We start from the raw sequence: 72089 nt of genomic DNA, 5'->3' as shown, positions 1-72089 counted from the left end.
GTCTGGATTTCACCACATTCACACACGGGACTCTCCGCAAGTCCCCACTTATTCATTACATGTTTGAATCTTCCCACGCTTGTTCTAAGGCGATTTAAGGCAACCCAGAGCTTCCGAGGGAGATCAAAACCATTTATCTTCTTGCTGGGGTCATCGATAAGCTTTTGGTTCTTGTGTGTCCCTTTGCGCCATGATTACCCCCAGGCTAGCTTTGGGTCGAAGTCCTGTAATTCCCTGCCAATCTTCCAAAAGGGGGACCTAGATTTTAGCCTGTTGATGGGTGATAAGTCTTGGTGTATAGGGAGTTCTGGATTGTGTACGATCTTCCTATATATTCTTGAGGTCGCCATGGAGCGCCTTATATCAGGGGGTTCTGCGTTGGCAAGGACTGGGAGCCAGTCACATGGGGTAGCCCTAAGTGTGCCTGAGATAATTCTCATCGTCTCTTTCAATTGGGTGTCTACTTTATTTACATGCGCACTTTTCGCCCAGACTGGTGAACAATATTCAGCCACGCTGTACACGAGGGCTAATGCTGACGTCCTTAGTGTATTAGCTCCGCACCCCCATGATGTTCCGGCCAGTTTAGACATAATGGCATTTCGAGATTTTAATTTCTGTTTGGTGTCTTCCAGATGGGAGCTAAACGTTAGTGTGCGGTCTAATTTTACTCCCAGATATTTGGGCTTATCTTCATGTCTGATATGCCGGTCATTCAGAGCAAGCTGTAGTTTCCTGCTTGAAGCTCTGTTATTAAGGTGCATTATGGTACTGGTCGTTTTATTGGGGTTGGGATGCAAATGCCACTTAATGTAGTAGGTGTTCAGCGCTTCAAGGTCCACATTCAAAGTCCTGACGCAGCAGATCATCGTTGATTGCTTTTGGGGATACCTTCTTGAGTAGTTTCCTTATAACAATTTTTAACATCCGCGTTTTCGCGGTCGGAAAAGTGTAGTGTGGAGTCTTGTGAGTAGCATTTGTTTGACCTCTTTGTGGTCATCTAGGTTGGAGAGCATGCATTTAATTTTATCGCTTCCTGCAGACATGGCTTTGAATAGCCAGTCTCCTAGTGTTGTTTCCACTAGGTCATGCAGTTCTTTGTAAACTTTGTTGAATTAGGCTACTATAGGTCGGAGGTGGACGCGTTTCTGTGTCCCCGACAGTTGCTGAGGTTGTGGCGCTTCACTATCTGCGAGCTCCTTTGTGATCGGCAGAAAGCGGTTACTGACTGGCGTCACTGCCTGAGCTGGTGTTGGGGCTGGGTTGACGCACGGTGGCCCGTACCAATTCAAATCCATCCTGCTCCTGACTGGTTGTGTGTTCGATAGCGCCGTTGTCTTGCCGTTGGTCTATTATGAGCGAGTTTTCTGTATCAGGGTCACTATGCTGTGGCCCTGGGTCAGCTTTATTCGCTCTTTGTTTAGTTCCTCCGCCTGCTTGTGGTTTTTTCTGTGGGCACAAGAGTTTGGGTGGGTTGAGATCGTCGGGGTGGTCTTGGGTTGGGCGGAGAAGGAGGGATTTGATCGGGAGATGGGATTTTCTTTCACGTGGTCGTCTTTTGATGGTGACGAAATCTATTAGGAATTTTGTAATTACTTCCCGGTTTTTTAAATGTGCCATTAGGTTGCTTGTGGGATCTTTTACAAGGTTTTACTCACTATGTAATTAGCTGCGCTCGTTTATTGAACTAATGCACTGGGTGCCCTACTCTTCTTGATGCCAGATTGGGAGGCAAATTCAAGACTAGAGGCCGCCAGGGGATTGCCAGTCGCTGCCTTAGTTGCTGTCACTGTTAGGTTTCCGGCGGCTGAACGTGGTCCAAACAAACCAGCAGGCGCGGTACACTGGCCAACGACCGGGCCCTGACCTGCTGAATCCCTACACCTCGGGGGAGCAGAGCAAGGCTCTGTGCGGCAGCTGAGATGCTCGAACCCGCCGGAAAAGCGGCCCGCGACAACGAAGAGACTGCATCGTTGCCGCCAGCAGGAAGATGCTGCGGCCCCCAATCGTCACTGCAATTCGCTATCTTCGCGGGGATTTGCTGCAACGACGGCTGCTTTTGCTAGTGACCACTCGTCTGGGCCTTGGGAAAAGCTCAGCCGTGAGCACTCCTGGTTGTTCTCTCATACAAGTGGGGGCCTATGGCTTCGTGTTACAGACTGACGGAGCCGATGCTCGACGCCCGACTGGCACTCAGTTGTAGTAGCACAGTAGGTAAGGCAACGAACTGCCTTGTTAATGATACCGGAGAGCCCTGGCTCGAATTAGCTGGGTTACCCCATGTTTTAGAAGAACCAGCGCCCTGTTACATTCTGTCTTGGGTTTTTATTTGGGATTTTTTTGGGGTCTCCGTGTCTACGAAGTAATGTAGGTGAGATTAGAGTATAGGTGCAAAAAGAGCCGCCTCCTTACAACTAATACCTTCATAATCCCTTGAAAAAACTGAAGTTTCGGTCGACGATGGTTTTTGGGGTTTTTAATTGTGGGTTGTTTTCCATGCCGAGGGTGTTGATGAGATGATAGGGTGATGTAAGTGAAGATTCGTAGGAGGTGATGGATTTTTGTTGCATGATGTGACAAATGGTCGGATGGCCTAACACAGTTTGTATTTCTTCATTGCTGGTGTATCGATTTACACCAGCTATGATGCAAAGTGTTTTATTTTGCAGTGTTTCGATTTTTGGTAAATTAGTGTATGCAACCATACTCCATACCTCTGATCCGTATAGTATGACTGGCAGAATGAGTGTTTTCCACGTTTTGATTTTTGTTGCTGTTGTGAGGTCTCTGCGTTTCATCAGGGGTACAGCTGGAAGAGGCGTGCGGAATTCTTGTTGCATGCCTCGGTGATATGGTGCTTGAACGTCAGTTGTTTATCTAGCTTTAAGCCTAGGTACTGGATTGCTTCTCGCCATGGCAGATGTTGGTTATTTACTGTTAGATTTCTGGAAGGTGGTTTACGTTTTGTGGTAAATATTATCGCCTTACATTTGTCTGGGTTGATTTTCGTCTTCCACACGTTGCACCATTTAATGACGTCTTCCAGGTGGCGTTGCATACTAGCCACAATATAGATTTTTGCGACTGTGGTACAGCGCCGTGTCGTCTGCGTATAGCGCTATATTTTCCCTTTGCGCTTTTGGTATGTCGATCGTATGTGAGAGATACAGGAGGGAACCAAGCCCAGAACCTTTTGGTACTCCCGCCTCTATCGTCTTCAATGTGCCTTCGGCACCGTCTGTTGCGGAGCAAAAATTCCTGTTTGTGAGGAAGGATTGAATCATTTTTACCATGTGGCCCGGGATCTTTAATTCGAACATTTTGTACAGTAGGCTTCCATGCCAAACTCGATCGAACGCCTTTTCAATATCCAGAAAAATTGCAGCCGTGCTATTTCGCTGGGACTTCTTTGTACATACGTGCTCTACGAGGCGAATGTCCTGGTGTGTGGTGCTATGGCCAGCACGAAATCCATGTTGTTCGGGTGAGAGGATATTATTTGTTTCTAGGTGGTGTAGCAGTGGGATCTGTATTACGATTCCTAGGTGTTCGGAGAAGTGGTTTAGTAGGGAAATAGGTCGGTAGTTTTGCGGGAAGAGATGGTTTTGTTGGGTTTAGGGAACGAGATGATTTTTGCAGTCTTTCAAGCTGAAGGGAATTAATTTATTTTTAGGCAATTTTTAAGGATGGCTGTGAGGAGTGATACGGCAGGTTGGGAGGGATTTTTGAGGAAGGGTGGTTTGATACTGTCAGGACCAGAGGCTTTGCAATTGCCGATTCGCGTGATACGAGCACTGACTGTACGTTCACTGACTGGGTCAAAGGAGGTTTCATGTCTCTGGTGAAGTTTCCTGGTGAGGTGGCGACGTACTCTTCTTTCGTTTCTCTCCACCTCACCATCATAGTCCGCGATATTTTCTCTGAACTGGCGTTCTAACGTGCTTGACATGGCGTCTGCCTTTTCCTCTGGAGTGTAGACGATGCTGTTTTCTCCGTGTAGCGGGTTAACGGTCTTCTGGGGTTTCCTTCTAGCTCTGATTTTGCTCCAGAGACAGTCTGGGTCTCCGTTTGCCTCCTGGAGGCTTCTTTCCCAGCGGGCATTTCTTATCAGTTGCAGTCTTTGCCGAAGCTCCCTGGCCATCTTTTCCATGTTTCTTCCGTCCCGTGGATCTCGGAATTGCTGCCATGGTTTGTGGGTACACTTTCTATTTGTAATAAGTTGGGCAAGATCAGGTGGTAAGACGCCTCTTCCTAGGTAATGGGTGATTTTATAGTTGCGATTTTGCTGCAGGACGACACCAGGTGGGTGAGCCCTGTATAGCGTGGTCTATACCCTTTTTACGGTACATCTCTGGAACAAACTCAGGTATGTGTTGAGCAATGAGCGTTTTGTAGCGCTCCCAATTGGTGTTATAAGTAACTCTCTTTCTTGGCTCTCGACCGTCTGTCATCCGCGAATGTGGTCTGCGTCAAGGGCGTTCACTAATTCAGTTTCTATGGCCAGAGATAAGTAGGTGTCCAGTATATCTGATGTGCATCTGGACTAGTGGTGAAAGTCTGTGGCTCTTCTGGAGCGACTATTTCGACGTCAGGGTTGTTGTCCAAGTACTGTAATAGTGTTCTGCCACTGGTGTTTGTGGCGTGGCAATCCCAGACCCTGTGCTTTGAGTTTACGTCCCCCCCCCCCCCCCCCTATAATTACTCTGAGGTTTCCATTTACTAAGTTATCCAGATCTATGGCGGAATTTGTGCCTGGGGATGATAAGCGGCAATGAGGTGGCTGACGTGATCATCTGTGATGAGTTTAATTCCAGTTGCTTCTCTGACTTGGATCTGAAGTAGAGGTATTTTTTCGTGACATGTCCGTTGTTTTACGTGTATTGGTGTCCCTCCTCCTGGCCACTTGGGCCAGTCAGTTCTGTGGGTGATATAGTTTGTAATTTGGAAATTTTGGTTTGGGGTAAGGTGGGTTTCGTTGATAAGAGCTATATCAACTCCATGTTCTTCGAAGGTGAGTTCCAGCTCGTGATGTTATTGATATATGCCGTTGGCGTTTCATATGGTGATTATCGGTTGTTTGTTTCTATCCCCCACTGGAAAAGATTGGCAGGATGGTGGTGAAGAAGAGCGTGAATTTCGTCATTATGTCTGGGACAGCCATGATCTGTGCAAAGGCCTCTTTCAGCTTGGTGGAAATGGTTTTGAAGTTAATTTGGGTAAGTGATTTAACAAAGTCCTATATTTGGCTCATCAGCTTCTCTCTCCTCCCGGCTTTGTAGGGCGGGTTGAACTTCTTGCTCAGGTGCGGGTTTTCATCTGTTGTTGGCTTGGTCGCTTGCTCTGCTAAGGTGGTAGTCGCCTGAAGGATGGTTGTTTCCACCATTGCGGCCATGTTATTGGTTGTGTGAGCAGTTGCTTCTTGTGCTTGCTGCTGGGTGGCTTCCTCTTGCACGTGGTGTGTGCCTGGGGGCGTATGTTGGCTTTCATCTGCTTAGCGCAGGTTTGCTGTGATGGAGGTGCAGTGGGAAGAGATGGTGCTGTGGCTTGCACTGTGGTTGATGGGGGCGTTTTGACAGTTGCTTTCACTTGTTGTTTCGTGACTTGTGGACGCGCTTGTGGGTGGGGTCAGGTTGCAGGCTCACAGTTTGGGGTAGAAGCCTTTTACTATTTGCACCATTGTTTTTGCACCGTGGGGTGATGTTTCGTGTATTTGGGTTTGCGTTCCAGGCGGGTTCTCCTCTGTTGGCAGGACAGGATGTATTTGTTCCGTTTGTGTCGCAGACATGAGTGGGGTTTGAGGCCGATTGTTGCTTGCTCTCTGGTGAGAGACGGTTTGTGGTCTTTCCTGTTGCGAGGGTAGGGCTTGGTGTCTGTTCGAGCTTTTTGCATTTCGTTGGGCTCAAGCTTGGACAATTTTGAATCTCACTGGGCAGCCCCTGAATGATGCTGGAAAGTTTCCAGTGCAGTTTGCACATACTAGTGGATTGCTGGATTTCCTGGTAAAGGACTGGAAAGATGGGGACCGGCACATTTTACACACTGTGGAGCTAGGTCACATTGTTTTGCTCCATGTCCAAACCTCTGGCAGAGGTAACATTTGGTGGGACCACTCGGTTTCCGAAATCTTTCCAACCGAGATTGTAATGTCGAGCAGTCTTTCCATTTTGAAGATTTTTTGTGCCTCTGCGGTATTTGGCAGGTTTACCTGAAAATTTGGCATTTTGTGCCATAGTTGTGTGATGATGTCGCCCGTTTCTGTGGTGATGGGGACTGGTTTTGCCATCTGATACGGTTCCTGGACTGTGAACCTTTGGCAATAAGTGCTTCTTTTACTCCTTCTGTGGTCCAATAGGGTGTGGGGTGCTTGATGACTACTTTTAGTGTACCTCTTGGGTCATCGCTATAAGTGAGGAATTCCAGCTTTCGCTTTCTGAATTTCTGTTTTAGATAAAGAGAATCTTGTGGACTTGTAGCTTGGTAGACTATATAGTCTCATTTGTACGTTGTGCTGAGGGCGCCATTCAGTTTGCTCTGTATCAGGCTGATTAGGGTGCTGTGGCTTTTGGTTTCATATACCATAATTGGTGGAATTTTCTTCCTCGTTTTTGCCGTGGGCGAGGTGTTTGTGTGGTTCCCGTTGTTGTGCTCGGTGAAGGTGGTTTCGATGGAGATTTGTCAGTGTGTTCAAGGGGGCCTGCTGGTTGTTTGCCATGCAGGCTTACTGTTTTCGCGTCGGATTCTGCCGTATCTTTGTTTGTTACGGCAGCTGTTTCTTTCGTTTGGTCGGTTTGTGGCCGGATTGCCTGCTGATTTTGTTTCGGGGGGGGGGGGGGGGGGGTGCACCTGTTGGCCTTTGGGCCGACTGTATGCTTTCTTTTTTTGTCTCGGTGACGGTCTGTGATGGCTGCTTCGATTCTGCAGTTGTGTTCTTTTACGCGGCCTGCTCTGTAGCCGATTGCGCCATGTCAGTAGCGCGTGATGATTGTTCAGGGTTATATTTGAGAAGCCTGCGGCTGCGCCATGGGATATTGTGCAACGGTGAGTCATGGGTCTCTTCTTCTGAGGCCGAGTCGGCGTCAGTGTCAATGACGAGGCTGCGTGCTGATAGACTGTTCTCGGTGTCAGAAGCATCGTCTGATGATGATGAATGTGATGATGAGCATAGTGATTGGCAGGGTGTGGTGTGGGATTTGATTTTCGCTGTTCAGTGGATGGAGGTGGATCTTGGGGGTCCTATACTCCGACAGTTTTTGTGCTGATCGGATTTCCCTATATGGAAAGGGCGCGGGATACCGTTAACTGCTGTGTGACGTGGACAGTCAGCCACGGAGCCCAACTGGTCCCTGGACTGCAAAGTACCTTATCGCTTGCAACACAAAATTCTCGGAGAGAAGTTTTCTCTGTTCTGCGCCGCTTCTTCTTTCTTCCCTATCTAGCTGGCGGCGCGAAAACTGTCGTCTTCATGGAGAGTGATGCCGTCCTCGAATTTAGAGCGCACTGATGCTCCAAAACAGGGCGGGACGGACGCTGGTCGCGAGCAAAAAAACAATCTTGCCAGCGACAATTTGCTTTCTAATGACAAGCGCCCAGCAGTCACGAACCACCAGTCCAGAACAACAGCTCGAACTCTCGCAGAGTAGCAAGCGAACAAGAATGACGATGTAGCGAAGGACACGCAACGCGACGACCAAGCGGACAAAGCTCCAAACAGAGAGGCAGCCGCAACTTGCGGTGGCGCACGTGGCGGGTTTTTCCGGGCCGAGCAAGCAGTGGTGGAGCGCAGCGCAGCAGCGTCCTTTCACTACGCGAGCACGACTCGGAATGGCCCCCGGAGAGCCCGGCACCGTCGTCGTGTCATGTCGGGCATTTCTTGCCCAGTAGCATCTGAAGGACCAATGGAATACCGCCATTTTGCCTTCTGTCGTGAGCTAGTGTCTTTTGAAATGACGGCTTGTTTGCTTGAGTTATTTGTGTTGGTGCATATGCTGTCCTGTCAGTGTGCTATATTCTCAAGTGACGAGTTGTCTTGTTCTTCGGATATTTGTAATTGACGTGAAGGGGATCTTCAAAAATGGCTCAAATGGCTCTGAGCACTATGGGACTAAACTTTTCAGGTCATCAGTCCCCTAGAACTTAGAACTACTTAGACGTAACTAACCTAAGGACATCACACACACCCATGCACGAGGCAGGATTCGAACCTGTGACCGTAGCGGTCGCGCGGTTCCAGACTATAGCGCCTAGAACCGCTCGGCCTCACCGGCCGGCGTGAAGGGGATCTGTACCGAGAGGAGATATGAGGTGATGCAGAGAATACTTTCGACTACCTAGTTTCAACTACTTCTCAAGGTCATCCAAAGTATAGCAAACCCCTTTTCTTAGCTATATGAAGCATACCATACATCACTGGCGGGAATGCCGTCACTCATCCGCCACTGTGGCATTAGGTCATCTCCAGACCTGTAGCTGTAGGATACAAAAAATTCGTGACATTTTTTTTTCTCTTCTGAATGGCAGTGCTTAGAACTGTTTGCGTACTTGTTCTGAATCGCTCCCATCTGTGCTTAGACGGTGATGTATTTCCAAACAAGGAGAATGCTGTTATGATCAAAGGGGGTTTTCACTAGCGTGCACAGGCTTTTAGCGGTGAACGTTTAACTTTACTGAGAGGTATATTGACAGCCGGACGAACATTCCACCGCGAGGCGTGAGCCACGCTGGGTATTCAGTCATGGCTGGACACGTCACACATGGTCCATTAGAAACGCTAGAGAGAAAGCAGCTTGTGCTATTCTGGAACGGATTTCTGCAGCGTCGCTCGGCAATTATCTCTTCGTCGGACCCCAGGTAGGGGGAGGGTTCATGCCGGCAGTGTCGAACACATGTGCACATGGCCCACCTTGCAGCATCTGTGCTTTGAAAATAGGTCTTCGCTCCTGTCCGATCGCGTCGTCAACGGCGCCTAGGTAATCACGTATTTCGAGAAGAATTTATCAGGTGTGTCAAGTATGATGGGGATGCCGCCACCTCATGCTAGAGCGACCCGAACGTGCACCTGTGCGTGGCTTGGCAGTTGACGGCTACGTCACTTCGCGGGGGTTGCCTCTAGCCTCCTGTTTGGTGCAGTGAACAGGGGGGTGGTGGGCAGTGCCTGCGTAAGTTGTTTGGGTGTCTGTTGCATTATTTTGCGAGCAAGTCTGTAGGCTGTGCTATGCGCTATTTGGACAGTTTATGAATACTGAGCGTGTCCACACATCAGTGTGATGAATTATTTCGGTGTAGTAGTTTGCATGTAGGCTGTGGAATGCATTACTTTGACAGTCTACAATTAGCAAGCGTGTCTGTCGCGTTATTTACGAGTAGTTTGCAGGCCTACAGACTGTGTATTGTGACCCCAAGCACATCAGGGCGAGTATTTTGTGTCAATGCGATAAATATACTCCATCCCTAAATAAATTGTTCCAAAATAAATAAAGTACACTCCTCCCTCTCTCCAGCAGCCCAGCGCAGGCTGAGTTATTTTCCCCTCCAGACACTCATCTCGGGTTAAGTCACAGAACGGATGACAGTGCCCTCTGGTGACAGTATTGTGTACTAGGTCCATACCTTGTGGCGAACACACTTTTTCCCACCATCTTGGATAACGGTACTCGCATCATGAGCTGATGTCATGTCTGTCATCTTGGACGACAGTGCCCTCTGGTGACAATACTGAGTACTAGGTCAGTCAGGCTCTGGACCTCGTGGTGAACACAGCAGATGGCGGTAGTGGCTCAAATTGTTTAAATAAAGACTGGTGCATGATTTCAACAGTTGACAATTGGCAAGCATGTTTGCAAAGTCTTTCAGTGGTTCACATGTCTGTAGGCTGTGACATGACCCCAAGCTTGTCAGAGCGTGTGTTTTGTGTCAGTGTAATAAATATACTCCATCCCTAAATAAATTGATCCAAAATAAATAAAATGTGTACTTCCTCTCGCCACCAGCCTAGTGCAGGCTGAATCCTTTTCTCGCCAATCCCTAGGATGATGTGGCAGTTGGGTGACAGATTGCAACCCCATTTCCATTTGGCGCCGAAGCCCTCACCCTTGGTTTGAGGCGGTATACTGACACCAAACAAAAATCGATGTTCTCGTCTTCCAGAAATTCCCTGAATTCCTGTACATGTATATCCACTTGTGTTGAAGACATACATTATTATAGTAGAACCTGTACATGTGGATGTCTATCTACTGGAGCAGGGAGGGGGGGGGGGAGGAGGGAGATGGGTAAGGGGATGTTCTGGAGTTTTCCACGGTGTCAGAGATTTCAGCGATTTGCAGTGACTGCTGCTGCATCATGGAGAATGGTTGACTGTCCCCATGAGCTAGTTCATCGAACTTATTAAGAGTGCACTGTCGCTCTGGCCTGTTGACCATTCGTGGGTGTATGGTAAGTCGGCCCGTGTATTGGTGGTGGACCTCGCCTGCCTTCAGCTTCCCTTGGCAAGCTATCGGGTGCAGGAATGGAATCGTGACATGGTGCTTGTCATCTGTTAAATAGCGTGAAGGATCGGTGCTGGCGTTGTTACTGTTTGGGCTGGTGACCTGTATGTAGGTGCGGCCGTTGGCTGTACTTACATTGTAGAGGTGTGGTGCTGATTTTTGTGGCGGCGTTCGTAGCGACAAACAATTCGCTGTGGAAACGGCTTACGAAGTCACCGCCACACTTTTAATAGCGGGCCGACCGGTCCGCTGGAACAGTGAACAGAAAGATGAAAACCCAAACACTCTGATTAAATAAAAGTCGGTACTTATCTTTATTAACGAAGATACAGAAACACAGTAGTGAACTCCGTGTCTACAGAAATCTGTCTAGTTCGAGTTGGAGCGGCTAGGTCAGCGTCGGCTGACGACAAACAACTACTCTGCTGCGATGAACACACAACTGACTAGCAAGTACACAATTCGGTGGCGAGTATACAACTGAGCGGCGAATACAGAACTGTCCTAGCGCTCGCGACTCCAGCGCTTAAGAAACCAGAAGCCAGCGGTGGCGCGCGCAGACTTGCGGCGATTTCCTGTCTCGCTGGCGCTGCTTATGCGGACGGCGTCCGGACTTTGATGCTGCCAACCTTTTGGCAGCGGGCTCGGGTGGCATTACTGGCTAGGATATAACACTGATGTTTCGGGAAGTGCCCTGCCGTTTGTTGTTCGTTTGAGATACCTGTTGCATCCTCCTTGGCCTTTATTAAGACGGGCGATCCATGGTAACATACGTTACGTGAAACATTTTGTTTGCCTCCCTACTGTCTGTTCTGTTGGGACGGTCCCTTGATGTATGACCGCCTGCAGAGCGCCCGCAGAAGAGGTGCAACATGCCGTCTCTTGCTATATGTTCTGCACTTTGGCACTGTCAGAATCTGTCTCTTTTCGCCCCCCCCCCCCCTCCTCCATAGGTTCTCGGCAGTAACGTCAACTGCCATTAGCCTTTTAATCTGAATGACCTTGGCTCTATATCTTTAAAGCGTTATAATCTTTCGTTTGTTTGTTTTTGACTCATGTTCTGTGAGAAGAAATAAGTTAGATACGTATTTTTATGACGAACTGCAGGTCTGTGTGCACTGGAACATACTGTAACTAACTCTATGACCGCTAAGATTTATAGTCTTAGTACCATTTTAAGCTAACAAATGTCTTTTATACAGTTTTGCTGCAAAATGATCGTACAGTGAACAACTGGCTGCATCCAGCTAACAAATACGTAACACAATACACACTCATCTTCAGGTGGAACAATGATTAATTTTCGAAACGTGTCGTGGGAGGAAATAAAAAGCGTGGGTGACAGTGACGCAGACAATTGTTTTATTTGAACTTGGACTGTTGCAATGAGCTGCGACTGTTTATGACAATCCAACACGGACGACATAAGGTTACATGGACAAGGGCGTCGCCTAGGGACTCGTGTGACATGTTATTAATTACCTCTTGGAATTCCGAGCTGAACTCGTCCCATTGCCGTTGCTACCTGTTGCCAGATAGGCGGCACAACTTATTCAATTCCTTAATAACGCATTCACTCGGGTTAGAAGGGGGTGGTGTACACGCCCATTATCCTTTTGCTACGTAGCACATCTTGCCATCTTCGGGATCGAAATTGTACCCCATTTTCGGAGACACTCTTTTCAATCTTTCTGACGTCCGCTAAGAGCTTTTCCTCAAAACCTTTGTTTACCAATTTCGCTTTGGCACACCGTATGGGGGCGAAGGTTACGTACTTCGATGTTAACTATAATGTGACGAGTGCATAAGAAATCCTGACCTAGTTACAGGCTGCGGACCCAGCAACTCTGTATCCGCGAATTGTGCCTGTCTAACAGGAATTATGGGGATTGCAGTGGGAAACTTTTGACGGCTTAGCTTTTTGACACGCTAGGCAGGTTGGCAAGAAACTGCAGATTGTTTTCTCCATGTCGTTGAAGTGAGCGGACTGCCTTAACTTCAGAAAATACTTTGTGCCCCGGATGATATAACTATGATGTTTATCACGGTAGCCTGTTGACAGACTCCGGTATGGACAGTTCGCACACATTTTCACTCTCGTTCTGTCTGCGGATCAAAACTGTAACACTGATTGTGTACAATGGATACTGACCTGGTTCCTGTTTGCCCATTTATCCTTTACCTCCTTCCAGATTGGGTCGTTGTTGTGTTCTTCATTGATACTTACCACTCTTGTCGACACACCGTTCTGAAAAGGGACGTGCTTCGAGAACGTGACGTCGAACCTGTGTTAAGTCGGGTTGTGGTCACTGATTCGCGGCGGCCTCACCGGCGCTCTGGACAGTGCGTCGGCTGCTATGTTGTCCTTCCGTGCCAGGCAGCGGGTAGTGAATCGGAATTCCTGTACGTATCCCAGTGAGCGATCCGTTTGAGTAGTTTGAATGGCAACTTTCGGAACCGGTAACATTGGCCATAACACAGGAAGACAGGAAATTCGTGACGCTCAGGATCAAAGCGATCTGCCAATAACTTGAGTGGAGGTCGACGGATGTTAAGATCTTTACACTGTGAAAGCTCTGCAGCAGCTCGTCCATCGTTTGTTGACGACCGATCTCGGTTGCAACTGTTGGATTTATCTGCCGAGAATAGAACTATTGTGTTTCATTAGAATATGTGATGGGGCGTTGTAGGACAAGGTGGCGGGCCGCATCTCTCCTTTTTCTAGAATGGCTTCTATTTCCTGTTCCACTTGACTTTTAAATACTAGGGAAATCAAGTAAGGAAGTACGAAGAACTTCTTGTGTGGTTTAACTTTAAATTTAGTCCTTAATCGTACTGGGAGCGTCCGGGGAAACCTCTTATGATGATACAAGAGACTTCTTAGTCGTTGTTAGCACTCAGCAGAGTCAGTGTGTCGAACCTTCTCGTTCAGCATTACCTCTAATGACCTAAAGTCATGGAGTCATTTATTTCTAAAATTTCCGATTCAGAAACCATACATCCTATAGAATGGCCATCGCCTATAGGGCTGGTGCCATCCACACACTCCCCAAAGCTAATTTGCGCCACATCGTCCGCTACTTTAACATCGACAAATCATCCGTCCATACTCAGACTTCCACGATAAGAGTAGAGGAAGTCTAATCAAAGCACTGCGTTCACTGAAAGGCAGTCCACAACTAGAAAGTTAGCACTTAGGGTCAGAGATTACGCCAGTCACGAAACAGATCCTTACTGGCTTCTCGTGCCAATCTTGTCTCCCATTGCACTGAAATTTTTGTCCGCTGAAGGGGAAACACTGACCACATTTTTCTCCTTCATACACGCTTCAAGAACGTTCTCATCTATGACTGACACATAGCTACAAGAATCGACAGCACACACTGTAAACTAATATTAGCAATATTTACAGTCAAAACAGGGTACAAAATAAAGCAAGCACTCTCCGGCTCCTGCAATAAGCCTTCTCGAATACCTTCAGGGGCTATATACAGTAGCAGGGGCCTGGAAGCACGCGGACTGACCCCTTCCAGTCAGCTGAGAGGTTTGTCATCACCCTCTTCGTGTATCACACTGTGTCGAGGACCTGGGCCTCTTACCTCGACGCCATCATTTGCAGATGCATTGTCGCGCATCGTTCCGCTTGGCCTCCATCCACGTCATTGGTTGACGCTGTTAGAGGGTGGCGATTATTCCTACGCGGTGGCTGGTTCCAGCTGGCCTTTGCGGCCGCAGCGCTCACCACTCGCGGTTCCAGTGCGCGTGCAGGCACACCGGTGGAAACCGGCCTACTTGGTTGTCCCTCTCGTGTGCAAGTTCTTGCAGGAAAACCTGAAAGGATTTTATGTCATTAGACCCCCTGCCAGCAACCACAATATCGCTTTGCAGCCATTGGGGAACTTACGCAGATGTGGATCAAGTCCTGCGATTCATAAGGTGCATAAAGAAACTGATTACGGTATACAAGCTCTATGAAGCATGTGGTGGGACTATGATGGTTCGTTTCCACAAACTGTTTGGTCATCGTAATGCCTAGCTTTGCATGATCGTGATTGCCATTTGGCCGAAAACGTTAAGAAAGATGTCTCGAAATTCATTATGAGGTCATCGGCCAGGCCGAGCAGCAAGCGCTGTGTGACCTCCATCCGCAATAGAGCAGGTTAGCGAATAGCGCTAGCCGGCCCTGTTGGGATGCTAGGTGTAGGGGACGCCGGGCAGCCAGGGCCCCACCCGAGGGTGGCAAGCCCGCGCTCCCCTCGAAAGGGCAGTTTGGATAGGGATGTAAAAGAAAATGCGAGTAGGACCATCTCAGGCATGCACAAAAACCAGCCACAAACACAATGGACAGAAAATACTCTGATAACAGGACACCGAGACGCCCCACAACAAGAAAATGTAAACACCTCCCGGTCACATCGCAACAAACAAAAGAAAATATTTTTGTAACGAATCAACAACATCCGCAAGACACGAACATGACCGCATCTTCTGACGAATCTGAAGTGCCTTAATCTTCTGAAGCGGAAGACACAGAAATGCTGGACCTCAATCGTGAACAAGACGAACAAGAATTCACGACCATCCAGTATAAACGAGAACATCTGACACTACAAAATATACCCAACCCACGAAAACGAAGAGCAGATATTCCCACAACAAACATTCGATCCGATCGCGCCTGCCGATACCAATCAACCAACCACAGAATAGAGTACAACAACGAATCAGGAACGAACCGCAACAGGAAAAGACCTAAAGAAACCAGAAAACCACCGACTTTTAAGCCTTCTCCCTACCATGTCTAAAATTTTGGAGTCAGTGCTACTTCCACGCATCAGATAACCACTCCTGACTGGAAACATAATCAGAAGAGAACAGTTTGCTTTTCAAGAAACACTGTCCATCGAACTACAAGTCTTACGAATTACAGATTACATCACAAAAAACATGAATTATTCTCGGTATACAGCTGCAGTCTTCCTCGTTGTCGAAAAGGCTTGCGATAAAGTATGGAAGGATAATATGGTCACCAAATGTAAGGAAGAAACGGACATACCGGACTGCTACATAAAGATCGTGGACAGTTATCTAAAGGACAGAAGAAGCTTTGTCCAAATTGACGGGTCTGAAGTCAAAGCACTACAAGAAGGAATACCACAGGGTTCGGTATTCTCACAGACGCTCTTCAAAGTATACGTAAGCGACCATCCACAGGAAACTCCAGCGAATTGAGCAATAATGATGTCACGGCGCTGCTGGCTAGTCACCGACGACTCAACACCACAATAACAAAACTCCAGGAACAAGTAAACAACACTGAAAAATCGGTTAGACTAAGTACAGTAAAAATCAACCCGGAAAAAACAACAGCAATTACGTTCACCCGTCGGTGACCGATGCTTCACGACCGAATTGAGTTACATGGCCGAATGGGCTACCAGAGTAAAGTACCTAGAAATAACGCCTGACAATATGCTTTTCAAACAACTCATTGACGACGAAAGACTAAGCATATCACGAGCAATTCGCGCCTTATGTCATCGGTCGCCGAGCAGCGCGATCTGTGTGTACGGGCACACTGGGCGGAGTTTGTACATCGCACCTGTGTGCACGTGCGGCAGAATTGTCGTGTTAATAGGTTGCGAGGGCGAATTAGGATTCAGGAGAGTCTCCCCAGAATAGCTGGGGGTAGGATGGGCAGCACAGGGGAAGACGAAGATCCAGGGCCTCAGACGCGGGGGCCCGACCGAGAGGAGGGCGGCCCCCTGCGCGCTGTACGTCCGCGGTCTTCTAGGCAAAGGCCGAGTAATAGGGCTGAGGCAGAAAACGCGAGTAGGTCTGAGCCTAACTCCACCACCACACCTGAACTAAATGTCGAACTTGCATTGAGACAACAGATTCACAAATTACAACAGACAACAGGACTCCGACATGGCGACATCCCGCCAAAACTCAACGACCAATCACAACGCACCACGACAAGATAGCGAACAAAATACAACCAATGAGGACACAAACCAGACGTACGAAGGAGACAGTTCTTCACAATACTACTAATCCTCCGAAAAGGAATCATCTGAACAAGAAGAAATGGAACAGGACGAGGGGGACTGGGACTTCCAAACCCCTCCCTCACGGAAAACAAACGGAAGAACACGGACGAAGACACAGCACCAAACAAACAATTTACCATACAAACGGAAAACCGTTTTGAACCTTTAACACCTCCAGTACAACAAAACAATACCGGAAACACCGCTGCAGCAACCCAGCCAACCCCATCATCATCAACTGCACCTCAAGCAGTTCCGAGAAAACCAAGAATCCCGCCCATTACCATCCAGTACCAAGGCCACTACCAGACGCTCAACGCAGCCCTGAAAGAACACATGCACGGACCTACCCAGGCCATTTACAAAGGCAATACAATCAAGTATCATTTCGACTCACTTAAAGATCAACGGACAGCACTGGACTTCTTCCGCCATCACAACACACACAATTTCACACACCAGCCACAAAGCAACAAACATGTCAAAGTCGTTATAAAAGGATTACCAGAAACCTAGAAACTGTTACCGAAGCAGAAGTCGAAAAAGACCTCCGATTCCTCAATTTCAATCCGCACAACGTACATCAATATAAGAAACGGGACAACAACATCAAACAACTACGACCTATGGACGTCTTCTGTGTCACAGTCGGCAAGAAACCAGAAAAGGATGCAATAGCCGGCCGAGCGGTTCTAGGCGGTACAGTCTGGAACCGCGCGACCGCTGCGGTCGCAGGTTCGAATCCTGCCTCGCGCATGGATGTGTGTGATGTCCTTAGTTAGGTTTAAGTAGTTCTAAGTTCTAGGGGACTGATGACCTCAGAAGTTAAGTCCCATAGTGCCAGAGCCATTTAGGATGCAATATACCATGTTCGCTTCATCCTAGACACCAAAGTAACTATAGACTCATACCACAACAAAGATGGTCCACCACAAAGCAAAAAATGTCAGGGTTTTTTCCATATCGCCAACTACTGCTCTATGCCGACACGCTGCGGCGCCGACCATAGAGCAAGAGAATGCAGCCTGCCAAAGAACGCAATAGCACACTGTGTAAACTGTAAACAAGACGGCCACCCGGCGTCCTTTCGCGGATGTGAGGCATTTCAAAAAGCGATACGCACCTACCACGCCCAACGACCAAAGACCACCACTCCAACCAAGTATAAAGACTACACCAATGCCTACTCCAGCTGAGGCCTACCACAGGGGACGGATAACATGGACAAATATTCAACCCAACCAAGCCTCATCTTCAACCACTCAGTCACAGCAATCACAAAGCTCTACCTCCAACCAAACAACTACTGGACCTGCTTCATTCTTTGCCATCCTCAGCCACATCAAAAACAAATGGAAAAACAGTCAGTGGACGAACAGCATATCCATCATTACTACTACAATTCAGCAATTTAGGACAGCTCTGGACTTATTATAAAAAATAATGGCAATTGTAGGTGGAGTCAAGAAATTTTCTGTAATAACCAATGGAAATTAGACCAACCAAAACACACAACCTACGTTTTTGCAATTTCAGTGCCTCTGGACTACACAACAAAGAGGACCTCCGCAACGAATTCTTAGAAGATAACAAAATTGACATACTCTTCGTCACTGAAACTCACTTACGTCAAACAGAATCCTTCAAACTCCGAAACATGGTTTGTCACCGAACCGACCGTATCAACCGACAGGGAGGCTGAACAGCCATCTTTATTCATTCACACATCCGACATAATCCAGAAATTACACCGCCAATGACAATCTTAGAAGCAACAATAGTCACAATAGAAACAGCACAAGACAAAATAACCCTGGTGGCCGCATATCTTAGCCCCAGGGCAGCATTCGACGTGAACTACGTGTTAGAAATATTTAACAACCACAACCCTATCTTACTTGCCGGCGACCTTAACGCGAAAAACACGACGTGGAACGCTCGACGGAAAAACGCAGGCGGGAACACATTATACACAGGCTATGCTCCAGACTGAACGCTGAAAGGCAGAATCAGTCTTAAATGATGATGATGATGATGACTACATGCTACTATCACCGCCCCTGAAGAAGTCACCTACATTCCTTCTAACCATCGCCACCCATCGGACGTCCACCACATATTTATTACCAGGAACCTCGATCCTGACCTTCACCTCCGAACCCTTCAAGACCTCACCTCCGATCACCTACCGGTAATTGGACATATCGGAAACCCCACCGAAGCGCCTGAACCACGACACATAACTACAATTAACTGGGAACAATACCAAAGATGGCTTAACAATAACATCCGCCCCACACTGGACCTAACGTCAACTCGAAAAATAGAAGCCATCGGTACTCTTAAGAGATAAAATCAAAACAGCCTACAAGAAAGCATCTACAACAACCATATTTCCGGGCACAAACTTCCACACTCTCCCACCACTTATACAAGACCTTAAATATCTCAAAAATGGCGCTAGACGCCGATGGCTTCAAACACGCAATCCAGAAGACAGAAGAGAACTAAGCCGACTTAAAAAAGAAATACGTCACCGCGTGGAGGAATGGAGAGCCGAAGTTTCGGAAGATCGAATGAGTACACTTCAACTTCGGAACAAAGATGACTGGAAAGTCATTAAGAACCTCCGACGTACAAAAACCCATAAACCGGCACTACTTCACAACTACCACCTCATCTTTGACCGCTTTCTCCCAGGCGGAACTGTTCGCAGCCACCTACGAACAGCAAAACACAATAGAACCTTCAGAACGCCCACAGCAAGACATACTCCAGTTTCAACAACACGTTTCAGCTACAGCACAAAATATACGACAGACAGCAACTCGCGACCGACCGGAATTAACCACGCCTGCTGAAGTCAAAACAATAATCAACCGACTCGGCATCGTCCTACTGACCAGAATTATCAACGCCTGTTTGACTAACAATTATTTTCCGCAAGCATGGAAGATCTACAAAATTGTACCCATTCCCAAACCTGGGAAAGATCTAAAAAAGCAACAAAACTATAGACCAATTAGCCTGCTCCCGACCATGTCAAAGCTCGTTGAGCGTATCCTACTACCACGAATCCGGCAACCACTACTAGACGGCAATATAATTCGACAAGGGCAGTTCGCCTTCCAAGAGATTGTCAGCAGAACTAGAGGTACTTCGAATAACAGAATATATCACTAACAATATGAATCTTTCCAAATACACAGCCACAGTTTCTTTGGATGTCGAGAAAGCTTATGACAAAGTCTGGAAAGACAATCTCATCACCAAACTCCGAGATCACAGCGACATACCCGACTTATCGACAGCAGTACTGCAAGATGGTATCCCACAAGGTTCGGTACTCTCGCCAACTCTTTTTACCATACAGTATATGTCAGTGGTATCCCGAGCACAGAAACTTCTATAATCGCACAATTCGCGGACGACACAGCACTTCTGGCCACTCACAGACGACTCTCAACCACAATAAACAGGTTACAGAAACAAGTTGACTGCACGGAAAAGTGGGCAAAATTCAACAGGATAAAAATCAACCCAGAAAAGACAGCCGCTATCATATCACACGCCGCCGACCACAACTCCATGACGGAATCGAACTGAACGGCAGACAACTCCCATGGACCACATCAGTAAAGTACCTTGGAATAACAATAGATAGCAAGATGATATTCAAACAACACATCGAAGACAAACGACAACGAATATCAAAAACAATCCACTCGATTTATCATCTCTTGGCCAGTAAAGAAATGTACCATATAAGTAAACTAAACATCTATAAAGCAATAGTCCAACCAATGATGCTCTACGACTGCTCGTCGTGGGGCATAACCAGCAAATCCAATAGAAAACCATTACAGATTCTACAAGACAAATGCTTCAAACTCATACTTACCGCCCCATGGTGGACCAGTACAAATCAAATCCGTGCAGAACTCAACATGCCGACAGTAGACAGCCAGATCAACACCATCGCAAGAAGACTCTTTGACAAAATAGAACGGCTCAGACCTACTCGACAGCAACTACAAGAATTGGCAACAGTAGAACCAGCCCATTGGCATAGAATACTTGTTCCGCTATCCATATTACAGTACAATTAAGAACCAAGAAGCAACTCAAAAACTGGCAAGATCACAACAAACAACAATGAAGCAGCAACAAGAATATATAAAAATACCATGACTGTGGGCCTCAAGGACCAAAAAACCGTGCCCAAAGGCTCTGAAATGAATACAAGGTGCCCTATTTTTTCAAATAAATGGAGTCCCCAATGAGTTACCTTACCCCGCACACTTGAGGGACCAACCTCCTCCGAAGGTAGAGCCCTAGCCATCGCACCACACACACACACACACACACACACACACACACACACACACACACACACACAAAACTCTCAGTTGAGTTCAGTCAGGAGTCCCACCATTCCTAGCTGGCAGCTGCTCCACTGCTGTAGTCAAAATGTTTTTGGATGGGGTTCGCCTTTTGCAAAACACAACTTTGTTTTTTTATGTCAGACATGTTTCACTGCAGTTGCACCATCATTAGTTTTATTTTATGGATGTTAAACATAAAGAATGTTCTTTACTGTTTGTACACAGGTAAATATTAGTTTTTAAAATCGTAATTACGAATTATTAAAGAACATCCAACGTTATGTATACCTTTTTACCACATGGTGTGGTTTTCCTGAGGTATTATGTTTTCTTTCACAGTTTGTCATCTGCAACCATGTACAACTTACTGTAGGCATTATTTAAGCAAAAATTACGATTTGGCAACTGTTATGGCTATGTCTGAAGTTAATTAATTCTGGGGGGGGGGGGGGGCGGCAGGAATGTTCTGTAGGTGGTGTTTGTTATCTCACAATTCTTTGAGGGCAGAGAACAGAGTTCCATTGCAGAGAGCTGTGTATTCATTTATTACTGTAGCCAAAGTTTCCAGCTGTTCGGTGACTCGATTTGCCTCTTCCTCACTACGAGAGACCGGTTAACACGCCGCTGAGCTTTTCAGTCTCAGCTGTGGAGGTTCACACAACCAGTCTTTAAAAGTCCCTAGTAGTCTTTTATTTTATTTCATCTTTAGTAACATTCAGTTCATCTTCAAGTATAGCTTGCAACGCCGACAGGTCGAAGGCAGACGTTGCCATTCGAACCAGAAAGTGCGTCACCGGCGGTTGTGGGTTCTACCTCTGTTCCCGCTAGGGCTGTTGATAATACACTCCTGAAAATTGAAATAAGAACACCGTGAATTCATTGTCCCAGGAAGGGGAAACTTTATTGACACATTCCTGGGGTCAGATACATCACATGATCACACTGACAGAACCACAGGCACATAGACACAGGTAACAAAGCATGCACAATGTCGGCACTAGTACAGTGTATATCCACCTTTCGCAGCAATGCAGGCTGCTATTCTCCCATGGAGACGATCGTAGAGATGCTGGATGTAGTCCTGTGGAACGGCTTGCCATGCCATTTTCACCTGGCGCCTCAGTTGGACCAGCGTTCGTGCTGGACGTGCAGACCGCGTGAGACGACGCTTCATCCAGTCCCAAACATGCTCAATGGGGGACAGATCCGGAGATCTTGCTGGCCAGGGTAGTTGACTTACGCCTTCTAGAGCACGTTGGGTGGCACGGGATACATGCGGACGTGCATTGTTCTGTTGGAACAGCAAGTTCCCTTGCCGGTCTAGGAATGGTAGAACGATGGGTTCGATGACGGTTTGGATGTACCGTGCACTATTCAGTGTCCCCTCGACGATCACCAGTGGTGTACGGCCAGTGTAGGAGATCTCTCCCCACACCATGATGCCGGGTGTTGGCCCTGTGTGCCTCGGTCGTATGCAGTCCTGATTGTGGCGCTCACCTGCACGGCGCCAAACACGCATACGACCATCATTGGCACCAAGGCAGAAGCGACTCTCATCGCTGAAGACGACACGTCTCCATTCGTCCCTCCATTCACGCCTGTCGCGACACCACTGGAGGCGGGCTGCACGATGTTGGGGCGTGAGCGGAAGACGGCCTAACGGTGTGCGGGACCGTAGCCCAGCTTCATGGAGACGGTTGCGAATGGTCCTCGCCGATACCCCAGGAGCAACAGTGTCCCTAATTTGCTGGGAAGTGGCGGTGCGGTCCCCTACGGCATTGCGTAGGATCCTACGGTCTTGGCGTGCGTCGCTGCGGTCCGGTCCCAGGTCGACGGGCACGTGCACCTTCCGCCGACCACTGGCGACAACATCGATGTACTGTGGAGACCTCACGCCCCACGTATTGAGCAATTCGGCGGTACGTCCACCGGGCCTCCCGCATGCCCACTATACGTCCTCGCTCAAAGTCCGTCAACTGCACATACGGTTCACGTCCACGCTGTCGCGGCATGCTACCAGTGTTAAAGACTGCGATGGAGCTCCGTATGCCACGGCAAACTGGCTGACACTGACGGCGGCGGTGCACAAATGCTGCGCAGCTAGCGCCATTCGACGGCCAACACCGCGGTTCCTGGTGTGTCCGCTGTGCCGTGCGTGTGATCATTGCTTGTACAGCCCTCTCGCAGTGTCCGGAGCAAGTATGGTGGGTCTGACACACCGGTGTCAATGTCTTCTTTTTTCCATTTCCAGGAGTTTAAATCGTTACTTTTCAAAAAATATCGACTACGTCGGCGGTATACTTTTAACCGACATATCGATATCGAAATGTAAATATCGAGTAACGATATGTTTATTTTTTATATTATATTTTATCGCAATTTTCGATAAATATTTGAAAGTGTTCTTTTGAAATTGTAGTTGAACATAATTTTACTTTCATTGTTTGAAGGAGTCTTACTACTTTTTGAACTTTCATCGCGTCCAATCTTTCCTTTGACTCTGTGAAGCAAGTATATAGGTGGCACTAAGTAGTAGCCCTGTTGGAGTGGGTGATGGAATGACAAGACTTCTAATGTGAAGAAATAGCACACTAGCTCATTTAAAAAAAAAAAAAAAAAAAAAACAATTTTTAACCCAAGTAGTGTGCTATTGTTTCACATTGTCATTCTTCAAAAGCAGTTGCTGAAAATGATGACGAAAAATCTAAATGCTGACGTAATCGGCGCTCGGTGCTACCAACAGAAACTGCAACGTTTAACTCCAACGCGCAATCTTGACACTACAACTGCTAGTTCGCTGACGTTTGCAGAAATGAAAAAACAGGAAAGTCGACATGAAGTGTTGCGGACAGACATGCAGTTACCATTGTTAGCAAAGTGGAGATCGCCAAAGCGTGAACGTGCATAGTTTTCATCCCATGTAGGCTTCCACGGCCGGCGTCTTCATCAGTAAACACTTCCCGGCTAAATTGCCGTGGTAGATATGTAGAACATAGTTTTCCTTCCAATTCTTGCTCTAAGGGAGGTAGGCAGGGTGCTAGCTTGTTGATGTGCAGAGTATCTAATAATTTATCAATATTTAAATATACAGCTCTAAAACCGGCAGTATATTTACAATGTGCAGCCGATATTTTTATAGGCCGGTACGCTGGTGCTTTTCCGTCGATATATCGATACTTCCTTCGACGTACCGTGGGCCGATAGTGATACTATTTTAAATATCGATATATCGGATTCGCGATATTTTTAAAAATATCAACAGTCATGGTATAGTCTATCTCTGAACTCAAGAGCGAGAAGCGCTTTGGGTGGTGCAAGGTGGCCTTTCCTAGAAAGACCCTGCCATTGGCCTACAGGGGCACCCAAGGTCAGTTATCCGTTGCCTTTGCAGCGGTGTATGTCGGCGTGCGGTGATACACGTCGTTTCTATTCGTGGCATCTTAGTTGGCAGCGTCAGTCAATTAGCTTCGTATACTTACTGATATACTTCGATCTCCGGAACTAATGGATAATCGCCCTGCATTGCAAGAAAAATAGCAGAATATGAAGAACAGGAGGCATTTGCGGAGTAACGTGGCGTGCGTTAAAGAGGCGAAACAAAAAGAACTGCTGGCTAATATTACCTGTCCCAATGAAAGGGCTGCAGTTTATGCACATGTCAGTCTCGCCACAATAGGACACAAACCAAGGAAAGCGAAAATAAATCCCATAGTTTACTGGGATCGCGACAAAGGAAAACAAGTAATTTTCGGAGGGAACCCATCGTTACAGTCAGTTTCACAAAATCGGTCTTTGGTCAAATGATAGAGAGCTTTTACATAAATCAAAAAATAATGCTGTCATTACGGAAATTATTTTTGTTTTACGCCAAAAAGTAAATTTTCTCATTATTCCTTGGCAGCAAGTTGTTTTACACGAGACGCTGTGTGTGAAATGAGATTTACCTAGGAAAGATCTGTAAGTAAACGAAAGATTCTTGTAAAGAAAACGGATATAATTGACTGACGATGGTAGTTCCTGATCCAATTGAGGAAATTAAGGGAGCTAGGCAGAAACGTCTTTTATTCTGATAAAACTCGAGTGGATAGTACCATTATTTATAGAAAATATTGGCATGATCCTGGCGCTGATGGCATTATGGACAATGTTTGTGGAAACAATGGGATTATGGTGGTCAATATTGGATCAAAAGATGGGTTTTTACCCAACGCATTTACAAAGCGGAATATGCAGCAGAGAATTACCGTGGGCAAATAAACTACAAACATTTTTCAAATCGGATATCGACTAAAGTAATTCCGAATCTGCCATCGAACTGTGTTATTGTTACGGACAACGCTTCATGCCACAATAAGGAGTGTAAAAAGCTCCAACTAGGTCCTCGAAAAAAAGAGAAATGATTGAGTGACTATTAAAGAATAAGGAGGACGCTGATTTATCAGTGAGGGAAACAAGATTATTTGATTTAATTATACAACATAAGCTGCATTTTCTGAGTTTCCGTTTTTTTTATTCCAAACTAACCGAAAACAGCATACACACACACTTGTCCCAGTTGTTACAGTTTTTGAAACGAAAAGTCAAGACTACTGGAGTGGATTCGGCCTCCACGTAGAGAAACGTCAGTAATACCGTCCTTAATCCAGTACTCTCAAGACATACTAGACGCCATAGTTATTAATTTAGAAAGCGACGACGACGACGACGAGGAGGAGGACAATAAGGTCAGTGACACTGTTGATGATGACCTGTATTCACTATTTACATACATCGCATTTTAATTTCTTAAAAAATACATTGTGTATGCTTTCAAACCCGACTGTGTTCATACACTGTAAAGTTTCGTTTAGTAGAAACGTACTACATGGAAGTAAAAGTATTAAATAGTTTTCCAAAATAAAGGAGGTAAAATGTGATCCAAAGCAATAAATACCTTTATCACTAGTAGTACAAAACCAGCAATAATTTAAGAACTTCGTGGTAAAATTAATTAATTTTTCGCTAGTAGAATGTGACTCAATCGCGTAAAACCTCTGATGTTTATGCAACAACAGCACTTGAATGTATTCTGTCACTAAATCTCTGTCGGTTACTATTCACCTGATTCTAAGACATATTGCATAAAACATGTACGTAATAGCTGTCCTAAACACTGCTGAAATTTCCTTCGAAACGTGTAGACCGATTATAGACTTCTATGCAAAAAGCTTGACATACTATGTGCGTTCACATATTCATTTTTATTTTATGGTAAGAACTTTATTTTTAAGTGAATAACATTGCTGTAGATTAACAAAAAAATGGTTCAAATGGCTCTGAGCACTATGGGACTTAACATCTTAGGTCATCAGCCCCCTAGAACTTAGAACTACTTAAACCTAACTAACCTAAGGACATCACACACATCCATGCCCGAGGCAGGATTCGAACCTGCGACCGTAGCAGTCCCGCGGTTCTGGACTGCAGCACCTAGAACCGTGTAGATTAACAATCACCATTACATACTATACACTTATGCCAGTACTTTTTCCAATTCCCGAAACACTTTTGGAACTGTTTCTTGGGGATAAATTACAGATCTCTTAACTATCCATTTTTAATTTCCTCCATGCATGTAAAACCGCTGCCCTTTAAGGCCTGCTTTGAAATGTTTGTTTTGTGTCCTTGTTTTACTCATAGGAGACTCACCAAAGGCAATATTTAACATTTCTAAAAATTTTATACTTCATTCCATTCTTATAACAAAATTTACAAATAATTATTGATACTACGGAAACACATGTAACCTTCTTGACAGCTGAAAAGACTAAATACCCAATATGCATAACATTGTACAGATTCTTTTTACGCATGTTTACGAAGACAGTGACAAAAAAGTAGTGCGGATCAGATTAATACAAACACGCGAAATTATAAATTTCTCGCACTTCAAAGAAAATTTATACCTTCTCATAGAGAAACAAAGTAAGAATAAGCTTTATATTCTACAGATTGATTGCACGATACCGGGTTCGTTTTACGAATAGCTGCAGAGGAATGTACATTCACATGAACAGGCATTCGGTTCTCTGTTTATAGTACAACCTGACTTACGTTCCTATATTAATATTATTTACTCTGTAACGTTGTTTCGGAAGAAGCTATCGTTTTTTATCTTCCTTATGGTCTTAACGCATTTGTCTAAAAATAAACGCTACCGGGACGTATCTGTACACGGCGTCGCCACAGATTTGAAGTGCGCGCCGCGGCAGGGTCGGCAGTACGTTGTGAAACAGCCTGTAGAAGCGCCTCGTGACGTACCTGATTAGGCAGAGTGGGGGCTCGCTAGCTCGCTCTTAAGAGCTTACCGGCAGACTATATGCCTCCCTGCGCGAGCCTTGAGATCGTGCAAGCAGGCACCACATTTTCACTGTGTGAACAACTAAAAAGACTAAATATGCTTCAACACGTACAAAAATGGAAGTCTACAGAAACCAGACAGCCATAATTACAAGTCTGCACCCGCACATAGAAACTATAATACGCAACACAATCTGCACAAACTACAGGCCAGAAACCAAGGTCTCGAAATTACACAGTCCCAACAGACAAACACAAGCCAGGCAGCTCCCAGAACGGGGTGATAACGAAAGCAACTAATGACGTCACCGAAAAAGACACAGAGGACGAACTAATCAAACTAGGGCTTGAGTTCACGAAAGTGAATAGAATCACCTCAAGAGAATACGGAAAACGCATTCGAAAGTATGGGTCATCTCCCGTAGGAAAGAAACAATACACCAACTATTAAACAACTGCTTCAGGATTTTCCACAAGTTCCATCCAGTGGAACAATGACACGTACCACCACCGCAGCCGGCACAGTGCGTAAGATGTCACACGTTCGAGCACGCTACGGAAAACTGTAAAAACAAGCCATTGTGCAACAGATGTGGAGGGGACCAAACCTGCCAACAGGACACAAACAAACCATTCTGCGTCAACTGCAGCGGGGAGCACCTCTCGATGGACATGAACTGTAAAAAACGACCAAAAGCACCGATATCGATAGACGCCACAGCTAAGATTTTTCGTCCATTGGTTCATCTGTGCAGACAAACAGACGACAACGAAAGAGTGCGAACGATAGCGTGTGAGGACTTTCTCACAGCAACAACGCTGTCACTCCTAAATATATTACCGGACAGGAAACCCCTCGTCCTAACCACAATGAAGGACATATTCATTTCGCGACTGGAAAAGATTTTGGATGTCTTGCAAGCATGTAACTGCATCCACTTCAGTATCTGCCGGGCAGACAGCAACCAAAATGACATAAGGGAAGATAGCAATCAGACTGAAAAAAGCTAGCAAGTTCACCAGTATAAACAAGATGAACACAGAAATAGAAATGCGAATGGCTGCAATACAAAAAAAAGCCAATAATGGAACACCTAATCAAGAGGGAAGACATTCAAATCCTAGGAATGACAGAAACCGGGGTGAGGCAAGCTCCGATGAACATATTGGATTACTCATGCTGCCGTGAAGACGAGACACACAGGGTGGGCACATGGCGGCATAGCTATACTACACCACAAAAAGCTAGCGACCGTTCAATTCGAACTTCCACAGCGCTTCGACAAACATACAGTACTAGCAATAAAAGTAGCAGCGAAGACATTTAGAACAATTCACAACGCCGTTACATACGTCCCCCCACAGAGGAAATACCAAAAGATCTTTAGGACCAAGCATCATCCTCGGAGACTTTAATGCAAGGTCAATAAATTTCGGAGAAAACGGACAAACAGAAATGGCAAACAATTGGAAGAACTAATGGAGGAAGACACACACATTCTGCGAATGCCCAACACCAAACCCAATTTAATAAATCAAATAGGTTCGACACCGGACCATATACTACACACAGCAGACCTAGCAAGGCACATAGGAAATAGGAGACAGCACAGGAAGCGACCACCTCCCGCTCCTCACAACTAGCACAGCAATAAACCCAGAACGGACAAAACCGGTAACAAATACATATAAGGACAGGAAGAACATACATAAAAACAAATACGTCGCCCACATCAAGGAAAAGCTAACGGCAGCAAAGGAAGGAATTACGGACCAGCAGGAAATGGAGGAATTAAATGAACACATTACGACCGGAATTTGGGCACTAGCTTCGATAGCATCGCAAACACGTAGAATTGCGGAGGGAGTTCAATGAGTTCCAGCGAACATACTTGTGCTCATAAAACAAAAAAGAAAAGTATATGCACCATTCAAACAAAACCGCGATCCAACGATAAAAAACCAATGGAACCGGATAAATCATCTTATAACTCATATAAATCATCTTATAACTCACATAAATCATCTTATAACTGTCATCTGCTTTCTGTACAAATTGTAAATAGCCTTTCGCTCCCTGTATTTTACCCCTGCCACCTTCAGAATTGGAAAGAGAGTATTCCAATCAACATTGTCAAAAGTTTTCTCTAAGTCTACAAATGCTAGAAACGTAGGTTTGTCTTTCCTTAATCTTTCTTCTAAGATAAGTCGTAAGGTCAGTATTCCCTCACGTGTTCCAACATTACTACGGAATCCAAATTGATCTTCCCCGAGGTTGGCTTCTATCAGTTTTTCCATTCGTCTGTAAAGAATTCGCGTTAGTATTTTGCAGCTGTGACTTATTAAACTGATAGTTCAGTAATTTTCACATCTGTCAACACCTGCTTTCTTTGGGATTGGAATTATTATATTCTTCTTGAAGTCTGAGGGTATTTCTCCTGTCTCATACATCTTGCTCACCAGATGGTAGAGTTTTGTCAGAAATGGCTCTCCGAGGGCTGTCAGTAGTTCTAATGGAATGTTGTCTACTCGGGGGGCCTTGTTTCGACTCAGGTCTTTCAGTGCTCTTGTCTAACTCTTCACGCAGTATCATATCTCCCATTTCATCTTCATCTACATCCTCTTGCATTTCCATAATATTGTCCTCAAGTACATCGCCCTTGTACAGACCCTCTATATACTCCTTCCACCTTTCTGCTTTCCCTTCTTTGCTTAGAACTGGGTTTCCATCAAAGCTCTTGATATTCCTGCAAGTGGTTCTCCTTTCTCCAAAGGTCTCTTTAATTTTCCTGTAGGCAGTATCTGTCTTACCCCTAGTGAGGTAAGCCTCCACATCCTTACATTTGTCCTCTAGCCATGCCTGTTTAGCCATTTTGCACTTCCTTTCATCAATTAAATCCAATATTTCTTCTGTTACCCAAGGGTTTCTACCAGCCCTCGTTTTTTTACCTATTTGATCCTCCGCTACCTTCACTATTTCATCCCTCAATGCTACCCATTCCTCTTCTACTGTATTTCTTTCCCCCATTCCTGTCAATTGTTCCCTTATGCTCTCCTTGAAACTCTGTACAACCTCTGGTTCTTTCAGTTTATCCAGGTCCCATCTCCTTAAATTCCCACCTTTTTGCAGTTTCTTCAGTTTGACCACAATCTATTGGTTATGAACTGTAGATTAAGAGTCCACATCTGCCCCTTGAAATGTCTTACAATTTAAAACCTCGTTCCTAAATCTCTGACTTACCATTATACAATCAATCTGATATCTTTTAGTATTCCAGGGTCCTTCCATGTATACAACCTTCTTTCATGATTCTTGAACCAAGTGTTAGCTATGATTAAGTTATGCTCTGCACAAAACTCTACCAGGCGGCTTCCTCTTTCATTTCTGTCACCCAATCCATATTCACCTACTATGTTTCCTTATCTCCCTATTTCAGTCACCCATGACCATTAAATTTTCGTCTCCCTTCACTACCTGAATAATTTCTTTTATCTCATCATACATTTCATCAATTTCTTCATCATCTGCAGAGCTAGTTGGCATATAAACTTGTACTACTGTAGTAGGCGTGGGCTTCGTGTCTATCTTGGCCACAATAATGCGTTCACTATGCTGTTTGCAGTAGCTTACCCGCACTCCTATTTTTTTGTTCATTATTAAACCTACTCCTGCATTACCCCTATTTGATTTTGTATTTATAACCCTGTATTCACCTGACCAAAAGTCTTGTTCCTCCTGCCACCGAACTTCACTAATTCCCACTATATCTAACTTTAAACTATCCATTTCCCTTTTTAAAATTTCTAACCTACCTGCCCGATTAAGGGATCTGACATTCCACGCTCCGATCCGTAGAACACCAGTTTTCTTTCTCCTGATAATGACGTCCTCTTGAGTAGTCCCCGCCCGGAGATCCGAATGGGGGACTATTTTACCTCCGGAATATTTTACCCAAGAGGACGCCATCATCATTTAATCATACAGTAAAGCTGCATGCCCTCGTGAAAAATTACGGCTGTAGTTTCCCCTTGCTTTCAGCCGTTCGCAGTACCAGAACAGCAAGGCCATTTTGATAAGTGTTACAAGGCCCGATCAGTCAACCATCCAGACTGTTGCCCCTGCAACTACTGAAAAGGCTGCTGCCCCTCTTCAGGAACGACACGTTTGTCTGGCCTCTCAACAGATACCCCTCCGTTGTGGTTGCACCTACGGTACGGCCATCTGTATCGCTGAGGCACGCAAGCCTCCCCACCAACGGCAAGGTCCATGGTTCATGGGGGGAGGTTTTGGATATAGTTAAGTAGGTAATTCCCCCCACCCCGCAAAAAAGTCATGTAATATCTTGTATAAACACCTTTTATTCACCTGACACGTTCCACATCATTATTGTCATCTATGGAACAAGTACTATTCTGATCTAATCTAGAATATCGTCGGAGAAGAAACAATACCGCGTAAGTAGCAAAATAAGATTTTTACACGAGAGACAAAAAACTGTCTAAAATGCCTAATACCGGGTGATCAAACAGTCAGTATAAATGTGTAAACTGAATAAATCACGGAATAATGTAGATAGAGAGGTACAAATTGACACATATGCTTGGAATGACATGGGGTTTTATTAGAACCAAAAAATACAAAAGCTCAAAAAATGTCCGACAGATGGCGCTTCATCTGATCAGAATAGCAATAATTAGCATAACAAAGTAAGACAAAGCAAAGATGATGTTCTTTACAGGAAATGCTCAATATGTCTACCATCATTCCTCAACAATAGCTGTAGTCGAGGAATAATGTTGTGAACAGCACTGTAAAGCATGTCCGGAGTTATGGTGAGGCATTGGCGTCGGATATTGTCTTTCAGTATCCCTAGAGATGTCGGTCGATCACGATACACTTGCGACTTCAGGTAACCCCAAAGCCAATAATCGCACGGACTGAGGTCTGGGGACCTGGGAGGCCAAGCATGACGAAAGTGGCAGCTGAGCACACGATCATCACCAAACGACGTGCTCAAGAGATCCTTCACGCGTCTAGCAATACTTTTTTTTTTGTTCTAATAAAACCCCATGTCATTCCATGCATGTGTGTCAATTTTTACCTCTCTATCTACATTATACCGTGGTTTATTGAGTTTTCAAATTTATACTGATTTTTTGATCACCCGGTACATTTCACAGCGGCGCTAAATTTAAATCGTAGCACTACAAGGAAGTATTGAATCAAATAAAAATGTGAAACAAAAAAAATACGCTTTAGAAAACTTAATTACGGCAGATACGCGGAATTGTCTTGGTATTTATGCCATGATCTGCTACTTACGCAGTATTTGTTTGTCAGTCTCCCGGCACGACTTGGCACATTTACGTTGGTATTTGGTAGTAAGAACACGTTTTGGAGTATTAATCACTTTTATCGAAAGACTTCATAGAAACATTTTAAATAAATATACTGTTTACATAGTTGCAATAATGTCTGCACATTTCTTCAAGAAAAATCCTAAACGTCGCTCAAAACAGCAACAGAGAATCACTCTGCACTGATACTCGTCACACAGTTACCTCCGCGATAATTTTCATTCATAAGGAATGTTGTCAGAATAACTATGGCAATCTTTAGGAAGAACAGATTTAAGTTGTTGTAAATGATCCCATTTGGATTTCTTGGCCGGCCGGGGTGGCCGAGCGGTTCTAGGCGCTATAGTCTGGAACCGCGCGACCGCTACGGTCACAGGTTCGAATCCTGCCTCGTGCATGGGTGTGTGTGATGTCCTTAGGTTAGTTAGGTCTAAGTAGTTCTAAGTTCTAGGGGACTGATGACCTGAAAAGTTAAGTCCCATAGTGCTCCGAGCCATTTGAACCATATTTTTTTTTTATTTCTTGATTTCGGGAAGCAAACATTTCCAAGAATTTTCCTCGGACGCCTCGGTAATTCTTGCCATAGCTTGTTGAAAGAGCACTTGTAGTACATAATACCATTTGGGCGGTACTGTAGCGCCCTCATATCGGTAACTGTAGGCTCATTTTTTTTACAGCTCTTCCAGGCCTAATTGAGTCTGAGTCGTATAGCCACAAACTTTTCTCTGCGTAGTTGAAGAAAAAGGAATAATCTAGGTAATGGACTTCGCATGGCTGTGGCTTTTTTCTTGCTTCTTTAGATATCATAGCGTATTGGCTAGGAAGTGTAACTTTACGTCCTTTAAGCTTGCACTCAATGGAACTGTAAACTGAGTCACATCCCATCTGAGTATGGCCTTTCTCCAAAAACTTTTGTGTAATCATTACTCCAGTATCAATTGCTAATCTTAAAAGAGCATTTGATAATATCACATTTCTGTTCTGATATATGCAGCCATCAGAATACAGAATGACTTTAACGGGATTTTCCTTAATCGTTCTGGATTGGATGTCCACGATCCATGAGGCAAAACATGATGCAACTAAAGCACCTTGCGTTTCATCGAACCAGTAACATACTGCATCACGACTTACTAAATTATACATTGTAAAGTTATGAACAGCTAACTTTGTTTTATAAAAACTGCACTTGCACTTAAAAATGGAGCTACTTTCACGGCCTGTAAGTCCATGGTGTACAACGAGCAAAGCTTCTGCTGGGTTTCTTTCTTGTCAGCATCTTTTTGCATCCTTGCCTGCTCTTTCCGTTCTGTGTGTTGCTTCCACACGTCTTCACTCAAGTTACCAAGCCTGTTAACTACAAGCTGGCCGCGGTGGTCTCGCGGTTCTAGGCGCGCAGTCCGGAACCGTGCGACTGCTACGGTCGCAGGTTCGAATCCTGCCTCGGGCATGGATGTGTGTGATGTCCTTAGGTTAGTTAGGTTTAAGTAGTTCTAAGTTCTAGGGGACAGATAACCACAGCAGTTGAGTCCCATAGTGCTCAGAGCCATTTGAACCATTTTCTTTTTTTTTTTTTTGTTAACTACAACACAAGTCGCACTGGTCTTTCTTGGGGGAAAATAAGCTAATATTACCATCATCTAAAATCGAGTTAAAGGTAGCCCGACTTAATGGTGAAATCTTCTCCACATGACATTTTTCCACGTTGAGTCCATGCAGCCGTTGTATGGATTGTAGAATAGGCTCAAGGTACAACTTGGAGGAGGATTTTCTTCAGTAATGCGACGGACTGTCCATTCTTTAATCCCAAGAGTATTGAGGAACATTTTTTTTTCATACTTTATGTTTCCCCAGCTCGTTTTTCAAACAATAAATGAGCGTCCCTTTTCTCCTGGATTCGCTAATGTTCTTCCCTGGACGTTTGATTGTAATTACGTCTACAAGGTTGATAACGTAAACCTTTCTCTGATACCATGACATCGTTTCCCAAAATGTGTTAAATACTGCCTGCCTATCATCAGCAGAAAACTGATGACACTTACTTTGAACGGATTTCTGGCACATCTTTGAAGCACGTAATGGGTCTAATTTTCGTGCCTCTCTTAGAGTATCATTAGTGATTTTACTAATTCGACATCTTTTGTATCCAATATTCGCCTGTCCACGCATTCTCAGAATTTTATTGGCATTTTTCTTCCAATCTTCAGGATGTGGTTTAGACTCCCGTTTTCTGTCACTGCTTACGTCACCATAGAATTCTTCGCCTTCACTGTCAGCATCATTATTGCTCCCGCGATCTTCCGATAATTTATCCAGAGTGTTTGGCAAACAGTGAGCACCATCGCATAGCAATGAGTGTGAAGTACTGTCGTCTCTAGTGGAAACAGTGACTGTGGTTTCATTTTGAGTATTGTTGGATACAGCCACTGAAGTTTCTAGACGGAAAAATATTTATATATTCATTTAAGCGGACAAAGATGAAGCTCAAATTCATGTATTCATGAGAACGACGGCATCAGTATTACTATTAACAATAATCCCAAGAAAATTTACCTGCGTCATTAGATGTTGCAGGATCACTAACCGAGAACACTATTTACTAAATTAATTCTTCTTCGGTAAATGTAACTTCAGCGTTACGACTTTTTTCGCCTTTTGTTTGTTCTGCATTTACGGGAGATCCTACAAGAAAGTGGACAGTGTAGAAATCTTTGTCAGAAATGAATAAAGCACAGAACGAGTGCAGTGGAGGCGTTCTGTTTTATATCACAATAAGACACTTGCGGTGCTACTAACACTCAAAGGTGAATAATAGCAGAAAGTAAATTGTTTTATTAATCACTCACTCTCAGGAACGATTCTACGCTTTCATAAGGTGACTTCAGCTGAGAAAAAATTTCCTCTTCATTAAAAAGACATCTATATCGCTGTCCATTATCACGAATGAAGCTACAAGCATGGAACCACTTTCGAGCACTGTTAAATACGCAATAAGGCAGTAACTATGTGCTCTCTCTCGCTCTCACTCTAAAACTCTGGCTGCATATGCCAGGTGTGTGGGCAGTTTAAGCAGCGGAGCTGCTGTTCCTGCGTTGACCTCTTTGGGGTGCAGTGGGACCTAACGTGTTAAGCTGTCCTCACTGGGTGTCGTTGATTGTGACGCCCTTTGTTTCTATATCGGGCTGCAAGAGAAGACTACTATCGCAGTAGGTCGGGCCAACGTGTTGTTGGCCTGTGGTGGACCTGTTGGCCCAGACCACGAATCAGGCGGCTGCCAGAGTGTTCTGTATTGCTGTAGAACACTCTGGCGATTTGCCGGAAGCCATCCCGCAGGAAAGGGATGCCAGCTTCCTCGTGTAGCAGCCTCGTCGGGTAGCGAGGCGGCTTGTGGAGCGCAAGTCGCTGCGCCCTGTTTTGCACGCGTTGGAGCGTCGCAATGTGCGTCGCTGCCTCGTTACCCCACACCACAACCGCGTATTCCAGTACCGGCCGGACAAGGGACAGATACATGGTGAGGCCGTGGCGTGAAGGAAGTGTCGATGAAGGATTGAGCTGTGGGTAAAGCGCACGAGGCGCCCCACTGACCGCCCTCTGACGTCTCGGACGTGTGGCAGCCACGTCAGGTGCCTGTCCAACGTCACCCCGAGGTATTTGCCGGTCCGCAACCGTGGGATGGGGCCCCCCATGATCGTGACCGGCGGTAAGTCCGGTGGCAGCCTCTTCCTGCTGAAGACGGCAGCCTGACTCTTCGCAGCGTTGAACTTCAAGCGCCATTTCGTGGACCAAGCATCCAGGACGTCACATCCGAGCTGGAGGCGGCGGCGCATCTCGGCCGCGTTCATGCTGCGGGTGAACAACGCCGTGTCGTCGGCATAAAGTGCCAACTCCACGCGTCCCACCCGCAGGGCGTCGGCGGTGTACAGGGACTACAGCAGGGGGCCGAGGACCGACCCCTGCGGTACTCCCGCTATAATCTGCCGGTCGGTGGAAGTGCCTCCATCTGCTCGGACGTGGAAAGTGCGTCCCGAGAGATACGAGCGCAGCAGGACTACATGCGACGTCGGTACCCCCGTGCACAAAAAGTTTGTACACGAGGCCGTCGTGCCACACGCAGTCGAAGGCCTTGGAGACGTCGAGAAGCACCGCCCCTAGGTACTCCCGCGTCTCCAGCGCTCGCATCGCCTGCTCCACGATACGCAACAGCTGCTGCGTGGGTGGCCGCTCCGGAACCCAAACTGCTCCTCGGGAATGAGTTGCTGTTCCGTCACGTGGCGCAGCAGCCGCTCCACGTACAACCTCTCAAACACTTTTGAGAGGGACGGGAGCAGACTGATCGGCCGGTAGTTAGCTGCCTGGCGTGGATCCTTGCCGCTCTTGGGGATGGCAACAACTTCCGCGTGTTTCCACGCGGAAGGGAAGGTCCCAGAGCGGCGGTAGCATCCTCAACAGGCAGTTGGTGACACCATCCGTGCCACCCGCCTTCTTCGGCTTGAGTCGACGGAGCTGCAGATCCACTTCATCACCTGTGATTTGCTCAATCGAGTCGTTTTCCTCCCGTGCAGCGAGGAAAACCGGTAGGCGGTCCTCCACCAGACGGACGTGGTCGGGATCGACCACACCATCAGTGGGTTGAAAATTTTCCGCGAACGTGTCCGCGAGGATGCTGGCTTTCGCATCTGGCTCGCAGACTACGTTCGCACCCGTATGGAGAGGCGGGACTCGCTGGCGACGACGAAGGAAACGCTTTGCGGTCCGCCAAGCACTACCATCTGTCGTTGTTAGGGTGGCCACCAGGCCCGCCCAGTCCCGATTTCGATGTTCGTCGATGGCGGCCCGAATCTCGCGCCGCGCCCTGTTGAGGCGGCGCTTCGTGTCTGGCAGCCGTGTGAGCTGCCACTCCCGGAAGAGGCGATTCTTGTTTGTGATCGCCTCTAGGATGTGCGGCGGGAGTTGGCGCGACATCTCTCGCGGGCGTCCCGGCCGCCCGGGGGTGGCCGCCTCCGCTGCAGCCAGTGTGTGCCGCGTGAAGAAGGCCAACGCTTCGTCAGCCTCTTGCACAGCGGGAATGGGGTGCGCCCTCGAGGCGGTCTAGGACCTAGTCACGGAAGCGTGCCTCGTCTATGCCACGGAAGTTGTGGCGCTCGGACGGCATAGATGCACCGATGACGTCCATGTCGAAGACCACCGGGAGGTGATCGGACGACATGGCGCATCTAACGGTGGCAGATGTGAAGTGCCCAACACCTTTGAGCACGGCGATGTCGAGCACATCTGACTGGCCGCGATGGGGGAAGACGGTATGATCGTAAGGCCCCAGTACTATCGCGCCATACCGTTGTGCGGCGCGAAGGAGGCGGCGGCGGCCGCTGGCGGTGGTGATGCGGGAGTTCATTGCGGGTGACTTGAATGCCAAGCACCCGCAATGGAAGACTTTCCCGCGCAGTGCCAGCAGGGCGTCGACGTCAGCCTCCTGAAGCAGTCCCCTCGGCGGCCTGTAGGCCGCAACGAAGGTGATGACCCCCGCCGTCGTAGTGACAGCCGCCCCAGTGGCCTCCATTGCAGCGAGGGGCGGTAGCTGAACGTCATGATGTTTCAGGGACGCCTTGATATAGATAGCCGTCCCGCCGCCGTGGGTCAACCTGTCGGTGCGGTAGCACCGATAGTTGGCCACCTTCACATGTATTCCCGGCTTCAGGAAGGTCTCTCACACGAGGCAGATGTCAATTGCCTCGTCGCGCAAGAACTCCCTGAATTCCCCTTGTTGGGGGACCAAACTGTTTGCATTGAATGCGCAAACGGTGAGGCCATGGATATGGCGATTATCCATGGCGCGGTGGAGTTGCAACGCCGGCCTGAAGGGCCGACGTGACCGCGGTGACGAGCACCGGGAGTTGCTCGAGCAGCCGGCTCAACGACCGGAAGAGCGATCGGAGCTCGGCTGCGTCGGTGGCCGAGGGGGCGGTGGGGGCCGCTGGGGCGGTCTCCGCCACTGGGGCGGTCTCCGCCACTGGGGCGGCCGGTTGCGACTGCCGTGGAGCATCGGCAGCCGGTCGCGGTTGCGGCGCAGCACGAGGTGCCGTCCTCTGCAGCGACAGAGTGTCGTCGGCAGTCCGTTGTGCAGCGGCAGGGGTGGCCCGGCCTGCGCGCCGGCGACACCTGCGCGTGGCGGCAACTCGCGCGCTCTGCGTGGGCGCGGGGGTTGCCACCCCCACGGGCGAAGCCGTGGACGGCGCGGTCGGGTGCTGCGTCTCGCCCGCCACCTGTTCCGAACTTCGGGTGGTGGAGGCTGATGATGATGGTGGCGGCAGCAAAGCTGGTGGACGGGTGCACCTTACGAGAAGGAGCAGCCCCTCCCCTCTGTCGATTTCGGCCCCTTTTAAAGGCCGAACAGCCTCTGTAGCTGGCAACGTGCGTGCCGCCGCAGTTGCAGCACGTCGGCTTTTCTTCCCGAACAAGCCCGCAGGACTTGCTCTCGTGCTGCCCCGCGCACTTGACGCAGCGGGGCAACATGGAGCAGTAGCGGGAGACGTGGTCGAGCCTCTGGCAGGAAAAGCACTGGGCCCTCTTGCCTTTGGCCCGGAGAAGTTCCACCGCGACCTTGACCCGGCCGACCCGCTGTACCTGGAAAATCTTCCGATTTTCCAGGCTGTCAACGAGGACAACCTGGTACAGCGGCATGTCGCGGTGTGTGCGTGGAGACTTCATCAGCCCGGTGGACCGGACGCCGAAGCCCATGTCCTCTAGCTCCTCTCGAAGGTAGTCCCCACCAAACTTGAGGGGAAGGTGGCGGAATACCACCTTCAGAAGTTTGAGCGGCTCGGAGGGGTGCGCGTAGCACGGGAGGCCATCTTTGCGGATGGCGTCCATCACCGCGCGGTGCTCCTCGTTGGACGACACTGTGACCTTGTAGAGGTCACGGCCAGCGTTCTTGACAGCGGCGGACGTGGCCACCCTGTCCAGTTTGTGCTGGAACTCCTTGTACTCGCCGGCCCATTGGATGACGATAGGCGGCGGCTTCTTCTGGGCCGGCGCCAGAAGCGCGGCTCCATCCTCCATCGCATCGACGCTGGCGCCCGCAAGCGTGTTGGCGGTGGGAGCGGGGTCGGTTGCTGCAGCGCAGCAGCCCTGGCGGGGGTCCCGCCTGGGTGGCGCGACAAAACCGTCCTCGTCTGGCTGTCGGGAGGCGGCAGGTGAACGAGTGGGCCGCCGCGTTGTCTTCGTCGATCTCTGCGTGGCGGTGCTCCGGGAGGAGCCCGCGATAGTCATCCCAGACTGTGTGGTGGAGGTGCGGGAGGCCCTGGCTGCCTTCTTCCGCGGCCTCGCTGCTTCATATGTCTGAGAGGGAGTGTCTGAATCGTCATGCGTCACAGCCCGGCGCTTTCTGGGCGCGCGGGCAGCGTCAAGGTCGGTGTGACGGCGCTCTGACTCGGCAATCGCCTCAGCCAGGTCGATGTCCTCCATCTCGGTGGCCGCAGCTAGCGCAGCCACGGGCTCTTCTTGTGTCTCTGGAGCCAGGGGGGCAACCGGGGGCACATCGACCTCTTGAATGGTCGAGGCCAGCGGCGCAACTCCCGCCGAGGCCGCGACCGCAAACTCGTGCGATGCGGCCGGGGGGGCTCTCGGTGGCACACCCGACACCTGCTGCCTCGTGTGCGGTAGAGCGGCAGCCTTCTGAGTGTTACAGAAGGCGAGTATAGCCGCCTCGTCGTCCTCTCGACCAGAGTAGGAGCCCCCGTGGGCGAGTTTGTTTATAAGAATGAACACCCGATCACGAGAGTGCGCGTCAGAATTCGAAGAGTCAATCCTGTCATCGTCAGTTGTCGAAAGCCGGTTCGTCATAAGTGGGGGGCCGGATGGGGCCGCCACCGGGATCAATTCAGTCGCCTGAGCTGGCCCCGACGGACGGCGATCCGCCACAGCCTTCGCAAGTAAAGCGTCCTCTCTCATTGACATCTCGAACAGCACTGCGTCGCGTGACTATGTGCTGTGGCTGCGCGCGCTTTTGTATTTACGCGGCATTGTTTACAGTATCCATAGATTGTTGATAAGCGGTATTTAATTCTCTACCGTTCCGCGGTATTGTCATATATTTATTTGCTGTGTCACATACGCAGTATTGTTTTAGATAATTTTTTATGGTAAATAATTAAAAGTTCGTCATTATGACGTTAAGGGCAGATGTGCGTATGGTCAACGACATCATCTGACTGAAAACGAAAAATCGCCAATTTGTCGTAACGCAACGTAGCCGAATTAACCCTGGTGAGGTGATATTTTTGTAACTCAACTGGTGAGTTTGGGTTATAGTTACCCAATAATTTCCATGGCCCTCATACTTCAATGTTGAAGGAGAACTGAAAAGTTTCTACATACATTGCAAAAGTAACTTTTATTGACATCTCTGAACAACTTTTGGCAGCAGAAAATTATTTACAGTGAACAGAATAGACAATTTTTCAAATATATGTAAGTCCATAACAAATTTTGCAACATGTCACGAAATACATATATCTGCAAATTTTTTATAAACAAATAAACCAAATTTGAATATTACAGTATAAAGCAACAATGAAACTTTGTAATAACTTGTTTCAAAAAAATGTGCTTTTATACACAGAAGAATTGGCAAGCCATTACTCTACGCAATTTCGGCATACAGGAATCGTGCGGGTTCTGCAAATCGGTACGTTGCAGCTGTTACAGACCTTCTCCGTTTTTCTGTCAGAGCCTGGTGGGCACTTCTTACACCTCACTTGTTTGTGCAAGTCTCGTCTGGCTTCACATGGAACTGCTATCTTGAGAATTCTGCGGATGTTTAGCCGCAATTCACGGGGCAAATGGTCGTTTTGAAGTCTACGATTGAGATGAGGGTCTACGAGTTCCTTGGCAAGATTTTTGATGTATTCCAATCTCGTTAGCTCTGGATTGCCTGGAAATCGACGGTAGGTAACATAGGTATTCACTAGGCTAATGTTCATTAGAGTGAAAAATATGGCTAATGGCCATCGTCTTGTGCGTCGACTTCTTGAGTATATCGTGCATTTCTCATCTAAGGCGTCGACCCCACCTTTTGTGTTGTTATAAAAGGCAATGATTTCTGGTTTCTGGATCAGTTGACTGGGTATGGTGCATTGAGGATACGAGTAGGATGGCCTTGCCTTTCTTTGGTACGTAAGAGAGTAGTGTTGTCTCCTTTGTGAAACCATAGAGAGCTTTTCCTACTTCTTTCCCTGGCAGGTAAAAATTCTTTCGGTATTTTTTGTTTATTTTTTCACAGTGTTCCTACGTATGTCAAGCCCCTTTACGTAGTTCCTGTACGAGGGCAATGGACGAAAACCAATTGTCTGCTGTGATATTACGGTTACTTCCGATATGGGTTTGGTCAGTTGCAACACTGCTTGAGTTGGCTTGGAAAATTTCTTCTCATCAGTGAGTATTCTGCCATCAGTATCCTTTCCGGAGTAAATGTAGGCGTTTAGCAAGTAGTGAGTTTTTGCATCTGCCAAAGCCATTATTTTGAGTCCATATTTTCTAGGTTTGCTGGGGATATACATTTTAAAGCGGCATCGACCACGATAGCCCACGAACATTTCGTCAATGCAAGCGTACATACCAACTGAGTAACTAGCCATACAGTTTTTCATTAACTCTTGGAAAACCCATTTTATAGGAGCTGTTGCATCAAATTTTTTCCTCACATCTCTGTCTGAGGCGTCATCAAAACGTATACTGAGCAGTAACACCAAGACCCTCTTCAGTGACTTTGTACAACGAAAAATATCACGACCAGTACCGTCGGTTGCAAATATAGCTTGAAGATCTTCACTATTAGATTTGAAGATGGCTGTGAACATAAGAAGCCCCAAAAAAGCCTTGAACTCGATCACATCCAAGTCTTTGTAGTCAGCTCTTGTACCATCAGACAACTTTTCCCTTGTGAGGGCCAATTTTTTATTGGTTTGCAGAATTATTTCATTCAGTATTCTCTCACTAAAAAGTAGCGTCCAAGCAGTCTGGGGTCTACAAATCTGACCAAGGGCTTTAGCAGGGCCAATTAATCCTGGTAAATGTGAAATATTAGGTTTCCTTGTGCGAACATTCGAAGCTGGAGGTTTTTTGGACCATATGAAACGGTTCTTCCCATAATACTTCTTTCGCTCGTATTGACGACTCTGCCTTTTTGAATGGGGTTCGTTTTCATCTGATGACGATGTGTATGTTTCAAAGGAATGTGGTGGTTGTAGTGAACTTGCTGATCCAGGGACTGTAGCATTAGGTATACCATGCACTTCATTCTCAGCTTCACATACTTATTGCTCTGATTCGGTTTCATGGGCACTCTCGAAACCTTGTTCTATAACATTTTCATCCCCACTACATTCACTCTGACCCATCCAGTATAGATCTCACCCAGTCACCAAATCCAGGATCACTAGGTTTCATAGACCACCTTCTAAATGGGATGTCAGCTGAAAATCGGAAAACGAGAAAATCTCAAGGTAACTAACGTGATTATCAATAAGCCGAGTTTGAACTCGCTGCTTTGATGAGAATTGCATCCAGGGTTATTAGTTATCACAGGAAACCTGCTAGATGCCATACTACCTATAAAATAGAATACGATAATATTCCAAAAAAAGTTCCGCAACTGGTGAGGTTGATTTTATATGCGATTTTTTAAAGTTACTGGGCATTTTTAACCCAAACAACTCACCGCTCTGTTGAGTACCACGCTTCAGGCCGACTTGCAACAAATTGACTTGAAGGTATAGGAACCCAAAATGATATACTCACGACAATCTGGTGATGTTGGGTGTCAGATACCCAGCTAAATCTTTGAAGCCCCATTATTACCAGTTACGGGTTAAATCCACTGACAGAAGGATGAACAATAGCGAAAAAACCACGCGAAACGGACTCCATGGGAGACAGCCTAATAAAACAGATACCCACATGCGGAGACAACAGACTGACTACGAACGAAAACATCAAGGACCTAATCATCAAACCACAGTTCCACCTAAATCTACCAAGATACAAATATCTATACCCACCGCAAATCACAGCAATAGCGACAGAGAAAGTACACCCCGGAAAACACAAGGAGTTAGAGACAATCACAAGAGGAAAACACCTACCGGAGCACCTGCAAAGTAACAACATACAGTACTAAAGAAGAAATCGTAACAGGAAAGACATGCAACACTGGCTGAGGTTTTAGGGGGTTTCCCTCAGCTGTAAGACAAATGTCAAGGTTGTGTATATCCCCCAAGCCAACAAAAATTAAGGAAAATACAAAAAAATTAATTTTGGAAAACTACTGCAGATACACGTCTCGGACATGCTTTATTAGATTCACCAGATCAGTAACAAAATAAAGCGAAATCGTGCTTTACTTTAACCTCGTACAGTTTTGCGATGGCTTCATATTACTGAAGTTGCTAAATTTCAGGCAAAATCTTTTATTGGCCGTAACTCCGTAACTAAACATTTGCGGACCAATGTTTATATGAACTTTCTTCTTTAGTTTTAGTTGTAGAATAACATATTAAAATATTTGCACATCTTTATGAATCACCCTATGTAAGAGTTCTCAGTGAAATAATGAATGCAGATCAATATTAAATTTTATTACTTGTAATTGAAGAAAGACATAATCTAAAACAGTCACATAGTTAAATAGGAATTCATTCATGCCCTCTTACAGTCGGACCTGATACGATTTCGTTACAATGAGAAGGGTAATCCTATAAAGACATCGTATTAGCATGTTACTCAGTGCTGTCCGCATACAGTTGGGTTTGGTATATGCAGGAAAATCATTATATCAGCAGCCCGGCGTTTCCACAGTGGCATAGGACAAGTAACAGGAGAAGGGAGCAAGGGATGTGATCGTTGTGGTTAAATTATAGATCAGCATGATAATTAAAATACACTCCTGGAAATTGAAATAAGAACACCGTGAATTCATTGTCCCAGGAAGGGGAATCTTTATTGACACATTCCTGGGGTCAGATACATCACATGATCACACTGACAGAACCACAGGCACATAGACACAGGCAACAGAGCATGCACAATGTCGGCACTAGTACAGTGTATATCCACCTTTCGCAGCAATGCAGGCTGCTATTCTCCCATGGAGACGATCGTAGAGATGCTGGATGTAGTCCTGTGGAACGGCTTGCCATGCCATTTCCACCTGGCGCCTCAGTTGGACCAGCGTTCGTGCTGGACGTGCAGACCGCGTGAGACGACTCTTCATCCAGTCCCAAACATGCTCAATGGGGGACAGATCCGGAGATCTTGCTGGCCAGGGTAGTTGACTTACACCTTCTAGAGCACGTTGGGTGGCACGGGATACATGCGGACGTGCATTGTCCTGTTGGAACAGCAAGTTCCCTTGCCGGTCTAGGAATGGTAGAACGATGGGTTCGATGACGGTTTGGATGTACCGTGCACTATTCAGTGTCCCCTCGACGATCACCAGTGGTGTACGGCCAGTGTAGGAGATCGCTCCCCACACCATAATGCCGGGTGTTGGCCCTGTGTGCCTCGGTCGTATGCAGTCCTGATTGTGGCGCTCACCTGCACGGCGCCAAACACGCATAGGACCATCATTGACACCAAGGCAGAAGCGACTCTCATCGCTGAAGACGACATGTCTCCATTCGTCCCTCCATTCACGCCTGTCGCGACACCACTGGAGGCGGGCTGCACGATGTTGGGGCGTGAGCGGAAGACTGCCTAACGGTGTGCGGGACCGTAGCCCAGCTTCATGGAGACGGTTGCGAATGGTCCTCGCCGATACCCCAGGAGCAACAGTGTCCCTAATTTGCTGGGAAGTGGCGGTGCGGTCCCCTACGGCACTGCGTAGGATCCTACGGTCTTGGCGTGCATCCGTGCGTCGCTGCGGTCCGGTCCCAGGTCGAAGGGCACGTGCACCTTCCGCCGACCACTGGCGACAACATCGATGTACTGTGGAGACCTCACGCCCCACGTGTTGAGCAATTCGATGGTACGTCCACCCGGCCTCCCGCATGCCCACTATACGCCCTCGCTCAAAGTCCGTCAACTGCACATACGGTTCACGTCCACGCTGTCGCGGCATGCTACCAGTGTTAAAGACTGCGATGGAGCTCCGTATGCCACGGCAAACTGGCTGAAACTGACGGCGGCGGTGCACAAATGCTGCGCAGCTAGCGCCATTCGACGGCCAACACCGCGGTTCCTGGTGTGTCCGCTGTGCCGTGCGTGTGATCATTGCTTGTACAGCCCTCTCGCAGTGTCCGGAGCAAGTATGGTGGGTCTGACACACCGGTGTCAATGTGTTCTTTTTTCCATTTCCAGGAGTGTATCACCGATGAAGTTTAAACACTGGAAGAGGTCTGTGCCAGAACAAAAAATAGAGAAACTCAAAAATATCCATCGCATATACCTTCAGTGAACAATATAGATTAAACCACCACGGATACAAGCAATAGCTATGCGTTAATTTGAGTAGAGGGCCAACCACTCGCCACGTGGTCACATCATGTAGCACAAAGGGCAATGAGTCTGTCTCACTCGTTATTTCCACACGCATATTATGAGAAAGTAAATGAAAGGTGCTAAAGGCGGTACTACAACTTTAAGGGCAGAAGTCCTTGCATGAAAAATGGCTGACTTCGTGTACTTGCACTTCGTAACGGACAGCAGCCGGACATCAAGTCCACAGTTGCTGGATAAACAATGCATTTACGGAAAAAATATCAAGGTACACGGAAAACTAGAGTATTATAAGACCCGTTAGGTAGCGAGCAATAAAGGCGCTACGACGTAGCCAAAAGGCGGGGGGTCCAGGGAGTCTGCACCCTCCGTGTTACACATGACCTAGGTGCCACGTATTTAAATTGAAAGATATTTCAATTTTCAGTCACGAAATATACGGTTGCGTATTGTCGATAATGCCGGCTATAGATTTGAACCACCAATGTATCGATAGCACAGTCGTCTATCGCCCAATCATACTTTAACAAAACTGAACTCAGGTAAGGCCAACAATGTACAATAGTCAATTTTGACTAATCAGTTCAGTTCTTACTTGCAGTGAAACTTAACGTAAGTGCTGCCATCTACTATTATTGTGCTGTGTGTGATGTGACATAATTTAAAAATCAGGTTACATAAATGCACTTGGATTTGCCTACGTCGCCCAAAAATCGCGTTGATGAATAAAAATATCGCCCAAATGGCGATGGTGGCATTTTTAAAAATTATCCGAAATTCTACCGTTACTAGCCCAAATTGCAAAATATGGCATAATCTGGTCACACGTGGGCCGTACTCACTTATGATAACCATTTTGATACAGCACGATGAGAAAGGGTTTATGGAGAGCGGAAGCGATATGTGATGACAGTACATTTTACAGTTCGTTGTCTGGAAAAGATTTTTTTATTTTTCAGTGGGCTGCTTGATTCTGAAAAGACAGAATAAGAAAATAACTAGCAGACAGAATAACTAAAATATATTTGATGTTACGGAAGAGCAAGGACGCCTAATTCATTTCCCCTTGTCTTTATTTATGATGTTACATTCGCAATCTGAGCACACGTACTATCCATAACCACACTTTAGCGCCAAGTCATAGTCACAGATATGCGAATACAACACATTGGCTTATACTTCAGGTATTTCGTTTCCCACGAAGTGTTGGCAGACGATGCTGTGGCGTCTTCGGAGCGCGAGCTTCGCCAGTGCTATATCAGCACATCAGCTGAGCGAACGTTTTCTTCCTGCTACTAGTCTAATGGACAATGGCAACACCGTAGAATACGTTTGACAACTATGTGACCATCGATTTACGTTCTTGAGTGGTTCATAATTATGTTAGTAAATCCACTCGATATTTTTATGTCCTTTAAATTGTATTTGCTACGTGATTCGCACTGAAGATGTAGGAAATGTATGTTATTTGCTCTAGGAAGCACGTTCCAACAGAAATTGCTGCTTACATTGACATTTATGTTGCGAATTAGTCGTCTTATCCATCACATGGACAACGAGGATGCTCTGTTTCCCTGCAGTTGTTTCATAGCTTAGTGGTATTCTGTGTTGGTGGCGTTGCCAGTTTACATATTGTGCATGTAACACACAATAAAAGCGTTGGATGTCTACAGTGATTAGCCTACTTGAAAAACGTTTGTTCTCATCGTAATTTATGTAACTTGCGCTTCTACTGTCAATTTGACAATTTGTGGAATACCGTTTTACCTTGCTAGTCCTAGTTTCAAACATTGTCTGACTGAGAAAACGTAGGCATGAAGGAGTCAGTGAAAGCAATTATTCGCTATTATACCAAACTTTTGAATCCACTGGACACGAATTCTCTATATTGATTCGGAGAGTTTTGTTATTCCTCTTGTTATTTACTGTCTGAATGCTCTTGTTATTTCCTGTCTCAATGCCATCCGTGAGAATAAAATTAAAGGCAGTGGGATTAGGTTCCTGATCTATATACTGTGTATTAATATTCTGCGCTGCTACATAAATTTTGAAGGTTATATTCTTTACGTAAAACAGAGTATCGGTTTCAGTCCTAGGATCGACGATCAACTTCAGAAATAAAATTACAGAATAGTGGCATATCGATTATGGTTCCTCACCATCAACAATACTTGTTACCCATAGTTTTGTATTTGCTACTTGACCTTCGTCACCGTTTAGAGACAAACCTGATCTTTCCACAATGCCATTTTTCACTTGCTTCTTAGTATGTCCTATAATTTGGGTTTTTAGAGTAGTTCCCTAGTGGGTTTTCGGAGTTGCGCGGTTCGGTAGAATGCGGCCGCGAGTTCTCGAAATCTTTGTGTCAGCAGTTTCATTCCCGCGGCTTCGTGTGTGTCTGCCGTGGGGAATCGAGAGGGGACGTGTAATGCCCGTCGCAGTGCCCTATTCTGAGTTCTCTGCGGCCGCGCTATGTGCGACTTGGCTGCATATCCCCACACCGGACAGGCGTACTCGAATATCGGTGTTACTAAACAGCAGCAGAGCCTGACTCCAGTTGTCGCTGCGAGGCTGCTACTGCTCTTTAGCAGTGGATATAGCTCATTCAGCCTGGCGCTTGCCTTATTTCTGAGATCGTTTATATGCGTTCTCCAGGTAAGGCGTTGGTCTAAAGTGACCCCCAGGTATTTCGCGGTTTCTTTTAACCACGGGATTTCACGCTGTGGAGCCTGAGTGTTGTGTTCTGTCTTCGACGGTTTGCAATGGATCGTTTGCCTTTTCTTTCGGTGATCGTGATCGCTTGTGTTTTATCGCTGTTTACTGTTATTCTTCATTCTTTGGACCATGTTTCAGTGTTGTTGAGGAGTGTGTCCTGTTGGTGCTGGTAGCAAAAAAGGCCGTGTCATCGGCATACTGGGCTGTGGGGGGGGGGGGGGGCAGTCGGTGTATCAGCTATGTACAAGTTGTACATCACGGGGCCTAACACCGAGCCCTGTGGGACACCAGCCCGTATGTCTCGTGTGCTCGACTTAGCAGTGTCTACTTTGACACAGAATGTACGATTAGGTAGGTAGCTGCGCAGTAGCTTAACGACTTGGCCGGGGAACCCTAATGTGTAAAGTTTGTGGAGTAGTCCAGTGTGGCACACACTGTCAAATGCCTTGGCTACATCGAGTAGCACTAGGCCACAGTAACCTTTCCGGTTGAAGGCTTCTGTGGCGGCTTCGACTGCTCTCATAAGATGTTGGGGTGCTGAGTGTTTGTTGCGAAATCCGAACTTGAATTGGGGGAGCATTTCTTCTCTATGTATGTATCGTTCGATGTGAACCAAAAGGAGGCACTCGTAAAGTTTACTGAGAGTTGCGAGTAAACTTATGGGACGGTGGTGCTGGGGAAAGAGGGGATCTTTTCCAGGCTAAGCGATAGCGACCACTTCGGCGTGTTTCCACTGCTTCGGGAATTTTTGTGTTCGCGTGATCTCGTTGAATATTTTTGTCAGTTTTTCTATCGCTAGCTGGGGCAGGTGTTTTAGCAGTTCATTGGTGAGGAGGTCATGACCTGGGGCTTTCTTTGTGGGTAGAGATCTGATGGCTTTTGCTACCTCCTCGGTTGAGAAGGCAGGTATATCGTCAGCGACGTCATCTTCTGCTGCGAGAAATGCAGTTAGCTGTTCTCTGACTGTTCCCTCATGTTCTCGGTCTTGCGCCTCTGCTGGGGTGAATTGTTTCTCGAAGACATCGGCGAGTGCGTTGGCTTTATCTTGGGCGCTGAACACTAGTCCTCTCTCGCCATGCAGAGGCGGCATCCTAGGGCGTCTTTTAGTGAACTGCTTGGTGGCTTGCCAGAGGCTGTTATCCTGCACTTTGAGAGCCGTGAGGCGGTTCGACCATTGCTGGTTTCTGTGCTCAGTGAGCGACGCCTTAAGCTCTCTTTGTAGGCGGTTGAACAGCCTCCTGGTTATCGGATTTCGCGTCAGTTTCCATTCCTTCGCGGTGCTGTTCTTGTGTCTTATCTGGGCAAGCAGCGGGGGTGGCAGTCGCGGTGTGGGAGGTGGACTGGGAGGGGGGTTGGGTGTAGCGTCCTGTGCTGCTTGCAGGATCGCGTCGGTGAAATTTCTCAGCGTTTGTTCGATGTTGTCCAATGAGAGCGGGGTGTTGGTGAAGTCTACTTTTACTCTTTCTTTGAATTGTTCCCAAATGGTACTTCTGTGTGTGAGTAATCGCTGGGTAGGCGGCAGCCATCCGCCCACGTCGATTTCAATGATTACAGGATTGTGGTCGGATGACATTTTGTTCAGTGAACTCGCGGCCACAAAACCTGCGAGACCTTTCGTAACAGCTATGTCGAGGACGTCCGCTCTGTTGCCGTTCAGGGGAAATGTGTGGGTTCCTCAGGGCCCCACACATGAAGTTGGTGGATGCGCGCGACTCTTTTCAGTTGTCGACCCGCTCTGTTTGCACACATGGAGTGCCAGTCTGTGTGTTTTGCGTTGAGGTCTCCCCCAACTACGAGCTTGCCCCTGATTTGCCCTAGTTTTACGATGTCGTCTTCTTCTAAGGTGCGGGTGGGGGGTCGGTATGCCGCAACCACGGTTACTGGACCTGTGGTTGTCGCTACCTCGATTACTACTGTTTCCAACTGCTTCATGTCAGGTAGGTGTACTTGGTGGTGTGGAATCCCCCTTTTAATGTAGATTGCTACCCCGCCCCCTGCAGTTGGTCGGTCTCTTCTGTAGCTCAGATAATTTGGTGCCTTTACTAGAACTCCTTGCTTGAGATGAGTTTCAGACACCATGCATACGTCGATGTTTTCGTCGTTCAGGAACTGCCTGAATTCCAGTGCCTGTTGGACGAGGCCGTTGGCGTTAAACGTACAAAATTTGAGTCCCTGCAGAGCTGGCGTAGCCATCGTGGGGTTTCGTGCTGCCTGACTTCGCAGCTTGCCGTGAGGGCCTAACTGCCGAACTGATTTCGGCAAACAGTTTTTCGAAGGTCTGTGTTATCTTTTGCATTAGTCTGTCTATCTGTCTGATGACTTCGGTGAGGGCTGCGGTGAAGTGTGTCATGGGTGAGTTTCCATGTACGTTAGCATGTGTTTTGGGAGCCTGTTTGGTTCTGTTGTTGTTTTTGTGGGGCTGGGTTCTGGTGTTAGTGCTTTTGCGTATGACTTGTGCCTGTCAGTTTGAGCTGTTTGTGAGTGTTTGTGTTTTGGCGCGTGGTCTGGTGTCTGGAATGTTTTGTTTTTCTAGTGTTTGTTCGGTGCTGCGGTTTCTGGGGTCGGTTAGTTTGTTGTGTTGCGTGTTTTTGTCCTGTTTTGGTTTCCTGTGGAGTCGTTGATGATTTTGCCTTGTCTTCTGTCCCACGCCCTTTTCTGGACGGGGCAGCCGTGGTAGCTGGCTGTGTGGCCGCCTCCACCGTTCGCACACATCAGGGGGTCTCCTGGTTGCCTAGTACAGTCCCTGGATGCGTGGTCCCCCGCACAGCGGACGCATTTCGGCGGCACTTCGCAGTCAGCGTTAACGTGCCCTATGATCTGGCAGTTACAGCACTGCACTGCCCTTGCTTTCTGCTTCAATGTTTCGGGCGTGACTGTGAGGGAGATCAGGCGTCTTTCATGGAATAGTTTTCGATGTTGGGGCGTGTACATGAGTGTTGCGAGGTACATTGGGTTACGGACGCTTGACCCATGCTTCTGCACTGACCGCACGTCGTAGCCTTTTGTTGGTATAGCCTCTTTGATATCAGCAGGGTCTGTGCGGACGGGGAAGCCTCTGAACACGCTTTTGAGTTTATTCCTCCTGTTGGGAATGTGTAGTGTGGTATTTTGTTGTTCTTGGGTGTCTCTTTGATTTTGGTGTAGTCGTCTAGTGTTTTCGTGGTGATTTTAATTTTGTTACCTCCCGCTGATTTGGCTTCGAAGTGGTTTTCTCCCACAGCGGTTGTGATGAGGTTGTACAGTTGTTTGTATGTCTCTGTGAAGGTCGCTACTATGGGGGGTAGTTTCGTGTGTTTTTCTTGTTGTTTGTGTGTGTTTTGTGGTTGGGGGAGGTCTGGGGTTTCTTCTCCGTCTCCCAGTAGGGAGAATCTGTTCTCTGTGGCGCTTAGGCCGACCGGAGGCGGGGTCGCCGTCCGCGAGCGGTTTTCCGCGCGAGCTGGAATTTCTCGCCATCGGTCAGCACCTCTGTGGCTTGTGTTGCGTGTTCGCGCTCTGTTTCGTGTTGTACCTTGTCTTGTGGTTTGGGGTCGTTGGAGGAGTCTACGTGTTCTGTAGTCATGTGTGTGTGGCTGGTGTGTGTGTCTGTGTTTGCAGTGAGGCTGCTTGGGCCTGAATTTGGCTTCGCAGTCTCTTCACTGCGGCCCACCTCGTAGCTGGGGCCTGCTACTGGGTGGTCTGTGGGACTTATCGGCGCGTCTTGCGGCGTAAACAGGGGGAACAGAGGGGGCATTTCGGTCCCTCTGCTGACCCTGGTCGCGCGTTTCGGTGATTTTGCGCGCCGTTTGGTTTTCGTGATTTTGTCAGTGGGTGGTTTCGGTAGGATTTTGCGTTCTCCCTTCCTTTTTGTCATCTGTTCTTGTCTGGCCCTTTCCCTGCGTTTCTCTGTGCGTATTACCCTAGTCTTCCTCTCCTCTGAAGGGCCTAAATGAGGGAGGACGTTCTGGATCAAAGGGTTGCTCAAAATCGAGCCAAGCCCTTGTGTGTCCATACGTTTTATGGTGAAGCCAGTCCCTTTGGTTCTGTTTACCTCTAACCTGACACTGTCTTCCATGTCTGAACGGGAAAAGGATGCAAAGTCAAGAGCTGCCAGAGAGTGTCGGTCGTCACCTTTGTTGGCACCGTTATTCGTATCCGGTGCCGAACCACCCTAACGCCTACCACGCGCGGGTATCTGGCCAGTGACCAGGCCCCGGCAGCGATGGAGTACCCGAGCCAGCCGGAAAAACGGCTCGCGAGAGCAAGGAGACGCGCGCCAACCCACAACTCGCAAAACGCAGCGACACAAGCCGCTGATAGATCAGCCACCTGTGTTACTGCAATCTTCTTGTAAGTTCGCTCCCGATTTGATAAAATCAGGAGCTCAGAAAACTCAGTGCGAGTAAATGTCCGGCAGGTCTGCGCAGACAAACAAGCGACTGATCCCGCAAGCGGGTTCCTATGTCTTGGTGCAGTACTGTATGCGCTCCTGCAGCCCAGCACGCAATCACCGCACAGTACGGCTGTCACAACGCGACTGCCTGGCAGGCTGAGCGACAGGCAGGCGCTTAAGTACTCTATTGGGGACGCCGCTATTGTCTGCTGCAACCACGTGTTCCACTGTGGCGCCCTCACTCTAATTGCGGGCCAGGAGGCACGCGCCGCCTCAGCTTATGGCGCGTGCGGCCTCATGTCTTCTGGACTGGGTGTGGAATAGCCCAGTCTATCTGGAACGTAGGGTTTACCGAATGGGCATTTCGTACCACTGCTGTGGGTTCAGGTGGTGGTGGGCATCTTTTGTGATAGTGTAAGTCTCTCGGAGAGGAGTCGTTGGTGGTGAAGCTTCGATGCTGACCTGACTATTCAATCAGGGCAATGGGCCGCCTATAGTGGTCGTGATTTTCATTTGGTCGTCCTATCTGCTGGACGAGTGGGTTGTCGAAAGAGCAGGTGGTATTATAGAACCGGCGCGCCGCTTCTTGAAATCGCTTCCTTACTAGGGGTTCTTCTGCTGCCTGGTGTGGGAGACGGTGAGGAAAATCGTTTGGTACATGGTAAATGCGTCACAACATGTTGTTTTGAAGTTGTAGCTTCTGAATGTGCGAGGGGGCAGCGCTGTCCCAGACTTCACATGCGTAGTCCATGACTAGACAGATGCAGGTGTGGTAGAGACGCAGTCCATTGTCGACTGGGAGCGAGGAGGTTGTGTTGAGCATGGGGTACAATGCCCGGCCCTCTGAGACGTCTTCTGGCGGACAGCGGTCATGTGAGCCTTCCAGGTTAGCTGGCAATTGAGGAGGACTCCAAGGTATGTGGCAGTCGTCGCCCACCTGATGCGCAGCCACTGGTTCCTTGTAACCAGCCCATCAGGTGGGCGACGGCGGGTAAGAATCATCCCCTGCGTTTTGGTGGCTTGAAGCCGATCCTCTAGTCGGCAGCCCAACGCTCGAGATCTTGCAGTGCGGTTTGTAGACGTCAGAGGACGGCATCAATGTTCCGATGTCGTGGTTAGAGGGCCGTGTCATCTGCGTAGATGGCGCGACCGACCCTCAGGGAAACTGGCAGGTCGGAGGTGTATAAGTTGTACAAGATTGGGCCAAGAACGCTCCCTTGTGGTTCTCCAGCAAGGACTTGGCGAACAGAAGAAGTCGTGGTGCCAACCTGGACGACAAAAGTACGCCCCTCGAGGTAGCTGGCAAGCAGGCGGAGAAGCACGATGGGGTGCCAAGGTGGAACAGCTTGTAGAGTAGACTTTGCCATACGGTGTCAAAAGCTTTTGACACATCAAGCAGGACAAGACCGCAAAACTCCCGGTTGTTGAAGGCGAGTGTTGCCTCCTCGATGACGTGGAGTAACTGCTGAGTGGTTGAGTGATGCTGACGGGGTCCAAACTGCTCCTGTGGGATGATGTTGTCTTGGTGAAGCAGCCGGCCGAATCTGGAGAGTAGGATTGTCTCGAACACTTTGCTCAACGTCGGGAGGAGGCTGATGGAGCGATAATTCGCCAGTAAGGTCCTGTTTTTCCCCAGCTTTGGGACCGCCACAACGACAGCCTTCTTCCAAGCTGCTGGGAACTGCATTTGTTCAAAGATGGCGTTGAAGAGAGCAACAACATACAAGATGGCTAGCCTGGGTAGCATGCAGAGGACTCTCCCATCAACGTTGTCGTCCCCTGGGGCCTTCTTCTGGGGCAGTCGTCTAATGTGTTCAGTGACCTCCCGTTCCGACGTCGGTACAATGGTGACGTCATCATGGTCTCCATCGAGGAAGGCAGCAAGTCTGGTCTCAACAGTTTTGGAACCAGTCAACCTGGAGAACGTCCGAAGTGGCCGGAAGTTTGCCTCAAAAGTTGTCGCCAGGGCCTCTGCTTTAGGGGCAGGCATGTAGGCAGGTCCGTCCGTGGTTGTGAGTGGCGGCAGTTGTGGGCGATGCCAAGTGAGGGAGCGGACAATCTCCCACGCGTCAACCTCAGGATCAACTGAGGTGGGCAGCAAGTGCAGCCTTGATGGTCCGGCGTAGATGATTGATGCGACGCTTCAACTGAGGCTGGCATGTGTCATGCCAATCTCTGTTGAGGCGATTGCTTTCCCAGATAAAATCCTGGATGTCTGCAGGGAGAGCTGGAGCTGCCACAGAGGAAGTCCTTGGAGGTGGAGTGGAGTCAACGACAGCTGTTGTAATAGCTGCGGTCAGGGTGTCGAGTGCAGCATTGACATCTGTGTCTAGCGATGGTGGCTCTTCTGGAAGGTGATCCAGAACAAGCTGCTGGAAACGTGGCTGGTTGGTCTTCCTGTTGTCAAGCTTAGCTGCTTGAGGAAGTGGATTGACGTGGAGTCGGAAGAGCACCGGCAGGTGGTCAGAGTTCATGGTATGGAGATGATTGATGCGACGCTTCAACTGAGGCTGGCATGTGTCATGCCAATCTCTGTTGAGGCGATTGCTTTCCCAGATAAAATCCTGGATGTCTGCAGGGAGAGCTGGAGCTGCCACAGAGGAAGTCCTTGGAGGTGGAGTGGAGTCAACGACAGCTGTTGTAATAGCTGCGGTCAGGGTGTCGAGTGCAGCATTGACATCTGTGTCTAGCGATGGTGGCTCTTCTGGAAGGTGATCCAGAACAAGCTGCTGGAAACGTGGCTGGTTGGTCTTCCTGTTGTCGAGCTTAGCTGCTTGAGGAAGTGGATTGACGTGGAGTCGGAAGAGCACCGGCAGGTGGTCAGAGTTCATGGTATGGAGAACTTCGGGTGTGACAAACCAGTTTACAGCTTTGACGAGACCAATGTCCAAGACATCTGGAGCGTTGCTGTTTGGAGGATAGTGCGTCGGCTCGTCAGGTCCGTAGAGGAAAGCTCGTGCCCTCTCAGCAGCATGATAAAGTCGCCTCCCACTGATGTTCCGTGTCCGCGAATTCCAGATCTGGTGCTTAGCATTCATGTCTCCAGCGAGGAAGAGCTTGTCTCCAACGCGGAGAAGAGTGTCAGCGTCGTGAATGGTGAGGTGGCCTCTTGGTGGTCTGTACACTGCAATGGCCATGGCTTCACAGGAGTCCAGTCGCCGTAGGGGGACACGATAGTGCTGGAGTGTCCACTTAACATATATGGCTGTCCCACCGCCAGCCGTCAGCCTGTCATTGCGATAGCAGACATAATTAGGGGCGTTTGCTCAAAGGCCAGGTTTGAGGTGAGTCTCTGTGAGGAGACACACGTCCACGTTGTTGTCCTGGAGAAACTGCCGAAATTCGAGAAGTGCAGAGAATAATCCATTCGCATTCCACGTGACAGCTGTGAAGTTCTGGAGGCGTCTACGGTTGTGGTCCATGTCCAGTGGTAGTGATCGCTGTGGTGGTGGGGAAGCTTCTGAGGGCTGCATGGACTGCAGCAGTGATCGCGTTCGGCAGCTGGGCCAGAGCGGCGGAGACAGCCACAAGGGTGGCCTGTACTTCTTTTAAGACCGTGATGAAGTCATCAGCTGCAGTAGGAGGAGCAGGTCTGTCTTCAGTGTGTCTCGTAGGCTGGGCAGCAGCGGCAGGAGGAGGCGTTGTCCGGCCCCGGAGGACGTCTGCGTAGCCGAGGTCTGCCCTAGCAGCAAGCAGTCGTCGTTGGGCAGGTTGTCGCTGAGTAGCAGCAGGGGGAGCAAGTGATGGCGCAGCTCGCCGCCGCATCTGCTGGCCGTTAGAGCGTGTCGTCTGGCGCAAGGGAGGTTAACCCTCGCTGGCGGCGGCTGGCTGCTTTGTGAACAGCACAACCACGGTAGCTTGCAGGGTGAGCCCGCTTGCGCAGGTGGCCGGTTCTTCCCGTTTCCGCGTGCATTGCTGACTGAGGTGACCGTTGCCGCATTTTACATATCGTGGCTTCGTGCGACACAGGCGAGAAATGTGGCCTGGCTCTTGACAATTAAAGCATTGTATGCGGCTCTTTCGTGCACGTAATTTCTCGACAGACACCGACAGGTCGGCAAACCGGGTGACCTGGTATATTTGCCTGTTGTCAGGTGTATCAGGCAACACTCTCCATCAAAGGAATGGGTCGCTGCGTACAAGGCATCTTCATCCGTGTGGTAGCAGTAGCTGCAAAACCCATGTTGATGAGTCCGTCCTTAAAGACATCAGCTGTCATCATCTTCAGTGGTATGCCTCTCGTGGCAACCTTGAGGACCTTTGGGCGCACAGTAGGGAAGGTGTAGTTGGGTATACCATGTGCACCAACCATGTCCATGACAGCCACGTAATCCTCAGTGGTGGTGACTGTTAGCTTCAAATGATCTTCTCCACAGTGTTTGGGTGTAAAGGCATTCTTCAGGTTGTTTTTGAGCCATTCTCGAAGCGTCATATAATCTTCGGGATATTCGCTGACAATCGGTGGCAGTTTAGGGCCAGAACCAAGGGCGTACCCAGGATCTGAACTGGGGGGAGGGGGCAGGTCATACTAGTCTCAGTAAACAAGGACTCGAGACAACATACAGCACTTCTTATTAAATAAAACAGTAAACCAGTGAAAAACTGCTTTTAATAAACATTTTAAATACAAGAATGCACTTGTACAATCCGAGAAAATATGCAGCATTTCTTATTAAATAAAACAGTAAACTAGTAAAAAAACTGCGAATATCTTCTAGGAGGGGGGGCAGCTGCGCCCCCGCCCACCCGCCCCTCCCCTGCCCCTCGCTTCGCTGGGTGCGCCCATGGCCAGAACGTTGTGTATTGTCGTCTGTGGCCGTTGGTGTATGCTTATCTGCATCGTCGGAGTCGGCGCCTTCTTGTAGTGCGGCGTACTGGTTAGCAGTAGATACAGATGCAGCGGTTGCACCCTGTCGTCGAGCCGCCCTCTTTTTTGGCGGCGGTTTCTTAAACCTAGCATCACTCGCAGCAGAAGTTCGGTGTTCGTTAGTGGCTGATGTGACAGCCGATCTCTTGCGTTGAAGCACCCTCTGCGGTGCACCGTCAGTGTATTCTTCACTAGGTGGGTCCGTAGTGTATTCCATTTCATCATCCTGTTCATGCGTGGTCGTCTTATACTCATTGTCCGCCTGGGATTGCTGGGTCGTCATAGGTGGAGCGTCTAATGGGGCCGCCCACGGCGCATGCGCCGCCGGACGGCGATCAGACTGCTCCGGCGCGGCGGTGGCAGCTGCCGCGGCCGCGCGCGCTCGATATACGTCATGCTTGCTCGCCATCTCTAACTCGAATGCGTGCGTGCGTGCTTACGGCGCGATGGTACAGAGACCTCTATGGGTCTTCGACGTCCATGACGTCTGGCGGGGATTCAAATTCCGCGGCGCGCGGTACCAGTAATTCTTTACATCTTGAAACTTACTACCGTTCACTTTCACTAAAGAAAAGATACATAACAATAAAATGAAATCATAGATTAGAATGTCAAAACATACTGTGAATGGTTAAAATGAAATGAACTAAAAATCATCTTCTTGTCTAAAATGCGTTACTGTTCCAGAGAACTTCGGCACCTCTCAAAAAATTTTTACACCTCTGAAGTTTAGCCACATGTGGACTAATAGTGGGTCTCATGAAGCAGCACTGTTTAGCCGTCACAGAATAAAGCCTCAAAAATCTGTAAATAAAACTATCCTTCTACTGTTGCTCCGAATCGCATATACCAACCGCCCTCTGCTGCGACAACGACTCGAAGTCTTTTGGGTATTTGACTTTTCTCTTCTTTTTCGGGCATCCTTACCTCCCCTTCTAGCCCAACCTTCGTTCTCCAATTACACCTTCATCGGTGAGCTTCTCCTCAGTATTTTTCATTTGTGCTGATTTGCTTTTTACCCTTTTTGCATATACACTTGTGTCATGTATTTTTAGAGACTGCGTGAATATAAAACGTATTTCTTCTCTTAGCAAATTAAATATTACATATCTTGTTGTGAATTAATTTGTTTGTCCAGATTCCACTTACTGCGTTTCCTTAAAATTATATAAAATATACGTCTGTAAAAAAAAATAAAAAAATACTTTATAAGTCTCTTGCAGCTGATTGGTTAAGGGCTGAAAAAAAAACACATCTGCTGATGCTTCTTAGTATTGCGTATAGCCTCCTTCCGCTTCCACAACGGCTCGAAGGCTGTTAGGGCGCGTTTATGCTGTCACCTCGCTGCTCGCCGGCATGGCACGGCGATGATGAATCAAAGCCACAGAATCCTACCGCCCCATTTAGTGTGCACCATCGCAGCTCGAGCTGCTCGCTACCCGCTACGATCCCAGGCGATGATATCAAGCTGGTTTGTGTTTCGCGCTACGACCATCGCCGCCTGGGCTGAAACTTGTACTGTGATTGGCTGCTTCAAGGTCACTCTAGCAGAGCGCTGTTTGCTTGTTGCGCACGTGGTACTTTCGTGTCCCATCGCGCACAATATTGTTTGTTGGATGCAGTTTCTGTGCAGGCCACAAACAATGAGTGAAGATTTGAAGCAAATGATTATTTCAGCCATTTTTGAACGGAACGTCATCTGAGACCAGAGGCATGCAGATCATCACAACCGTTTCTTACTGGATAAACTGTGGAAAGAAGTTGCAATAAAATGTGGAACACTAAGTTGCATTTCAATTTAATTTCATTACACAATACTTTCTTCATTAAATAAACGCTTAAACAGATTCCTTATCTCGATAGCTTCAGCAGGAGCTGCAATTATTCTTCTTGATGGCTGAACTCCAAGAAGTACGTCTCTGCACTCCACATTGTCAGTACATTCTCTTTGTCCACAATCACATTATGTAAAACGCAAACAGCTTTCACAATCAGTTCTGCAGTCTCTACTTTCGTTCAATTGGTTTGTTTAGTAATCGCCACTTTGCAGCCGCAATTCCAAAGGCACATTCAACAGGTTTTCTGGCTCGTGAAAGAACTTTGTTGAACTTTTCGTTCGAGCAACCAAGATTACTCCTGGCAAAAGGTTTCATCAGGTATCTGAGAAGGGGGTGCGCTTCATCTCCTATGAAGACAAAGGGGGCTTTAACAGCAGTACCTGGTAGAAAGTCGTCTTCAGGAATGTGAAGCATGCCTTTCACCATTTTATCGTACAAAACAGACATCCTGAAAGTGCCTCCGTCACTTTGTTTTCCAAATGCTCCAACTTCAATAAAAGTAAATTTTGAATAGTTCTGCAGGCTGTGTGTGATGCAGACTGTAAAGTATTTTTTATGATTGAAAAACATAGAACCAGACCATTTAGGGCTTACAATTCGTATATGCTTCCCATCAATAGAACCTAGACAATTTGGAAACCCCCACTTCTTGTAAAACATTTCAGCTATTTCTCTGAATTCTTCCGTTGGTGGCTTCATATGCAGTGGTTGTAGTGTTTGCCACAACACTGATAAAACCTGTTTTACAATTTGAGGAACAGTAGTTATTCCTACTCTAAACTCTCCTGCTAGGCTTGCATACGAGTTCCCTGTTGCCAAGAACGTGAAATTAAAAAAAAAGGGGTGTTACTTTCCACTGTGTGTTTATCTAACTTCATTATGTACGTAATGGAAGTGGTTATTCTTTAATGTTTCTGCAATGATATTTTTCCTCTTATTTCAGCAGTCTGCGATGTTAAGAAAAAATGGGTAAAGTCTTCGACAGCAGTTCAAAGAAAAGCTGAACACGCTTCCTAGACACGCCTCAGGCGGTGCTGCTCACACGGCTCCAGTACAGTGGCCGTATTTCGAGGCTATGGTGTTCTTACGAGATAATTTTGAACCTAGAGCGACTAGTGGGAATTTGGATCCCGTGGAAACCAGCGATACGACTGAACACAGCGAGTATAGTTCTCATTTTGATGAAGCTCATAGCCAACAAACATCATCTTTAGCATCACCACTTTCACCAGTGTCTTCTGATCGCGCTGACACACCACCAAACTGTACACCTGCTGAATGTAGGGCCTATAGGAAGAGACCACGACCTGTAGACCCAATTGCAATTCAGTTGATAGAAAATGAAAAAGAGAAGTCGTATGCGCAAAGAAAAAGAGTCGCTGTTATCAGAAAAAAACGATGAAGATGTACCTTTCTTTATGTCTCTTCTTCGTCAGACACATGACCCCTTTCGACACAATGTCGTTCAGGATAGATGTGCAGAAACTAGTTACGGAAAGAGTATACGGATCTTCAGATTGAAGTTACAGAGGATACGATGAAGCTTCGCAACGGTATATACATATTCATCCATCTACTTCAAATATTAGCACTGAGAATGGATCCATCGGATTTGCACTGGGAACAGCACTTAGTAACAAACATTACACAGCTAATGGTGTACAAACATCAAGCCCAGGTGAGAAGTTAACTGGTAGTACAGACTACGATCGCTCAGGTGAAGCGGTTCAAATGGTTCTGAGCACTATGGAACTCAACTGCTGAGGTCATTAGTCCCCTAGAACTTAGAACTAGTTAAACCTAACTAACCTAAGGACATCACAAACATCCATGCCCGAGGCAGGATTCGAACCTGCGACCGTAGCGGTCTTGCGGTTCCAGACTGCAGCGCCTTTAACCGCACGGCCACTTCGGCCGGCCAGGTGAAGCGGAAGTAAGTTTTGTGAATGTCATGGACCCGCAATACAACCGAGTTTAAAAAGGGGACTAAATAAATCTTGTCACATTATAAAGCACTTTTGAAATGTAGTTAGTTTTATTTTATTTCAACCAATTCTATCAGAAATGTATTTATTATTGTTTTTATTTGTAGCTATCGTGTTAGTCTTTCGTATCCCTGTAATTCAAAATCATGCAATAGAAAAATATTGTATAGGATCTATCATTAATAATTAGGTGTAATATTTTTAAAGCTATAGTTACATCTAAGTTATAAATTTTACTATTAGGACAACCCTAAGCAGATGGCAGATATAGTACATAAAGTCGACATAAATAAAATCTGACGAATATTACTTCAGAGTGAGTACCAGGCGCTCCTCCACAGAAATGGCATTAACAATGTTGGGCCGAATGTTCATCTGTTTAGCTAGTCCTGGTTCGATGAGATTTAGAATGTTCTGGAAACTTTCTTGCGACATTAGTAAATGTCTGAAAAAGCGATCTGGATAGTGTTTGAGCTGTTGGTAATACTTGGTAAAGTATCCGTAGTGAGGACGTACAGCATTCAAAGGTTGCACTCCGTACTTCGTCTTCCTTCTCCTTTCCAACAACCACATTTATGTAGCGAACGAATCACTGTCACTGTGGTCAGACGGTGTGGAGAACATGTTTTACGCTTGACGTCACTGCAGTTGTGCACTTTCCTGTAATGTAAGCGCTTAAGGATGAATACACACGGCTCTCGGCCGGTTCTTGAGGCTAATCTTCTAGTTGCATGGTGAAGGGTTTAACTTTCGGTATTTCCTACTACTTGAGAGGTTTGTGTGAAGTTTTGTCATCCTTATTCGTAGTGTGGCTTGTGTGTGTGTGCGGACACGGGGTGAGGTCATGAGATGATAGGGAGCTAATTTTCTTTTATGGGCACTGTTTCTTCATCGATCAAGCAGTGCGATCGGCCGTAGATGTCTTTCTTGCGGATCACGTGCTTCCCCCAGATCTCTGATGAGGGGGTTAGTTGACATTCTTGCTTTGTGGTAAAAACGCCGTGCAATCTCTTGGTGCCGCTGGAGCTCTTCCTGGTCTTCAGCTGCTTCGTGCAGGTACTTGTGCGGCGATTGCGGATGAACGTGGAACACCCGTTTGAGGATTTTATTCTGCAGAGCCTGGAGTCGCTGGAGATGCGTTCTCGCTGCATTGCCCCAAACTTCACACACACAGTCGAGGAGTGGGCGAATGTACATGCGGTAAATGAGGAGGCCGTTAGCTACGGAAAGATCGGAGCCCTCGTTGATGATGGGATACAGAGCTCCCAGTCGTTGTGCCACCTTGTTGTGGACATCTACCACGTGCTGCTTCCAGGTTAACTTCTTGTCGAGGGTCACTCTGAGGTATCGCACCGTGTCTTGCCACTCCAGTTCTGTGTTATACAAGCGCAGGTGTCGTGTCGGCATGGTCCGTTTCTTCGTGAAGACGATAGCTTGCGTCTTGGCCGGGTTAAAACGAATACGCCATTTCGCAGCCCATTCTTCTAGCGCGTTACAAGCACTCTGGAGACGTGGCCGCATCGCGTCGCGCCAGCGGCTTCTGGTGAAGAGCAGCGTATCGTCTGCGTAAATTGCTTTCTCGACCCTCTGTGGTGTGGGGAGATCAGAAGTATATAGAGTGTAAAGCACCGGTCCAAGTACCGATCCTTGGGGCACTGCTGCACAGATTGGTCTTGCCGTGGAGAGTGCGTCGTCTACCCGAACTGCAAATGTGCGATGGCTAAGGTACGAGGCTACCAACTTGACGTAGGCTCGAGAGAGGCCGAGCGAGTTTCCAGATGAACCCTGATGCCACACGCTATCAAAGGCTTTAGTGACGTCGAGGAGAACTGCTCCACAAAATTCCTTCTTGTTGAATGCAGTGGTGATGCCGTTGACAACTCGGAGAATTTGTTGACTGGTGGAATGTCCTTGACGAAACCCAATCTGTTCATGAGGTAAGATGTCTCTGAGAGTGATGATAGTTTGTTTGAGCGGCTCCTCCTCCAGAGACTACAATTTACTAACGTGTGGCAAGAGGCTGATCGGGCGGTAACTCGTCGGTAGGCGTCGATTCTTGCCAGGTTTGGATACAGGTACCACATCTGAGTGCTTCCACGCCGCCGGGTAGGTCGCAGTGGTCAGAATCCAGTTAAAGATTGTTGCTAATCGCACTACTGCAGTCCAAGGTAACTGTTTGAGGACCCGACCCGCTATGTCATCAGACCCCAGAGCCTTATTCGATGGTAATGCTCGAATCGCATTCTGCACTTCTTCTGGAGTGACAGGTGGTATGGGGTCACCGTGGACGTCATCATCTTGCAGGATCGCCTCCACCTCTCGTTCGATTGTGTTTACTCGCTGTAGGTCCACTCCTTCACTCAACGGACGGAAATTCGCTTCGAAAGAGTCAGCTAGCAGGTTCTCCTTATCGGCAGGACGGTATGCAGTCCGAGCATCTGTCTCAAGTGGCGGGATGCGTGTCCGGCGATTCGTAAAGAAACAGATAGCCTGCCAGTTAGCGGGGTCAGGTGTAAACGATCGAAGTTTGGCCGCCCACTGCTGGTTCCTTTGAGCAACGATGGCTGCCTTGCTGTCGCAGCGTAATTGGTTGATCCGCTTCTTGAGTTCGATGTTGCGAGTTAGGCGCCACTCCCTGCAGAGCCTGTTCCGTGTTCGGATGGTGTCCAGTATGTGCTGAGGCAATCCAGGCGACGAGAGATGCGGTGGCTTGGGTGGTGGTGTGGCCAGCTCCAAGGCATCAGTAATGGCATCAGTAAGTGTCTCCACAGACTCGTCAGAGATGTCTTCATCGGCGTTGATGACGTCGACCGATAAGGCAACACACTCTTTAAAGCGGTCCCAGTTCGTGTGTTTGAGATTGAGGCGGCCGGGATATTGCTCCGGGGCGACTTGCAGATCAAACAGCACTGGCAGGTGGTCGGAGTTACGAGCATGTAGTGGCATCGCATTCATGAATTGCGGAATGACGTTCGTTATGGCCACGTCGATGAAATCGGGTCTGCCACGAGATGAGTCTCACGTGGGCTCGTCAGGGCGGCAGACATAAGCCTGTGCTCCTTCTACAGCCTGGAGAAGGAGACGGCCGCTCATGTTAGTGACCTGTGAGTTCCAGGCGGCGTGCTTGCAATTGAGATCGCCCGCAATGAAGAGCCTGCCAGGTGTGCGGAGCGGAAGTCGGGTGTCGTCAAGATCCAGGAGTCGGCATGGGCTGCGGTAGGCTGCTATGAATGTCACTGGTCCAGTTCGGGTCTCCACTACAACCACAGTCGTTTCGAAGGAACCAGTAGCAGGCGGCTGAACTTCATGGTGGCGGATGGAACGGCGTATATATATGGCAGTGCCTCCCCAGTGTGTCAACCGATCCGTGCGGTAGTAGCAGTAGTTCGCTATATTGCTGCGAATACCAGGCTTTGGGAACGTCTCTGATACCGTGCAAATGTCCACGTTCTGGTCCGCAAGAAATTGCTGCAACTCTAGTACATCGTGCGTGAGGTTATTGGCATTGTAGGCAACGATGCGTAGTTCTTGTAGCTGGAGTGCTCTGTTCATGGTGGCGAGCAGTTGTGGCACCTCTCTGGGCCTGGAAGGCTCGACTGATGGTCGCCTCAACGGCGGCGGCGATGGTGGCGGGTAGGTGTGACATCGTCTTGTAGACCTCGGCGAGGGAGGCAGTGATTTGCGTGAGCAGGGCGTAGATTCCTTGCAGGTCCGGCTGGAGAGGCTGGGAAGCTGCTGGAAACGGTTGTTCGTGTCGGCGTTGTGGCGTTGTGGCGCTGCAGCTCGTGGAGGGGCTGCCGGAGTGGTAGCTTGCTGCGTTGACTGTTTTAGAGCGTCTGCAACCGTGAGGTCAGCTCGTGTCTTGGCCGCCCGACGTTCCATTAGCGTGGGCCAAGCCTGGGCATGAGTCGGCTTTGGTGGCGGTGGTGGGTGTTGGCGGCGTCTACCGGCAGTAGGAGTCTTCTTCGGTGGAACAGGAGGCAGGCCACGCTGGCGTCTACTCTCCTGCTTGCGTTTAATGCAGGATCTGAAGTTGGCAGGATGAGGTCCGCCGCAAAGTCCACATGTAGGAGGCTGTTCTCTGGTCTTGGTACAAGTTCTGCTGTCGTGTGGGCCGCCGCATTTCACGCATACCCAGTCCATAGTGCACAGGCGTGCTACGTGACGGAAACCTTGGCACCTGTAACACTGAACAGGGCCGCGCGTCCTCCGCAATCTCTCGACGGTGATAGAATGAGCGTAGTATCGGTCGAGCTTGAAGATATCGCGATGTGCTGGAATATCGGGTTGTATAATGACGCGATGTCCAGTATGCTGGTTCGTACCAGGCATCCGATGGTGTTCAACGAGTGAGGCAGCGAACCCACGGTCCCGCAGCTCTTCTTTAACATCTTCATGAGTCAACGACATGGGTATGCCCTTGACGAGCGTCTTGAGACCGGTGGACGAACCGCCGGGAACGTATACATGGCGATGCCCGACCGCCCGAGCTCGTCGACTGTGAGCGTGTAGTCCTCTGTAGACGACAACTGCAGTTTCAGGGTGTCGCCTCCCAGCTGCTTCACCGTGAATGGCTGTTTGCAGTGTGTCTTCAACCATGTGTATTTATGGTATTCCTTGAAACGTAAGACGATAGGTGGCACCTTTCGATGTGGGGCCGACGGCGGAGCCTGTGGGCGGTCCTGCGAAGACGGCTGTCGGTCATCCGTGGGGGGCGGGACCTCTTCTCCCGCACGTTGTGGTGCTGCACGGCGCTGCTGCTGATCCGCCAGGGACGCTGCGGCTTCGTCGAGCGTCGCTCCCTCCCCCTGGAGAGGCTGGTAGCGGTTGGAAACATCTAGTTCTCTGGCAACGATTCTCTGTGGCCAAGCTTGTTTCTCTAAGGGCGGCTGTAGGAAGCCGTCGGCGGTCGCTTCGTGTCGAGTTTGACGCCGTCCAGATGCGCGATCGCGGCGAGTTCGTCTGTGTTGCGATGCCTTCTCGACGGTATCGGTGACGGATACGTCGCCGGAGTCCGTGTAGTAATCCATCTCTTCGTCCAGGGGCATCTCTGCGGCGAGGGTACTAATACTTCCCCCCACCGCGGGTCCGGTCGTCATAGGTGTGTCGGCTGACGGCGAGGCAAGCCCCACCGAACCGCGGCCGGCCGACACGAGATCGCTCGCTTCGCACGCGCGCGCAGACCCTCCTTCCGTCACGTGCGACATCCCAGTCGCGACTGGAAATACACGCGGCGAGCAGCGTACATGCGACAAGGCTACCGGCGAGCAGCGAGGTGCCGTGTGCCAGTAGCGAGCTGCCAGCATAAACGTACCCGTAGGCATTGAGCCCACAACTCTAGCCACATAACTAGGAGACCGAGTAACTCATTCCAAGCGTCACGAATCACGTCAGAAAGCTGTCGACGGTGACTGTCCGTTTTCCCGCATTACTCTGTGACCATTTCTGCCCAAATATTCTCGATGGAACTAATCAGCACCTTTAGGTGGCCTTTCCATTACAGTAATATTACTATGATCGTCGAACCACCTCTTAACCACACGTGCCATATGAATAGGCGAGCGATCTTGTTGGCACATGATCTGATCATCGCCAAATCTTGCTGTCACAGAAGGCAACATCACGTTCTCCAGAATTGATATGTAATTGCGCGCATCGAATCTTCCTTCCACTTCTCACAGGAGCCCACACCCTTCGGCCGATATCCATGCCCATACCGTTACCGACTCCCAGCCACTCCTTCGGCAACTGTAAATATATTTTCGATTATACCTAGCACCTTTAGGCCGGTAAACAAGTACTTTTCCGGTTGATGCCGTAGAGAAAACTTTTTCGTCCGTGAAACTCACTCGCCTCCAAAACTGGAGAGGTTTGTCGACATATTCAGCAGCAAAAGCAACGCGAGCTTCCCTGTGGGAAACAGTCAATGTCTCTTTCACAGCAGCTCTTCTTGCTCTCAGTCCACCTTCCCTTAGACGACGAGTGACGATTTTACTGCAAACATTGAGACCCAAAGTCTGCTGAATTTGTCGTGCGTTGACAAATGGGTGGTTCCCACTGAAACGGCGTATCTGTCGATTCTGAGCTGCTGCTGTTTTGCAGCGACGGCCACGAGGCCTTCCATTCTGGTTACCACCCTCTTCCTTTCGTCTAATCCACCTGGTTACCGTCGACGAGTGAAGCCCCATACTTCTTGCTGTATAGCCATTTGAAAATCCCTCTGCATGGAGTGCTATTATAGCGCCTTTGTCTGCCTCAGCCTCAGCCACATGGGTCATTTAGCATTGACTGAATGATTCGTCGCGGTTAATATCTGTTGCGAAAACAGCGCTAGTAGGAAACAGACTGTCTCGCAAGCCTGCACCCGTGTCATTACATAGTGGAGCAACTTAGAATCTGTAAATTTTCTCAGAAGGGACTGGTCTGCTCGTGTCATGACTTATTCTGATAAATATTACATGAAATGAAATGTTTACGTTTTGCATATACGGCAGGCCTAACGCAAGAAACATTTCTGAAATATCTGATGCAACCTGAAGAACACTCCGTGAATTTTAGCTGTAGAAGGTTGCCTTATAAGAAGGAAAACGTGTTTATCCTCGCTCGCCGTGTTTCCAAGTGGCGCAGTTTACTCTGAGGTATACATAGTTCTCGCCGGGCGTAAGAAGCTACTCGACTAACGAGGGAAACTCGTCAGGTGCCATACGCTGATTGTCCGGAAACTTTGCTCAGTGAAGGAGAGGACAAAATAAGCGAACGTGTGTTTCGGCTTGTCTGCAGACATTCGACCGTTTCCGAGAAAACGACGGTCAAAGTTGTCACCTTTTGCGCCCGAGAATGCAATTGAAGCGGTGGCCCAGTGGCTACCGTCGTTCCTTCTTAACTTTGATTCCCGAGCTCGAGACCATATTGGTTTTTTTTATTCTTATTTTTCCTCCCTCTCTATCAGAATAAACTACGAATGTTTTTGTCCCAATTTATGTTGAAATAATGTTGTCGTTATTCGTCAATTAAATTTCTGTGTAATTAATTAATTAAAAAAATAATAAGCGATTGAGAAAATAATGTGAAATATTTTTGAACCTCCTTACAACCTGTAAGGTTGCAAGGACATTCACAAATATTTCACATCATTTTCTCATTCGTTTAACTGCCCAATAACGTCAGCATTGTTTCAACATAAAGTGGAATAAACATTCGTAGATAATTCAGAGAGTGAGGGGGCAAAAAAGGAACAACCGGGTTTCGAACTCGCAGCGAAAAGTTCTGAAGTCGCGACGGCAGCTGCTGAGCCACCGCTTCAATTGAATCCTTACACGATAAAAAGTATCTACACTATAGCAACAGCGCATTGAAAACTTTGACCGTCATTTTCTCAGAAGCGGTCGAGTGTATGCGAATAAGCCGAGACATGTTTTCGCTTATTTTGTCCCCTCTTTCACTGAGCGAAGTTTCAGCAAGATCGGGGTATGACAGTTGGCGGGTCCCCTCGTAAGAAGCGTGCGTTGCGATTCAGTAGACAGAACGCGTCCACTTTCCTCGGCTACTCATTGACATGTTTGGGAACTTTCCTTCTTGTAGTGGCAGTTTGCATTATGAAGGTTGGTTTTCCTGATAACGATCTACTAATAGACTTTGCTCCTAATTTGCGTTACTGTGTAGTAGACCTCAGGAACGTACCTTCAGCGTTTGCTTGGGGGGGAGGGGGGGGGGGGGGCGGGTCCAACACTATCATTTACGAAGGTAAACCTGTCTTCGCCCACCACATAAAAAGGTTTTGCTGTTAACGCCAATAGAGTCAATCAAGCATTAAAAACCCACAAACACGTTATCATCCATATTATATGCGGGTAAAACTGTAGAGTAACACTAATTGACCCAAGCGTCTTTAAATATAACATATGTATTGTAGCTGTTGAGGTATTTATTTATGAAAAAGCAGCTAATTGTAAGCTAACATTGGAGGTAATTATACAGGGTGTCCCAGCTATCTTGTCCACCCAAAATATCTCTGGAACAATAACAGCAATTGGAAAACGACTTTCACCGGTATCACTGTAGGGCTGGGGCCCATGAATGTACATATTTGGAAACATTCTAAAACGAAAGCATATGTGTTTTTTAATACAAACTTATGGTTTTTTAAATGGACCTCCTATATTTTTTCTTCAGCAATCCATAACATGACAAAGCACATACACAATGGCGTTGATTGCATCGCAATATTCCCATTACATCCCGAGACACTAAGACGCGAAGTTGCTTGAAACACCCAACATGCGCTGCTAGCGCACGTCCTGAGGCTCGGGCGTGAACCCCATGCTGCGCGTAATCGCGATGTGATTGACATGCATAATCACACTTCCATACTTATCAAGAGGTCCGAAACGAATAATACGGTCTCCTGCCATCCTGCATTAACGTCGTACATTCCAGCAGGTATTTATCCCATAGGCTAGGGGTGATGCGGTTCTGTAACATATCTGTGTACCGCAACGTTAGTCACAAAGTTAACTTCGCTTATCGTTAATCCGTTACTAAAAAGGTAATGCCGTTCAACGTTAAAACTTTGAACTGTCACTTGCGCTAGATCTACAGTAAAGTAATCATTCACTCGTAATAGTAAAATTCATGTTGACGGTTTTAGTGAAACGAGCAAGTGCACTAAAAGTTTTACCGTTGTTTAGGTAAAAATGTTTTGATTTGGGAAGTTCAGGTAGGACATAGAGGATGAATGTAAACATGTTTAACCAATTAGTTTTATTGTCACATAATTATCAATGTTATGTTTATCTAATGCGCTAAATGACAAATTGTTGCAAACAAATGTTTCTTAACATCACTGGGTAAAATGGCCCTTTGTAGAAACGTCCACTGTGATACCAGCACTACATACTAAACATAGCGTTCACATCTCATGCTCAAAGTGATGCCCATTGGCTTGCATACATAGGGTCACTCTGCGGATGAAGGATGCCCTACTTCGTGCTACTATTTCCTCTTTGATGGCTGTACAAGCATCAATAATGCGTTGCTTCATGTCCTCTGGTGTTGTTGGTTCATGTTGATAAACAGCATCCTTCACTGCTCCCCAAAGAAAATACTCCTACGGTGTAAGGTCCGGAGATCGGGCAGGCCACCTAATTGGGCCACCTCGTCCAATTCACCTACCAGGGAAAGGTTCAGAGGTACGGTGTCCAAGAGAACAGGAAGATTGTGTCGTATAAATCGGGAGTATTGTCTGCCATTTTGGATGCCATTTATAAAGAAAGGTCCGATAATGGTATCTCCAATAATCCCACACCAAACATTAACTTTCCACGGACGTTGATGCTTTACCTGACGGAGCCATTTTGGATTGTCTGCGGACCAATAATGCATATTCCTCATATTGACAATACCTTTGTTGGAGAATGATGCCTCGTCGGTAAAGAGAACATCTGCAAAAAAATTTGGATTAGTCAGAAGTTTTTGCTGAGCCCACTGACAAAATGTTACCCTATTGCGGAAATCATTTCCATGAAGATCCTGGTGTAAATGAACATGGTAAGGATGAAATTTATGACGTTTAAGAATACGCTGTGCACTTGATTTCGACACACCAACTTCACGTTCAATTTGACGTGTGCTGATTTGAGCATTCACAGCTATGGTAGCGAGCACAGCAACTTCAGCACGTTCATCTGTGCGTGTTCTAGGACGATGTCGAGGTCTTGGATTTAAGCTTCCCGTTTCACGTAGACGAGATGTGAGACCACCAAACATCCGGCGCGAAGGCGATTGCTTGTCAGGGAATCGTCTTCTGTACAGTCGTTCTGCCTGAACAGCATTTCGTCCACCTACAACAGGGTACAGTACAGGTATGTAGAGTAGGGTAGAAAACAGACATATTAACTTAATAATCATAATGTTCGCTAACAGTACTATCAACAAACAAGCAATCTCATAACGTATTTCCCGTCAGCGTGCATTCTCCATAGATCAGCAGCATTTCTACCATATCTTCATGTGTGTACATTATACTGTACAGTATAAGTTCCACAACACAACGTTTATTCACAACGTGTACTACCTCCGTGCCGTCACTAGATTACTCTGATGCACGACTACACTGCAAGCGGTGTACTGAACGCCAAAGGAACAACAAATGGGATGCTCGGAGGGTGGTGGAGTACAGGAGTTTGCATGGGTCGCAAATCATAAACAAG

This window comes from Schistocerca americana, chromosome 8 (assembly GCF_021461395.2).
Source record: "Schistocerca americana isolate TAMUIC-IGC-003095 chromosome 8, iqSchAmer2.1, whole genome shotgun sequence".
NCBI lineage: Eukaryota > Metazoa > Arthropoda > Insecta > Orthoptera > Acrididae > Schistocerca > Schistocerca americana.
The sequence above is the reverse complement of the archived record's forward strand: the minus strand, read 5'-3'. Positions refer to the sequence as shown.